Genomic DNA, 62,574 nt, shown 5'->3' on the forward strand with positions numbered 1-62,574 from the left:
AGTTACTTTGACCCCTTCACCCAAACAGAGGAGAGAGGTTCCACATCAGAGAATCAGGCATCATATCAACCACCACAGGAGTAGGCCACAATTTAATGGGACCCCGGCAACCATGTCAGATGGCACAACCATCAGCTTCATATCAATCAGCACAGGAGAAGGCGACTTTGAAAGACTTTGACCCCTACACCCAGACGGAGGACAGAGGTTTCACAGCAGAGAATCAGGCATTTAGATCACCCACCACAGGAGTAGGCCCCCATTGAATCAGACCCTGGCAACCATGTCAGATGGCACAACCATCAGCTTTATATCAATCAGCACAGGAGAAGCCACCATTGAGTTACTTTGACCCCTGCACCCAGGAAGAGGAGAGAGGCCCCACAGCACATATTCTGGCATCATATCAGCCACCACAGGAGAAGCCACCATTGAGTTACTTTGACCCCCGCACCCAGGAAGAGGAGAGAGGCACCACAGCACATATTCTGGCATCATATCAGCCACCACAGGAGAAGCCACCATTGAGTTACTTTGACCCCTGCACCCAGGAAGAGGAGAGAGGCCCCACAGCACATATTCTGGCATCATATCAGCCACCACAGGAGAAGCCACCATTGAGTTACTTTGACCCCCGCACCCAGGAAGAGGAGAGAGGCACCACAGCACATATTCTGGCATCATATCAGCCACCACAGGAGAAGCCACCATTGAGTTACTTTGACCCCTGCACCCAGGAAGAGGAGAGAGGCCCCACAGCACATATTCTGGCATCATACTAACCACCACAGGAGAAGCCACCATTGAGTTACTTTGACCCCTGCACCCAGGAAGAGGAGAGAGGCCCCACAGCACATATTCTGGCATCATATCAGCCACCACAGGAGAAGCCACCATTGAGTTACTTTGACCCCCGCACCCAGGAAGAGGAGAGAGGCACCACAGCACATATTCTGGCATCATATCAGCCACCACAGGAGAAGCCACCATTGAGTTACTTTGACCCCTGCACCCAGGAAGAGGAGAGAGGCCCCACAGCACATATTCTGGCATCATACTAACCACCACAGGAGAAGCCACCATTGAGTTACTTTGACCCCTGCACCCAGGAAGAGGAGAGAGGCCCCACAGCACATATTCTGGCATCATATCAGCCACCACAGGAGAAGCCACCATTGAGTTACTTTGACCCCCGCACCCAGGAAGAGGAGAGAGGCACCACAGCACATATTCTGGCATCATATCAGCCACCACAGGAGAAGCCACCATTGAGTTACTTTGACCCCCGCACCCAGGAAGAGGAGAGAGGCACCACAGCACATATTCAGGCATCATATCACACACCACAGGAGAAGGCCTCTTTCAGTGATTTAGGCCTTTGGACCCAGACAGAGGAGAGAGGCACCACAGCACATATTCTGGCATCATATCAGCCACCACAGGAGAAGCCACCATTGAGTTACTTTGACCCCTGCACCCAGGAAGAGGAGAGAGGCCCCACAGCACATATTCTGGCATCATATCAGCCACCACAGGAGAAGCCACCATTTAGTTACTTTGACCCCTGCACCCAGGAAGAGGAGAGAGGCACCACAGCACATATTCTGGCATCATATCAGCCACCACAGGAGAAGCCACCATTTAGTTACTTTGACCCCTTCACCCAAACAGAGGAGAGAGGTTCCACATCAGAGAATCAGGCATCATATCAACCACCACAGGAGTAGGCCACAATTTAGTTTATTTGACCCCTGCACCCAGGAAGAGGAGAGAGGCCCCACAGCACATATTCTGGCATCATATCACACACCACAGGAGAAGCCACCATTGAGTTACTTTGACCCCCGCACCCAGGAAGAGGAGAGAGGCACCACAGCACATATTCTGGCATCATATCAGCCAGCACAGGAGAAGCCACCATTGAGTTACTTTGACCCCCGCACCCAGGAAGAGGAGAGAGGCACCACAGCACATATTCTGGCATCATATCAGCCACCACAGGAGAAGCCACCATTAAGTTACTTTGACCCCTGCACCCAGGAAGAGGAGAGAGGCCCCACAGCACATATTCTGGCATCATATCAGCCACCACAGGAGAAGCCACCATTTAGTTACTTTGACCCCTTCACCCAAACAGAGGAGAGAGGTTCCACATCAGAGAATCAGGCATCATATCAACCACCACAGGAGTAGGCCACAATTTAATGGGACCCCGGCAACCATGTCAGATGGCACAACCATCAGCTTCATATCAATCAGCACAGGAGAAGGCGACTTTGAAAGACTTTGACCCCTACACCCAGACGGAGGAGAGAGGTTTCACAGCAGAGAATCAGGCGTTTAGATCACCCACCACAGGAGTAGGCCCCCATTGAATCAGACCCTGGCAACCATGTCAGATGGCACAACCATCAGCTTTATATCAATCAGCACAGGAGAAGCCACCATTGAGTTACTTTGACCCCTGCACCCAGGAAGAGGAGAGAGGCCCCACAGCACATATTCTGGCATCATACTAACCACCACAGGAGAAGCCACCATTGAGTTACTTTGACCCCTGCACCCAGGAAGAGGAGAGATGCCCCACAGCACATATTCTGGCATCATATCAGCCACCACAGGAGAAGCCACCATTGAGTTACTTTGACCCCCGCACCCAGGAAGAGGAGAGAGGCACCACAGCACATATTCTGGCATCATATCAGCCACCACAGGAGAAGCCACCATTGAGTTACTTTGACCCCTGCACCCAGGAAGAGGAGAGAGGCCCCACAGCACATATTCTGGCATCATACTAACCACCACAGGAGAAGCCACCATTGAGTTACTTTGACCCCTGCACCCAGGAAGAGGAGAGAGGCCCCACAGCACATATTCTGGCATCATATCAGCCACCACAGGAGAAGCCACCATTGAGTTACTTTGACCCCCGCACCCAGGAAGAGGAGAGAGGCACCACAGCACATATTCTGGCATCATATCAGCCACCACAGGAGAAGCCACCATTGAGTTACTTTGACCCCCGCACCCAGGAAGAGGAGAGAGGCACCACAGCACATATTCAGGCATCATATCACACACCACAGGAGAAGGCCTCTTTCAGTGATTTAGGCCTTTGGACCCAGACAGAGGAGAGAGGCACCACAGCACATATTCTGGCATCATATCAGCCACCACAGGAGAAGCCACCATTGAGTTACTTTGACCCCTGCACCCAGGAAGAGGAGAGAGGCCCCACAGCACATATTCTGGCATCATATCAGCCACCACAGGAGAAGCCACCATTTAGTTACTTTGACCCCTGCACCCAGGAAGAGGAGAGAGGCACCACAGCACATATTCTGGCATCATATCAGCCACCACAGGAGAAGCCACCATTTAGTTACTTTGACCCCTTCACCCAAACAGAGGAGAGAGGTTCCACATCAGAGAATCAGTCATCATATCAACCACCACAGGAGTAGGCCACAATTTAGTTTATTTGACCCCTGCACCCAGGAAGAGGAGAGAGGCCCCACAGCACATATTCTGGCATCATATCACACACACCACAGGAGAAGGCCTCTTTCAGTGATTTAGGCCTTTGGACCCAGACAGAGGAGAGAGGTCAGAGATTAGCTTCATATCCCCCAGCACAGCAGAAGACCGCTTTATTTGACTTAGGCCTCAGCACCCAGACAGAAGACAGAGGTAGCATGGCAGAGGTTATGGCTTCATGTCACCCGTTAGTTTAACCGGCCACTTTCATCTGGTTAGGCCCCGGCGCCCAGACAGAGAAGAGTTTCATTCAACTGTGGGTTTCATAAAATTTGTATCAAATAAAGAAGTGGCCCGTAGCACAACAAGACATGTTTTAGGCAGTTAATAAGGACTACTCTGCACAAGGGAGGGACAGGTCCTGTGGGATCCATGCCTGGTTCATCTTTATGAAGGTCAGCTTGTCCACGTTGGCTGTGGACAGGCGGCTGCGCTTGTCAGTAATGATGCCCCCTGCCGTGCTGAATACGCGTTCAGATAAAACGCTGGCCGCCGGGCAGGAAAGCACCTCCAAGGCATAACATGCTAACTCTGGCCACGTGGACAATTTCGAAACCCAGTAGTTGAATGGGGCCGAACCATCCGTCAGGATGTGGAGGGGTGTGCAGACATACTGTTCAACCATGTTAGTGAAATGCTGCCTCCTGCTAACACGTTCCGTATCAGGTGTCGGTGCAGATAGCTGTGGCGTGGAGACAAAACTTTTCCACATTTCTGCCATGCTAACCCTGCCCTCAGATGAGCTGGCCGTGACACAGCTGCGTTGGCGACCTCTTGCCACTCCTCTGCCTTCACCTTCCACCTGTTCCCCTGTGACATGTGGGAATGCTCTCAAGAGCGCCTCTATCAGCGTGCGCTTGTACTCGCGCATCTTACGGTCGCGCTCCAGTTCAGGAATTAAAGTGGGCACATTGTCTTTATACCGGGGATCCAGCAGGGTGGCCACCCAGTAGTCTGCACACGTTAAAACGTGGGCAACTCTGCTGTCGTTGCGCAGGCATTGGAGCATATATTCGCTCATGTGGGCCAGGCTACCCATGGGTAAGGACAAGCTGTCCTCTGTGGGAGGCGTATCGTCATCGTCCACCGTATCCCCCCAGCCACGCACCAGTGATGGGCCTGGGCTGCCACCCCGCTGTGAACTTGCGTCATCCTCGTCCCCCTCCACCTCCTCCTCCTCATCCTCCTCGTCCTCCAGTACAGTGCCTTGGCTGGCGACTTGTGAACCTGTCCTCTGCTGCTTAAACAAACCTCCCTCTGAGCCACTTCGAACAGACTGGCCCGAAAGTGTTAGAAACGAGCCCTCATCCTCCTCCTCCTCCTCCACCTGGGCCACCTCCTCTAACATCATTGCCCTAAGTGTTTTCTCAAGGAGACATAGAAGTGGTATTGTAACGCTGATAACAGTGTCATCGCCACTGGCCATGTTGGTGGAGTACTCGAAACAGCGCAGCAGGGCACACAGGTCTCGCATGGAGGCCCAATCATTGGTGGTGAAGTGGTGCTGTTCGGCAGTACGACTGACGCGAGAGTGCTGCAGCTGAAACTCCACTATGGCCTGCTGCTGCTCGCACAGTCTCTCCAGCATGTGCAAGGTGGAGTTCCACCGGGTGGGCACGTCGCATATGAGGCGGTGAGCGGGAGGGCCGAAGTTCCGCTGTAGCGCAGACAGGCGAGCAGCGGCAGGATGTGAACGGCGGAAGCGCGCACAGACGGCCCGCACTTTATGCAGCAGCTCTGACATGTTGGGGTAGTGGTGAATGAACCTCTGCACCACCAAGTTCAGCACATGCGCCAGGCAAGGGATGTGCGTCAAACCGGCTAGTCCCAGAGCTGCCACGAGATTTCGCCCATTATCGCATACCACCAGGCCTGGCTTGAGGCCCACCGGCAGAAACCACTCGTCGGTCTGTTGTTCAATACCCCGCCACAACTCCTTTGCGCTGTGGGGCCTGTCCCCCAAACATATGAGTTTCAGAATGGCCTGCTGACGTTTACCCTGGGCTGTGCTGAAGTTGGTGGTGAAGGTGTGTGGCTGACCGGATGAGCTGGTGGAAGCAGTGGAGGAGGAAGCCGAGTAGGAGGAGGAGGCTACAGGAGGCAGAGAATGATGCCCTGCGATCCTAGGGGGCGGAAGGACGTGCGCCAAGGAACTGTCCGCCGGGGGCCCAGCCGCCACTACATTCATCCAGTGTGCAGTTAGTGAGATATAGCGTCCCTGGCCGTGCTTACTGGTCCACGTATCTGTGGTTAGGTGGACCTTGCCACAAATGGCGTTGCGCAGTGCACACTTGATTTTATCGGACACTTGCATGTGCAGGGAAGGCACGGCTGTCTTGGAGAAGTAGTGGCGGCTGGGAACCACATACTGCGGGACAGCCATGGCCATCAGCTGTTTGAAGCTGTCTGTGTCCACCAGCCGGAATGACAGCATTTCAAAGGCCAGCAGTTTAGAAATGCTGGCGTTCAGGCCAAGGGCTCGAGGGTGACTCGGGGGGAATTTGCGCTTCCTCTCTAAGGTTTGAGATATTGAGAGCTGAACGCTGCTGTGTGATATAGTGGAGACGCTAGTTGACGGTGGCGGTGGTGGTGGTGTCGGTGGCACATCCTCTGTTTGCTGCTCGGCAGGTGGCAACATTCCTCTCGAGGCGGAAGCCGAGGCAGCAGCGGTAGAGGGAGCAGGGGGAGCCTCAGCGAGTGCCTGGTTTTTAAGGTGTGTACCCCACTGCAGTTCATGCTTTGCATGTAGATGCCTGGTCATGCAGGTTGTGCTGAGGTTCAGAACGTTAATGCCTCGCCTCAGGCTCTGATGGCAGAGCGTGCAAGTCACTCGGGTCTTGTCGGTAGGACATTGTTTAAAGAAGTGCCATGCCAGGGAACTCTTTAAAGCTGCCTTTGTGGGGCTGGGTCCCTGTTGGCGATGTCCAGTAGCAGGCGAACTCTGGGGGCGGCGGCTCGTCTGCTTTGGCCCCCTGCTCCCTCTTTGGCTTCGCTGTTGTCTCGGTCTCACCACTACCTCTTCCTCTGAACTGTGAAAGTCATCGCCACGACCTTCAGTCCATGTGGGGTCTAAGACCTCATCGTCTTCCACCCAGTCTCCCTCCCTGACCTCCTCCTGTTCAGTCTGCACACTGCAAAAAGACGCGGCAGTGGGCACCTGTGTTTCGTCATCATCAGAGAGTCGGTGACTCTGCTGTGGTGGTATTCCCATGTCCTCTTCATCTGGAGACATAAGTGGTTGTGCGTCAGTGCATGGTATGTCTTCCTCCACTGGGGAAGGGCTAGGTGGATGCCCCTGGGAAACCCTGGAAGCAGAGTCTTCAAACAGAAGAAGAGACTGCTGCATAACTTGTGGCTCAGACCGTTTCCCTGATATGCTTGGGGGTGATGTGACAGACTGATGGGCTTGGTTTTCAGGTGCCACCTGTGCGCTTTCCGCAGAAGACTGGGTGGAAGACCATGTGGTGAACGTGCTGGAAGCACTGTCGGCCACCCAATCGATTAATGCCTGTACCTGCTCAGGCCTTACCATCCTAAGAGCGGCACTGGGCCCCACGAGATATTGCGGTACATTCTGCCGGCTAGTTGAGGGAGTTCGTTCCCTACTGTGTGCGCCTGGGGCCGAACGGCCACGTCCTCTACCAGCAACAGAGGCTCCACGGACACCACCACGACCGCGTCCTCGTCCCTTAATAGTATTTTTCTTCATTGTTGCAATTCAACTCGCACCACAATGAAATATATTATTTTTTATAAGCAAAATCCCCTCACTGGAATACTTTCAGTCTTTTGACTGTATGGATTACAGATGGAATGACTGTTATATGTGAGTACCGCTTTCTTTGACAGATTCTAGTATGGGTACATATATGTTTTCCCAACCCCAGCACATTAGTTTGCTAATTCCAGATGTATGAAACGCAGGCCTAACTGTATCTAGTATATTGAACGCCAGATAAACTAACTTGGTCTTTTTTAAATAAATAAAAAATTCCCTCACTGGAATACTTTCAGTCTTTTGACTGTATGGATTACAGATGGAATGACTGTTATATGTGAGTACCGCTTTCTTTGACAGATTCTAGTATGGGTACATATATGTTTTCCCAACCCCAGCACATTAGTTTGCTAATTCCAGATGTATGAAACGCAGGCCTAACTGTATCTAGTATATTGAACGCCAGATAAACTAACTTGGCCTTTTTTAAATAAAAAAAATCCCCTCACTGGAATACTTTCAGTCTTTTGACTGTATGGATTACAGATGGAATGACTGTTATATGTGAGTACCGCTTTCTTTGACAGATTCTAGTATGGGTACATATATGTTTTCCCAACCCCAGCACATTAGTTTGCTAATTCCAGATGTATGAAACGCAGGCCTAACTGTATCTAGTATATTGAACACCAGATAAACTAACTTGGCCTTTTTTAAATAAAAAAAAAATTCCCTCACTGGAATACTTTCAGTCTTTTGACTGTATGGATTACAGATGGAATGACTGTTATATGTGAGTACCGCTTTCTTTGACAGATTCTAGTATGGGTACATATATGTTTTCCCAACCCCAAGCACATTAGTTTGCTAATTCCAGATGTATGAAACGCAGGCCTAACTGTATCTAGTATATTGAACGCCAGATAAACTAACTTGGCCTTTTTTAAATAAAAAAAATCCCCTCACTGGAATACTTTCAGTCTTTTGACTGTATGGATTACAGATGGAATGACTGTTATATGTGAGTACCGCTTTCTTTGACAGATTCTAGTATGGGTACATATATGTTTTCCCAACCCCAGCACATTAGTTTGCTAATTCCAGATGTATGAAACGCAGGCCTAACTGTATCTAGTATATTGAACGCCAGATAAACTAACTTGGCCTTTTTTAAATAAAAAAAATCCCCTCACTGGAATACTTTCAGTCTTTTGACTGTATGGATTACAGATGGAATGACTGTTATATGGGAGTACCGCTTTCTTTGACAGATTCTAGTATGGGTACATATATGTTTTCCCAACCCCAGCACATTAGTTTGCTAATTCCAGATGTATGAAACGCAGGCCTAACTGTATCTAGTATATTGAACGCCAGATAAACTAACTTGGCCTTTTTTAAATAAAAAAAATCCCCTCACTGGAATACTTTCAGTCTTTTGACTGTATGGATTACAGATGGAATGACTGTTATATGTGAGTACCGCTTTCTTTGACAGATTCTAGTATGGGTACATATATGTTTTCCCAACCCCAGCACATTAGTTTGCTAATTCCAGATGTATGAAACGCAGGCCTAACTGTATCTAGTATATTGAACGCCAGATAAACTAACTTGGCCTTTTTTAAATAAAAAAAATCCCCTCACTGGAATACTTTCAGTCTTTTGACTGTATGGATTACAGATGGAATGACTGTTATATGTGAGTACCGCTTTCTTTGACAGATTCTAGTATGGGTACATATATGTTTTCCCAACCCCAGCACATTAGTTTGCTAATTCCAGATGTATGAAACGCAGGCCTAACTGTATCTAGTATATTGAACGCCAGATAAACTAACTTGGCCTTTTTTAAATAAAAAAAATCCCCTCACTGGAATACTTTCAGTCTTTTGACTGTATGGATTACAGATGGAATGACTGTTATATGTGAGTACCGCTTTCTTTGACAGATTCTAGTATGGGTACATATATGTTTTCCCAACCCCAGCACATTAGTTTGCTAATTCCAGATGTATGAAACGCAGGCCTAACTGTATCTAGTATATTGAACGCCAGATAAACTAACTTGGCCTTTTTTAAATAAAAAAAATCCCCTCACTGGAATACTTTCAGTCCTTTGACTGTATGGATTACAGATGGAATGACTGTTATATGTGAGTACCGCTTTCTTTGACAGATTCTAGTATGGGTACATATATGTTTTCCCAACCCCAGCACATTAGTTTGCTAATTCCAGATGTATGAAACGCAGGCCTAACTGTATCTAGTATATTGAACGCCAGATAAACTAACTTGGCCTTTTTTAAATAAAAAAAAAATTCCCTCACTGGAATACTTTCAGTCTTTTGACTGTATGGATTACAGATGGAATGACTGTTATATGTGAGTACCGCTTTCTTTGACAGATTCTAGTATGGGTACATATATGTTTTCCCAACCCCAGCACATTAGTTTGCTAATTCCAGATGTATGAAACGCAGGCCTAACTGTATCTAGTATATTGAACGCCAGATAAACTAACTTGGCCTTTTTTAAATAAAAAAAAAATTCCCTCACTGGAATACTTTCAGTCTTTTGACTGTATGGATTACAGATGGAATGACTGTTATATGTGAGTACCGCTTTCTTTGACAGATTCTAGTATGGGTACATATATGTTTTCCCAACCCCAGCACATTAGTTTGCTAATTCCAGATGTATGAAACGCAGGCCTAACTGTATCTAGTATATTGAACGCCAGATAAACTAACTTGGCCTTTTTTAAATAAAAAAAAAATTCCCTCACTGGAATACTTTCAGTCTTTTGACTGTATGGATTACAGATGGAATGACTGTTATATGTGAGTACCGCTTTCTTTGACAGATTCTAGTATGGGTACATATATGTTTTCCCAACCCCAGCACATTAGTTTGCTAATTCCAGATGTATGAAACGCAGGCCTAACTGTATCTAGTATATTGAACGCCAGATAAACTAACTTGGCCTTTTTTAAATAAAAAAAAAATTCCCTCACTGGAATACTTTATGGCTTTTCACTGTATGGATTACAGGTGGACTGGTATTAGTAGGGGTGACACAAGCACACCCAAGTCCCTGATGTAGGATTTCTATGGCACAGACCACTATTACAAGTGATTAATGGACGTTGGGAGAGATTGTGCTGCAGCACTAGTCCCAAGATGGCCGCCGCCTATCAGCCCAGTAACATGTGCCACAAAATGGTCTGCACAACCTTTAAAAAAAATAGCCTTTGACTGTGCTGCTAAATCGCTATTGGTCTGAATCCCAGGTGTAGATGTCTGACTTGTTTGGAGCTTTGGAATGCACACTGTGGCAGCTTCTGCTGCAGCACTACAAGTCGCAAAATGGCGGCCGGCGGTCAGCCCAGGTACATGTGGATGGAAAAATCACTCTGGCCACTCTAAAAATAGCCAATCCCTATCAAAAAAGCAGCTCAGCTGCAGTTGTTCAGATGAATCACAGGTGGAGGAGAGAAATTTGCTTCCAGTTATTCAATTATCCCTGCCTATTCTCGCCCTAGCATCAGCTGCGTCTATCCCTGTTCTATTCACATCGGGAGTGAGCGCGTCCCGACGTGCGCACAAGCTTATAAAGAGGCTGAGTCACATGCTGCACTTGGCCAATCACAGCCTTGCCAATAGTAGGCATGGCTGCGATGGCATCTTAGGGCAAGTAGTATGATGCATGTTGATTGGCTGCTTTGCAGCCTTTCAAAATGCGCCAAAATACATGCCGAACGACGAACCCGAACCCGAACTTTTACGAAAAAGTTCGGGTTCGGGTCCGTGTCACGAACACCCCAAAATTCGGTACGGACCCGAACTATGCTCGAACTGTTCGCTCAACACTACTTTGAAACCTTTGCCCCTCTCATTTAAAACGGTGTCCTCTTGTAGCAGTTTTTCTTCTTTTAAATATTCTCTCCTCTTTTACCTTGTTGATTCCCTTTATGTATTTAAAAGTTTCTATCATATCCCCTCTGTCTCATCTTTCTTCCAAGCTATATATGTTAAAGTCCTTTAATCTTTCCCGGTTAGTTTTATCCTACAATCTATGTACTTGTTTAGTAGCTCTTCTCTGAACTCTCTCCAAAGTATCAATATCCTTCTGGAGATATGGTCTCCAGTACTGAGCACAATACTCCAAATGAGGTCTCACTAGTGCTCTGTAGAACAGCAGGAGCACCTCCCTCTTTCCACTGGTAATGCCTCTCCCTATACACCCAAGCATTCTGCTAGCATTTCCTGCTGCTCTATGACATTGTCTGCCTACCTTTAAAGGGAACCTTTCATGTGGATATTTGATTATAATCTAACTAATTATATACAATCATTAACTACTAAAAAGTACCTTAGATGTATTCACTTACTGGTGTGAGAGATGGTTATCTCATAATATACACACAAAGATGCCGCATGCCGCATGCTAATGAGCTGATTGGAGTCCAGCGTGATGTCATTGAGTCCAGCGTATATTTACTTCCGATCTATAGCCACTCCCCTGCCCACCTGCTCTGATTCCTATGGAAACAAACTGTCATTTAGCAGCAGGTGGGCAGGGAGAGTCAGGAGCTCATGAATATTCAGGACTCATCATTATCAGCTGGAGCTTTTCAATACAAGATGTTGGCAGATTGACTGGGTCAATTAACCACCTCAGCTCCCCTAGCTTAAACACCTTCAATGACCAGACCACTTCTTACACTTCTGCACTACGCTACTTTCACCGTTTATAGCTCGATCATGCAACTTACCACCCAAATGAATTTTACCTCCTTTTCTTCTCACTAATAGAGCTTTTATTTGGTGGTATTTCCTTGCTGCTGACATTTTTACTTTTTTTGTTATTAATCGAAATTTAACGAAATTTTTGCAAAAAAATGACATTTTTCACTTTCAGTTGTAATTTTTTTTTTAAAAAACGACATCTATATATAAATGTTTCTCTAAATGTATTGTTCTACATGTCTTTGATAAAAAAAAATGTTTGGGTAAAAAAAATATGGTTTGGGTAAAAGTTATAGCGTTTACAAACTATGGTACAAAAATGTGAATTTCCGCTTTTTGAAGCAGCTCTGACTTTCTGAGCACCTGTCATGTTTCCTGAGGTTCTACAATGCCCAGACAGTAGAAAAACCCCACAAATAACCCCATTTCGGAAAGTAGACACCCTAAGGTATTCGCTGATGGGCATAGTGAGTTCATAGAACTTTTTATTTTTTGTCACAAGTTAGCGGAAAATGATGATTTTTTTTATTTATTTTTTTCCTTATAAAGTCTCATATTCCACTAACTTGTGACAAAAAATAAAAACTTCCATGAACTCACTATGCCCATCACGAAATACCTTGGGGTGTCTTCTTTCCAAAATGGGGTCACTGGTAGTTATACTGCCCTGGCATTTTAGGGGCCCTAATGTGTGGGAAGTAGTTTGAAATCAAAATGTGTAAAAAATGCCCTGTGAAATTTTAAAGGTGCTCTTTGGAATGTGGGCCCCTTTGCCCACCTAGGCTGCAAAAAAGTGTCACACATGTGGTATCGCGGTATTCAGGAGAAGTTGGGCAATGTGTTTTGGGGTGTCATTTTACATATACCCATCCTGGGTGAGATAAATATCTCGGTAAAATGACAACTTTGTATAAAAAAATGGGAAAAGTTGTCTTTTGCCGAGATATTTCTCACACCCAGCATGGGTAGATTTTATTTATTTCATGGACTCAATATGCCCCTCAGCGAATACCTTGGGGTGTCTTCTTTCCAAAATGGGGTCACATGTGGGGTATTTATACTGCCCTGGCATTTTAGGGGCCCTAAAGCGTGAGAAGAAGTCTAGAATATAAATGTCTAAAAAAATTTACGCATTTGGATTCCGTGAGGGGTATGGTGAGTTCATGTGAGATTTTATTTTTTGTCACAAGTTAGTGGAATATGAGACTTTGTAAGAAAAAAAATAAATAAATAAATTTCCGCTAACTTGTGCCCAAAAAATGTCTGAATGGAGCCTTACAGGGGGGTGATCAATGACAGGGGGGTGATCAGGGAGTCTATATGGGGTGATCACCCCCCCGTCATTGATCACCCCCCTGTAAGGCTCCATTCAGACGTCCGTATGTGTTTTGCGGATCCGCAGTGTCCGTGTTTTGCGGATCCACGGATCTGCAAAACACATACGGATGTCTGAATGGAGCCTTACAGGGGGGTGATCAATGACAGGGGGGTGATCAATGACAGGGGGGTGATCAGGGAGTCTATATGGGGTGATCACCCCCCTGTCATTGATCACCCCCCTGTAAGGCTCCATTCAGACGTCCGTATGTGTTTTGCGGATCCGATCCATGGATCACTGGATCTGCAAAACACATACGGACGTCTGAATGGAGCCTTACAGGGGGGTGATCAATGACAGGGGGATGATCAATGACAGGGGGGTGATCAATGACAGGGGGGTGATCAGGGAGTCTATATGGGGTGATCACCCCCCCGTCATTGATCATCCCCCTGTAAGGCTCCATTCAGACGTTCGTATGTGTTTTGCGGATCCGATCCATGGATCAGTGGATCCGCAAAACACATACAGACCTCTGAATATAGCCAGCCTTACAAGGGGGTGATCAATGACAGGGGGGTGATCAGGTAGACTATATGCGGTGATCACCCCCCTGTAAGGCTCCATTCAGACGTCCGTATGTGTTTTGCGGTTTTGATGATCCGTAAAAAACATACGGACGTCTGAATGGAGCCTTACAGGGGGGTGATCAATGACAGGGGGGTGATCAGGGAGTCTATATGGGGTGATCAGGGGTTAATAAGGGGTTAATAAGTGACAGGGGGGTGTAGTGTAGTGTGGTGCTTAGTGCTACTTATTACAGAGCTGCCTGTGTCCTCTGGTGGTCGATCCAAGCAAAAGGGACCACCAGAGAACCAGGTAGCAGGTATATTAGACGCTGTTATCAAAACAGCGTCTAATATACCTGTTAGGGGTTAAAAAAAATCGCATCTGCAGCCTGCCAGCGAACGATCGCCGCTGGCAGGCTGTAGATCCACTCGCTTACCTGCAGTTCCTGTGAACGCGCGCGCCTGTGTGCGCGCGTTCACAGGAAATCTCGCGGCTCACGAGATGAGGCACGGATGCGTCCAGGAGGAATGAATCGACCGCCGCCAGGACGCATCCGTGCGTTAGGCGGTCGGTAAGCAGTTAAAGAAAGTGACCCAGCATTGTGCTAAGAGAATCAGTCACTTATTTATGTTGCCCTTAGTAAGGACACCATAAAACTGGTGACAGGTTCCCTTTAAGTCTTCTGAAATAATGACCCGTAAATCCCTTTCCTCAGATACTGAGGTTAGGACTGTATCACTGATTTTATATTCTGCTCTTGGGTTTTTACGCCCCAGGTGCATTATCTTGCACTTATCAACATTAAATTTTAGTTGCCAGATTTTTGACCATTCCTCTAGTTTTCCTAAATTCTTTTCCATTTGGTGTATCCCTCCAGGAACCCTGTTACAAATCTTTGTGTCATCAGCAAAAAGACACACCTTACCATCGAGGCCTTCTGCAATTTCGCTGATAAAGATATTAAACAATATGGGTCCCAGAACAGATCCCTGAGGTACCCGACTGGTAACAAGACCATGGTCTGAATATACTCCATTGACTACAAGCCTCTGTTGTCTGTCCCTCAGCCACTGCCTAATCCATTCAACAATATGGGAGTCCAAGCCCAAAGACTCTAATTTATTGATTAGCCTTTTATGTGGGACAGTATCAAAAGCCTTACTAAAGTCTAGATAAGCGATGTCTACTGCACCTCCGCCATCTATTATTTTAGTCACCCAATCAAAAAAATCAATACGATTAGTTTGACATGATCTCCCTGAAGTAAACCCATGCTGTTTTTCATCTGTCAATCCATGGGATTTTAGATGTTCCACAATCCTCTCCTTAAGTATGGTTTCCATTAATTTCCCCACTATTGATGTCAGGCTTACTGGCCTACAGTTGCCCGATTCCTCCCTACTACCTTTCTTGTGAATGGGCACAACATTTGCTAATTTCCAATTTTCTGGGACGACTCCTGTTACCAGTGATTGGTTAAATAAATCTGTTAATGGTTTTGCTAGTTCACCGCTAAGCTCTTTAATAGCTTTGGGTGAATCCAATCAGGCCTCTGTGACTTATTTGTATTAATTTTAGACAGCTGACTTAGAACCTCTTCCTCTGTAAAGACACATGCATCAAAAGAGTCATTAGTCTTCCTTCCTAACTGAGGTCCTTTTCCTCCATTTTCCTTTGTAAAAACTGAACAGAAGTATTCATTGAGGCAGTCAGCTAGTTCTTTATCTACTTCCATATACCTTCCTTCTTTTGTTTTTAATTTGTTAATTCCTTGTTTTAGTTTCCTTTTTTCATTTATGTATCTGAAGAATGTCTTATCCCCTTTTTTCACTGACAGCTAATTTCTCTTCTGCCTGTGCTTTAGAAGCTCTAATAACTTGTTTGGCCTCTCTCTGCCTAATCTTATAAATTTGCCTGTCATCCTTTTTTTTTTTTTTTTTTTTTTTTTTATAATTACTAAATGCAATCTTTTTGTTTTTAATGATTTTGGCCACTTCTGCTGAGTACCACAGTGGTCTCTTCCTTTTTTTGCTTTTACTGACAAGCCTAATGCAATTATCTGTTGCCTTCAATAGTGACACTTTTAAGTAGTCCCATTTCACCTGGTCTCCATTGAAACTGTTGCAATCTGATAGGGACTAGTATACCACTAATCCAATTTTTAGAAAAGTCAGTTTTTCTAAAAAAAAAAAAATAATAAAAAAAATTATATATATATATATATATACTCAACAAATGACGAGGCAGCACTTCCAGCTTTTGGTGACAGGGTGACGACCCCAAAACTTTATTCCCAGCAACATTTCGGCCTACTCAATGAGGCCTTTGTCAAGCTATACAAATATATATACCCACAAATCATTACAGACTCCGTGCAATCAGTGAAAACACATGTTAACAATAAGGTCACATGATCATCCAAAACAGCATCATCACATGACATTCTGTGTATACTACATGTTGGTGTCAAAACAATATTTACCATATACATGATCTATAAAACAAATCAACAGTGATCATCGTACAGTCTATATTCAATTCATCTGTACATTACGATTTAATATGCACAAACAGTGTCCCTTAGGTACAACATCCAATATTATAAGTGAAGTGCAGACGTGCTCTGTACATTAAGAGTTAAAATTCCTTGTTCGTGATGCAGCTGCATCATATCAAAAATTCAAAACTAATGGAGCTTACCGCCCATGGACCCGCCGAGTCAGCCAGCGCTGGCGTCCCCCCATCTGCTATGCGCATGCGCCGGGCCAGACGTCTCTTACCCACCTCCCCACGCAGTCGCGTCACCACGCACATTCTCTGGAACGCACCGTCACCCAGTGGAGCGCACCGCAGGCGTAGCAGCGGTGGGAGGAGGGAAAGGACATGTGACACGGCCGCACTAGCACCGCGTCAAGGGGGCGTGTCAGTGGCCATGGTAACACAGGGTAAATATCCCAGTGCGGCTTACGGCAAGGGCATCAAGACGAACACACCGTGCACAATAGTCATGTCAACCTTCATCTTGGTGTGTAAGGGGGCTAAGGGACGGCGACATCTGGCACCCGGTTCCATAACCAGACATGCCCATGGTGCCCCCTAAGCCCTCCCCCGCACCAAGAGAAACACAAGTGCTGCTCCAATGGGACAAACCCTTCCCATCTACATGCACTTAACTGTGGTATGCCAAAACAATGTCATCTGGCATCCAGGTTCAAGGCCAATACCATGGCATCCAATACCACCTTCATGATAGTACAAATCAGGTCAAAATATCATAATATGCACCATGTGACTCGTCCAAAAGCACACCCGCCGCGTCAGCCAGTTCTTCATACGATGGTCACTGCTTTGCTAGCGTACTCAGGGGGTCCACACGCGGCACCATCCAAATGTTAGACAAAGGGTCATTAAGCTTGTCCAAAAAGTCTCTGAAACAAACGAAAGAGGTGTAAAAAATACTGAACATACAATAGGTTCAAAATAGCACTGTTGTATATCCTCCCCACCAGACAAGACAATTCACACCCCCCATGTTTGATGAGCAAATAACACATTCTCTATCCACATAATTCCCATCTACATTCTACATTAAGGCCGTCAGGCTTAAGTGAGCGTAACTTGTGTATCCACATAATCTCACGCTGCTTCAACAATCTTTCCCTGTTACCTCCCCTTTAGTATATAAGTATAACCACTCATTGAGTTTCTTAGTATTTTGTGAGATCCAAACTCGGGTAATCAAAAGTCTGGCAAGGAACATAATTCTAACCAACAAAATCTTTTTACACTTATGGCAGTTTACCTTGGATAGGTCACTAAATATCCAACACTCAGGTGTAAACAGAATTATTACCCTCATTTTATGGGTGATAAAACTATAAAGTGAGCCCCAGTAAACTTTTAGATCTGGACAGAACCAAAACATGTGCAAGAAGTCCACCCACTGTGATTCATACCGTGATACCGTGAGCAGTTTGATAACTCTCGCAGACCACATTTTTTTAAGCCAAATTGGCTTAATATAAACTATGTAAAATATTAAACTGAACCAGGATGTGATTAGAATTGTGCAATACTAATCTTAAATAACCAAATATATTTCCCCAACCTTGTGTCGTAACTAATGGACAATCAAGTCCCTGGGCCCTTTGACCCGGGGAGACAACCTTATTAAATAGTTTCTTAATCAACAATTTATACAATTGGGAGATCTTGCTCTTAGGAGCTGGACTCCCAATCACCAGATTCAGAGGTGAAGCAGTATCTATCTCAAGAAGTGAAGTGTCTTTTACACTAGAGAGTGCTGAACAAATCTGAAAATATCTAAAGCAACGTAACTTACTCATTTGTGTTAAGGAGGAAAGAGGGAGTACCTCCCCATTCCTCACCACCTGGGATACATACAAAATATTACTTTCCTGCCAAAACTTCTCCCCAGCTAGTTCATCCAAACCCCGTCAATAAAAATTGTGCCAAAGAGGAGTGCATAAAAGAGATCCCTTTATCCCCAACCATCTTCTAATAGTGGTCCAAGATCTAGTAAGTAGCTTTCCAGTCACTCTGTATTATTGTTTAGCCTTAATTAGTCATCCAGATTCTAACAGGGTGAATGTATTATCAAATAGGGATTGCTCCACCAAAGTCTTACAAAGAGAATTTTTCTGCCATTCAGAAAATAACCATAACTGCCCAGCTATAAAATAGTCCTTGAAGTAGGGAAGATTCAAACTTCCCTGCTCCAGAGGCTTATAAAAGTGATCCAGTTTTAACCTCTCTTGCTTTCTTCCCCAGAGTAGATCTTTAATCATCCTCTCAATGAGCTTGAAAAACCGATCCTCGATCCATGTTGGGGAGTTCCTAAGGATATAAAGAAGTTGGGGTGAAATCACCATCTTAACTAAAGATATTCTGTCAGCTCTAAATAAGGGTAGTCGAAGCCAGATAGAGATTTTAGATCTCAATTTGGTTGTCAACAGAATCAGATTAAGCTGTTTAAAATCCTCGATCCTAGGTGACATCTTCATACCCAAATATTCAAATGAATCAACAATTTTTAACATTATCAAAGCCATTGATGAGGGGAGTTTTGCTTATTGGAAATTGGAAATTTATGTATATCTCCATTTTCCGTCCCTTCTATTCTATTTCTAGCATGTTGCCATTGTTTCCCATATAACCCAATTATTCTGTGTATTATTACACCTCTTCCAGTCCTTCATATACCCCAGGAGCAACACACAACCCTTGCAGATACTTACATATAAAAATAGTTTACTGATAACATAGAGATGACAAAGCAATGGACATTATACATAAAGATACAGATTACACATTACATAGAGGACACCACCACACACAGCCACCTCCGTTCCTGCCCACCCTGGATGCTAAACAAATGTGGCTAATAATGTGTATGTATATACAGTATATCCAGAGTCCACCAATTTACAGTCTACTGGATCTACTCTTCTAACCAACTCGCATCCAGTACCTGACCATTAGTACATGTACATATAGAGACTCATGCATAAACAACTTATATAATCTATTGGTAATGCTATTGCAGACTACAAATATCTATATGTACTCATATAAAGTCTACTGGGATATTATACTTATATACATACCCACATAAGCACACATATAACTTAGCTTGCTCCTGAAGTGCTGTTCATCTATGGGTGTCCAGGAAGAGAAGAGAGCACCCGACTCCCAACTTTCACCTATATGTTCCTGTGTCCCAGCCCCCCACCATAGACTCCACCCTGTGACCACCCAAATATCTTCCCCCATCTCTTGGACAAGAGAATGTTTTTCAACTGCTTTTACAATGCACCCTTCCTGCCTTAGATATGCTAACAAGGGACACAGTGTTACTGGCCATAATACCACTGGGTCCAATTATGCTCAGGTACTCGAAGTTATCCAATAGCATAAAAGTAGTATTTGGCCAATTAATATCTAAGCCAGAAACTTCCCCAAAGAAGTTAACTATGGGAATATTTCTTGGAAGAGTTATATTGGTATGATTTATAAAAAATACAACATCATCAGCATATAAAGAGATCCTATTGTCTAGTCCTAATACTCCAAACCCTTTAATCTTTGTGTCTTGCCTAACACTAAGTGCCAGAGGATCAATGTAAATATAAAACAATAAGGGAGAAAGTGGACAACCTTGACGGGTAACTCTAGCCAACCTAAAACTCTAAGTCAGAATACCATTAAGATTCAATCTGGCAATAGGGGATTTATACAAAAGCCTGACCATACTTATAAACCTTGTACCAAATCCCATCCTTCCCATCACCTTCCATAGGAATTTCCACTCCACCCTATCAAACGCCTTAGAGGAGTCCAATGACCGGATGGAGCGGGAATCCCCCCCAGGGGCCTGAATGTTCGCAAATAGTCGATGGAGGTTGTGGTGTGTACCTTTTTTCGGAATAAACCCATTCTGATCGGGATGAATAATCGAGGAAATCACTCTGGAGAGCCTTGTAGCCAACATCCTTGATATAAGCTTAACATCCGAATTAAGAAGCGATATCGGTCTATAAGACCCCATATCTAACCTCACCATACCAGCGATAAAGCTCGTTAGGAAAGCCATCCAGCCCAGGGGAGGAATTTCCTGAACATATAAATAACTAAAAGAACAGGGGGCACTCAATAACTAGTAATACATGGATGCACTACACTATTTAAATCCCACGGGTACCTTACTTAATACATAACTTTTAATAAAAAATTGAAAAAAATGTCCCTATTGATAGGTGTCTATATTAAAATTGTACAAAACCACATTAATCCGCAGCACCACTAGAGACTAGAGATGGGGGCTATAATACTGGGTCTCTTACATCTATTTTGTCCTACCAAACCTAGTGTCCTATGCTAGTTAACTGTCCCTCCTTGTCCCTGCGATGTGAGAGTGACTGCCCAGCTTCGTCAACTGCTAAGGGAGGGATCCTAAAGTTAAACAATAATAGGTTGTACGCAATAAGTCCCTAGTACATAGGGAATAGCCGCAAATTGTCCCAACGCGTTTCGTTGGTTACAAACTAACTCATCAGGGGACTCATCAATTCATAAGTGCCTCATTGTAAAGACACAAACTATCACATTTGATTGCTTCCACCCAGGTAAGCAATGGTCGGTCGCAACCAATCCTGGATTTATATTGTATTCAGTACATGGTCATACAAACCCAAACAAGGCTAGAATACATTAACATTAGCTTAATGATAATTCAAAGATCCAAAATGCTGCAAGATACTTAGCTCTCCTCCTCATATGTGGGTGGACACAGAGTGGAATCAGCCTCCTGCGTGTGGCAGCGGTAAAGACGGCGTCCGCAATGGCGATTTTTCAAACAGCCGCCTGGGACGCCGATCCCGCCCTCCTGAGTCACATGACTCGTCACGTGATCGGTCAGGTGCTTTGGCCGGAGCTGATTAGGGCAAAACATCCTCCTTCACCTCCACACCCAATGAGCTTCGAAATACAGTAAAGTGCTCCCTGTCCGTCTAGTGGCAACCACAGGAGCACTAGGGCTTAAATTGGCATGGGTAGAACAGTCTAACTGATGGGACATCCCCCATTATTTTCCTGGATGAGTCTCTCAGATCCCAATCAGTCCGATATAATTGAACATACATTGTTCTCTATACCGTTATCACATTGTTCTCTTTACCATTATCACATTGTTAAATTATTCATGTTGTATTCTCAAAGGTCAGCTCATCAGCATTGTTTCATATTTCTTTACCCTAACTGCATATATGGATGGATGGATATATGTGAAGCAATGATAAAATAGTAATAATACGACAATCTAATGGGGCGTGTCACATCAAAGTACATACCCCAATCACCATATCATATTTGTTCACATAATTCTTCAGACTGAGAACCTCAGTCAATTGTCTCACAACTCATAAATATGTGTATAGTTAGATATAACAGCTATATAGCAGAGGGGGGTCACATCATCCACTCTCTAATTATCACGTGTAACAAGATAGAAGATGTACGGGTTGTATCTGAAGTAAGACCAGTTTAGGACTATAAAGGATAGATAATCAGAGGCTCTCGATACTGTAGACCATTATTATTATATTAAGGGTCCATTCACACGTCCGTTGTTTCTTTCCTGATCTGTTCCGTTTTTTGCTGAACAGATCTGGACCAGATCTGGACCCATTCATTTTCAATGGGTCCTGAAAAAAATCAGACATTGAGCTGTCCGTTTTTTTCCAGGACCCATTGAAAATGAATGTGTCCAGATCTGGTCCAGATCTGTTCAGCAAAAAACAGAACAGATCAGGAAAGAAAAAACGGACGTGTGAATGGACCCTAATACTGGGAATTATATCTCTAATCAAAAATTTATAGGAATCGCACTTGCGTTTTTTTGTGTTGCGCTGCGCTTTTTGTACAATAATTAGATTTTTATACAATAGCTATATTTATATCTATATTAATGGAAAATACACAATATGCATTCTTGTGGTGATTATGTATTTTTTATGCATGGATATTCTATAACTACCAACTTGTGGGCCTCATGTTAAGTCCTATGAGGCATCTGTTTGAATTGGATTGCCTGTACCACTCAGAACAGTCCGGGAACCCAGTTTCATGCAAAATCTAAACTCCACACATTGAGAATCTCTCACTGTCCCAGTAAGCATTGCTTCATCTCTTATACATCTATAAAAGGAAGTTCGAAGACACTCACTGCTCTACCACTGAGGAAGGGGCAACTTTAGCCCCGAAACACATCTGGTACAGGACAGTGAGAGATATATCTGTGCCGATACGACTCTAATACAAATATATCCTGTGGACTTTGAAGTCACTATCGGCCAGGAATAACAGATACAGCTGCTTCATTTTCCGGTCCGGACACTAGAACCTAGTGAACTTTCACTGCCTTCATCACATGGGACGCCACGAGGAGGCTTGCGGACCACGTGGGACGCCACGTAGGTCCTGGCAGAGCAATGGAAAAATTCATCTCCTAGGAGGTTTCGGACATTAAAGTATAACAGAGGACGGAACAGGCGGCAAACACGCGGAGTGGTAAAGTACTGAATATACAGTTGCAACTTATTTTAATGTCACATACATACAGCTGTTTGACCGTACATTTCGGTATACCTACGGCATAAAGTTTGCTGCAACTAAATATCACCTCCTTGATGAATGTGGTCTGGATAACAGATATCTACATGTTAAAAGACTTACCTGGTATATTGCCACAATAAGCTACTTATGCAGAGGTAGATAGTCTAATTGGAAGATTATTGGATGTGCATCTATTTGGGGATTATACCCCAATAGTAAGGGTCTATTCATACAACTTGGAACCATACTGTTCGCAGTACTATATACACTCACCTAAAGAATTATTAGGAACACCTGTTCTATTTCTCATTTGCCTTCAGAACTGCCTTAATTCTACGTGGCATTAATTCAACAAGGTGCTGATAGCATTCTTTAGAAATGTTGGCCCATATTGATAAGATAGCATCTTGCAGTTGATGGAGATTTGAGGGATGCACGTCCAGGGCACGAAGCTCCCGTTCTACCACATCCCAAAGATGCTCTATTGGGTTGAGATCTGGTGACTGTGGGGGCCATTTTAGTACAGTGAACTCATTGTCATGTTCAAGAAACCAATTTGAAATGATTCAAGCTTTGTGACATGATGCATTATCCTGCTGGAAGTAGCCATCAGAGGATAGGTACATGGTGGTCATGAAGGGATGGACATGGTCAGAAACAATGTTCAGGTAGCCTGTGGCATTTAAACAATGCCCAATTGGCAAAGGGGCCTAAAGTGTGCCCAGAAAACATCCCCCACACCATTACACCACCACCACCAGCCTGCACAGTGGTAACAAGGCATGATGGATACATGTTCTCATTCTGTTTACGCCAAATTCGGACTCTACCATTTGAATGTCTCAACAGAAATCGAGACTCATCAGACCAGGCAACTTTTTTCCAGTCTTCAACAGTCCAATTTTGGTGAGCTTGTGCAAATTGTAGCCTCTTTTTCCTATTTGTAGTGGAGAAGAGTGGTACCCGGTGGGGTCTTCTGCTGTTGTAGCCCATCCGCCTCAAGGTTGTGCGTGTTGTGGCTTCACAAATGCTTTGCTGCATACCTCGGTTGTAATGAGTGGTTATTTCAGTCAACGTTGCTCTTCTATCAGCTTGAATCAGTCGACCCATTCTCCTCTGACCTCTAGCATCCACAAGGCATTTTCGCCCACAGGACTGCCGCATACTGGATGTTTTTCCCTTTTCACACCATTCTTTGTAAACCCTTGAAATGGTTGTGCGTGAAAATCCCAGTAACTGAACAGATTGTGAAATACTGAGACCGGCCCGTCTGGCACCAACAACCATGCTACGCTCAAAATTGCTTAAATCACCTTTCTTTCCCATTCTGACATTCAGTTTGGAGTTCAGGAGATTGTCTTGACCAGGACCACAACCCTAAATGCATTGGAGCAACTGCCATGTGATTGGTTGACTAGATAATTGCATTAATGAGAAATAGAACAGGTGTTCCTAATAATTCTTTAGGTGAGTGTATATATATATATATATATATATATATATATATATGTAAGGAGATAGCTGCTAAAGATTGCACAAACAAATCTTTTTAAGATTTTTTAAATTTTAAATGTTTATTTTGGTTTTATTATCTTTGGTTTTTAATTGGTTTGGGTCTGTATTGAACTGAGATATAGTCAATTTTATTGTCTATAGGTTTCTAACTTTTTTGGGAATAAAAGGGTTTACATTACTGGTACATTTATAATAGTCCATGTATTACTAGTTATTGAGTGCCCCCCGTTCTTTTAGTTATTTATTCTTTTCTTCTCTTACGGCATTGGGGGTGCCGTGGGGTGCGCACCGGTCCATTTTCTGGTATCTGGGTGAAGCCGCAAATATTTCATTTATAATTTCCTGAACATACCTTTATTGCAGTTTCTAACTCCTAAAGTGAGAAATCTGCTTCAAGGGATTCCCTCTGCGCTTTGGTAAGAGCGGGAAAAACAATGGAGTCCAAATAGGCGTCCATTGTTTTCTCCAGAATATTATCACTAGTTTGATATATTTCCGAAAAATGTTTTAAAAAAGCTCCCTTTATTTTCTCCTGCTTATCGGTAATTACACAGTTAGGCAGACGAATACTGACTATATCTTTTTTTTAAATCCTGATTAGATATCACTCTAGCAAGAAGTTTACCTGGGCGGCCAGATTCACAGAATTGTTTCTGACCCTTGAAAAAAAGCCTCTGCTATCAAGAATAAAATCTGAATACTCCTGAGACGCCCTTCTAGTCTCATCTGTTTTATTCCTAGAGAACTGGTTCATCCCACGAAGTGCAGCTGCTTTCAAGGCCCTCTCTTATTCCAAACCCCCTTCTCAGGTTAGAAATGTTACTGACAAATAAACCCCTCATAAAGGCCTTAAACGCATCCAACACCAATAGAATTTTAACTGAATTATAGTTAACAATAACATCCCAAAAGAACACCATCTCCTGTTTCATCCAGTCATGATTATCTATTACCGATAGCCAGTAGGGATTTAATCTGAAGGGAGGTACTACCCATTCCCTATTACCAGTCATACACAGTTCAAGGGATACTGGCACATGATCCGGGAGCGACCTGGCTTCGTATTTCATTTGTCTAATATGTCTCAAATATTTTTCATTTATTAAAGCCAGGTCAATCCTGGACATGCAGTTCCCAGAGTTGGACACACAGGAAAAAACCCTTCTCCCCTGTCCCCAAAAAAAACCAAACATCTATAAAGCCCGCCTACTGGCAGAATCGGGCTAAAGGAGACCCCTGATTAGGTATAGGAGCATGGGTATCTCTACTTATGGTAGTCCGATCTTTCTTGGGATTAATAACGCAGTTAAAATCCCCATTTACTAGAGTAAGGCAATCTCTTGTATCACTTTACCATTGTCTTTGCATGCCCTCAACTTGCAAAAGATGAGTTATTCTCATGACCAGAAGAGCAGAGCAGGGCAGATAAGTTGTAAAACTTCCTTACGAATCTAAGGCTAAACACGCGTCGAGGTGTGTTCTTGGACCCTTTGCCCGATTCTCCCTCAAACATGTCCACAGGTTGGTTACTCTCCTGACCTTTGTGGTTTTTTCCTCTTTCTTTCCTTTTTCTCTTTGTTTCTCCCGGTCCTACAGTGACTTAGGAGGGAGTTTATCTCATCCCCTCCCCAGTGGTAGGTCTACTTTGTAGAATTGACCCCGTTATTTTGAAGGATTATTTAGATTTGTATAGGTTTTCTAACCTTTGTGGTATTTGCATGTATTTTCATTTTTTGTTGGAGTACATCAGGTGTTTAGGGGTCCACACATAGTGTAGCGTTTGTGGAGACTGTTGCATAATCTGATGTTTTGTCAGATTAGTCTTTATACATGAATTTATTTATTCTGTAATAAAAGATATACATTTTTATATATGGTTTTGTGTTTTGCTTCTTATTTCCCCTGTCATAGGGTTTTTGTATAGGTTTTATTCAGATACATTGTAAGGCATGGGCAGTGTGACTGGTGCAATGGAAATTGATTTTGATAGTTCTTTTTTTGGCAGTCTGTCATGCTATTATATTGGTATTGTATGGGCTGTTTTGGCACTGAATGGCTTCATTATTTAATTGATTACATTATGTTTTGGACAAAATTTTATATGGGATTACATTGCTTTCATTCTAGAAATATGGAAGAGATACTTAAACCATTTTAATAGCTTGCAATTCATGCAGTGCTTTGTTTGGTCCATCCTGTCCACTCGTCATTGTTGATCTCCGCCAACACAACCTGAAATATGTCAGAGTGAAGCATCAAAGTTCTTGGAGGATCGATATGTTACATAGCAGCCGGTAGGGTGGATATCTCCTGAATGCCAAGATTCCCAGGCAGAGGAACCCTGCTGTTCTGGCATCTGGTGAAAGGAGAATTTACACATATACAAAGACACATAGACACAAATCATCGAACAAAATGTTTCATTTTAATAATTTAAATATTACTCAGAGTTAAGCTAATTAGAAGTCTGTAATGAGGCAGCTCATAGTTTCCATGGAATGTTAATTCATGCTGTACAATTCACTGCAGTGAGCAATTTTCAATTCATGTCATCTCCTTATAATACAGAATATGTGCAGAATAATATGTGGTCTATCTTATAAGAAACATGACCAAAAAATAACCATGAAGACCACAGTCACATCTGCTGGATGTAGTGCCGTATGACACATTTATATTATAAAATAACTCCCTTCATACCTGAGCTGGAAAGACTTGCAAATACGGATGTGTATGCCCGTGTTGTGCTGAAAAGAAAGGTGCATCTTCTCCATGGCCACCAGGTTACTTTCAGTGGATGAGCAAGGTGTATTCAGATTTCATGATCTTGCTCATAAAGAGAAACATTTTAGATCACAGTCTAATATTTATGACATGCATTCCAACATGGGATCATGCGAAAGAAAGGGTAGACTTAGGACGACGGTGGATGCGCCTTTACATAACCTAGGCACATCAAGCGCCAGCGCAGGGTTATTAAGACCGGCGTGATCTATACTGTTAATACTTCATTCTTGTTGTCATAATTAGAGATGAGCAAATCGAATCCCATGAAGTGAAATTCGATCAGAATTTCAGGATAAATTTGATTCGCCTCGAAGTCGAATTTCCTCTTGCTTCATGTTAGCGAATCGATTTAAATTTAAATAGTGTAAAAACCAAAATAATTCATACTTACCTCCTCTATTTGCTCGCGACGAGCCGCCTGCCGCCATCTTGATTGAAGATTTCGGCCGAAATCCTGTGTGTGGTGACATATGTCATCTCAGGCAGTGTGAGTTTTCGCGCCAGATCTCCAAGCAAGATGGCGGCAACCGGCCCATTGCAAGCAAATGGAGGCAATAAGTTTGATTATTTATTTTTATGTTAATTTTACACTGTTTTTACACTCAGATGATGCGATCATGTATAAACACAGCACCTGAGGGGTACAATGATGGGGAAGGGGGGGGGCGCTATCGCAGCCCCCTGTCATTGCAACCGCTACTTAGTAATTCGCCACAAAGCAAATTTTTTTGTAAAATTCGTCGAAGCAGCCAAATTGAACTTTCTAAAAATGTGTTCATCTCTAATCATAATGCGTTAGTCTTCACTGTAGTTCTAGTTTTGTATTCATAAACTAGGAAGCTAAGGATCAATAGTAATATTGCTGCATTTAGTGGGGGAAGGTCGTAAGGACACCTGAATCTAACTGTTGAATGGAGTTTCCTACTATAGTATGTGATGACATACGGTCTGTCTGTAAATTATATAAGCACTGATAGTACTTCCCTTTTATCTCTCACTGTAAATGATGTAGGGACAGCAAGTACTTTCTCTCTCTCTCTCTCTCACTCTCACTCTATCTCTCTATCACTCTCTCTGTAAATTACTGTATATTAGCTCAGATAGTATTGTTGAATGGGGAATTCCTATCACTTACTGATTGATAGTGATCCCACTTCTATGACCACAGGTAATTCACACATGACTTTTCAGGGCAATCAGGGCATTCTATGTTTGAGTCAAATCCATTAGACTGGAATCAAATCTGATAACTGATTGGCGAAAATCGGACCGGAAACAAATTTCAAGAAATGTGCTCATCTCTAGCTTTGACATTGTGGGAGGTCCGACCTCTGAATAACCATGCTGTTTACAAAAATGAAGGGGCCAAGGCCTTATTACTTGCATAGTGATGCTTCTGACCACTGCAACTCGTAAATTTTGCTGTGTAGCGCTCTGAGTGTGCAGCATCCTGGGAGGGGAGAGGACAGGAGTGATAGTGGTGGTGATGATATGAGTAGTAGTAGTAGTAATCATGATGGAAGTCCCCACTCTGGAGCTCCCTGTACTATGTGCGGCAGACACAGCACTATGAAGTGCCTTTTGTGCTGTGGCATTAGAAAAATTTGACATCTCTAACTTTTTAGTCCAACCAGACTGTCTGTTACTCTGCTTCAGTTCTTCTAGCGCCGTTCTATGGAAACAGTAGGCTTAAAGAGTACACCAAATGCTTAAAATACCTTCTTTATTAACTTCAACTGTTCTTCATATATAACACTGTCACCTCCGCAGCAGATAATCCATGTACAAACACGTGTTGCATAAAGTATCACAAAATGGCGGTATGCATAAGATGTTGGTTTAACTGTTCAATCTTGTCATTCAACAAAAATGGTGGATATATTTCTCTCTTCAGCATCTGTACTCTCACTTTAAGTTATTTAGGCACTTTATAATATATATAAGGGGTATATCTGAGATTTGATGTTGGTTTGTTTATATGCAGTTTTTTGATGACTGATTGCTTTTATGATTTTCGCAGTATGGTGGAACTGTAAACAAACATATACAACTGGTTCAGTATACAGTTCTAATCACGATATTAACAATATGAACATCATATAACCATTCAAAATACCTATTTGGCCTCTTGTTCCCATAAAACACAGCTCTGACTGGAAATGTCTTCTCAGCTTCTCTTCTCTGGTCTATACTGACTCCAGAGAGTTCTGCCAGGGGATTTCCCACACATACTCAGTGTGAGGTTGGCTGTGATTGGTTAAGACTCCTGGGCAGTAACAACAGTTTAACTCTACACTGCGTGCAGAATTATTAGGCAAATGAGTATTTTGACCACATCATCCTCTTTATGTATGTTGTCTTTCTCCAAGCTGTATAGGCTCGAAAGCCTACTACCAATTAAGCATATTAGGTGATGTGCATCTCTGTAATGAGAAGGGGTGTGGTCTAATGACATCAACACCCTATATTAGGTGTGCATAATTATTAGGCAACTTCCCTTCCTTTGGCAAAATGGGTCAAAAGAAGGACTTGACAGGCTCAGAAAAGTCAAAAATAGTGAGATATCTTGCAGAGGGATGCAGCACTCTTAAAATTGCAAAGCTTCTGAAGCGTGATCATCGAACAATCAAGCGTTTCATTCAAAATAGTCAACAGGGTCGCAAGAAGCGTGTGGAAAAACCAAGGCGCAAAATAACTGCCCATGAACTGAGAAAAGTCAAGCGTGCAGCTGCCAAGATGCCACTTGCCACCAGTTTGGCCATATTTCAGAGCTGCAACATCACTGGAGTGCCCAAAAGCACAAGGTGTGCAATACTCAGAGACATGGCCAAGGTAAGAAAGGCTGAAAGACGACCACCACTGAACAAGACACACAAGCTGAAACGTCAAGACTGGGCCAAGAAATATCTCAAGACTGATTTTTCTAAGGTTTTATGGACTGATGAAATGAGAGTGAGTCTTGATGGGCCAGATGGATGGGCCCGTGGCTGGATTGGTAAAGGGCAGAGAGCTCCAGTCCGACTTAGACGCCAGCAAGGTGGAGGTGGAGTACTGGTTTGGGCTGGTATCATCAAAGATGAGCTTGTGGGGCCTTTTCGGGTTGAGGATGGAGTCAAGCTCAACTCCCAGTCCTACTGCCAGTTTCTGGAAGACACCTTCTTCAAGCAGTGGTACAGGAAGAAGTCTGCATCCTTCAAGAAAAACATGATTTTCATGCAGGACAATGCTCCATCACACGCGTCCAAGTACTCCACAGCGTGGCTGGCAAGAAAGGGTATAAAAGAAGAAAATCTAATGACATGGCCTCCTTGTTCACCTTATCTGAACCCCATTGAGAACCTGTGGTCCATCATCAAATGTGAGATTTACAAGGAGGGAAAACAGTACACCTCTCTGAACAGTGTCTGGGAGGCTGTGGTTGCTGCTGCACGCAATGTTGATGGTGAACAGATCAAAACACTGACAGAATCCATGGATGGCAGGCTTTTGAGTGTCCTTGCAAAGAAAGGTGGCTATATTGGTCACTGATTTGTTTTTGTTTTGTTTTTGAATGTCAGAAATGTATATTTGTGAATGTTGAGATGTTATATTGGTTTCACTGGTAAAAATAAATAATTGAAATGGGTATATATTTGTTTTTTGTTAAGTTGCCTAATAATTATGCACAGTAATAGTCACCTGCACACACAGATATCCCCCTAAAATAGCTAAAACTACAAACAAACTAAAAACTACTTCCAAAAATATTCAGCTTTGATATTAATAAGTTTTTTGGGTTCATTGAGAACATGGTTGTTGTTCAATAATAAAATTAATCCTCAAAAATACAACTTGCCTAATAATTCTGCACTCCCTGTATGCTTTCTGTTGATAATTCTGCTGTGAAATAGAGCTTACCTTACATTAATTTACTGAATCTTAAAAGCATATTATCTTTTCTGCTTCTGTGAACACAATATATAACTGTTATATGACATCCAGAAACATGAAGTCACTGTAAATAACTCTCTTTCTGTCTCTTATATAAAACTGTATTAACATTATTGGCAGGTCTAGCTGTATAACATTTAATTGACTTTACCAACCTAGGAAAGGTCTTAGCTGGCCAGCTATACTATGCAGTGGTGGGAGGTGCACATCCATTTCCCCCCTCAGGGTCTTCTGCCTGGTGGTAGTTGTCGTGTCCATGCTGTCGGTGGGTTTTGGGGCTCAAGACAGGGCCTCCTTGGGGAACTGGGGAGGGTCAATGATGTGACAGTTCGGGGTGGTAGTACAAGGCAATGATGAGGCCAGATTTGGAAGTAACAAGTCTTCTGTACTGTACTGAAGCGATTTGGGCAGATGACACACACAGACACTTGCACATTCTAGCTATAGCTCTTAGCTAACAGGGTTGGGACCAGCCCATATCCAACAACTGTCTGTAAAGGCCAGGGCATTCACTTTATAGTCCCCCATACACAGCATACAAAAATTCACAAAGTACAGTCTAACCTTTTTAGCAGTGAATCATTTGGTTACTGCAAGTGCATTGCTGAACTGGTAAAATCTGGAAGAATCACTTAACCTGCGCCGCTGCTTCTTCATTTAGAGCAGATGCTATTTTGAGTGAATATTTCGAAACTAATGAAAAAAGTTTGGGATTTACCAGAATCTGAATTTTTGGGGGAAATGCATAGTGAATGTAATGTAACAACTGTAGGCAGGGACAGAGGAGGACAATGAGTCTCTGAACTACAGTAGAACTCAGCCTGCTTCCCCTAACTACTTCCAGTATAAACCCTAAATGGCAGAACTGCAACGGGACGACAGTCCTTACCCTAGTATAAGTGCAGATCAGACCACACACAATACAGACAACACAAAGCAGAGTAGTGCGAAATGGGCCAAAACCAGAAGGCCTATGCAGCATCAAAATGTGAGACAAAGGAAGGTTAGTAATGCGGTCACAGCACAAGAAATCTAACAGCACACAGTAACAGGAAAAAGAACCACATTAGTAAAGCAAAGACTATCACTGGCAATGGTGAATAGACAGGAGGGGCTTTAAAGAGGGCGCCTGGTCCCTGGGCCAGAGCCTGATAGGTCCAGTGGCCCACCGCTCCATAGGTCATCCCACTGATTATCTCCTCCACTGCGGGAGGAACAGAGCATTGCATCCTGTAGCTAAGGATGATTGCACATCACTAGGGGACATGGCTCAGCAGAGCATTACACTCGGCACGGCTGCACCAAAGCTGAGGATCGCGCCGTTTTAGAACTGATTTGCTAATCTCTACTGCATGTTCATTGCTTGAGCGATACAGTGATGACCCCAGAAATGTTGACTGGCCCCTTTGTTATTCTTACTTGCCGATGCAGAAATCAGAGCTTCTTTATTATAAAGTAGACATATTGTATTAGGAGATTTGAAATGCATAATAAAATCCAATGATTCCTCCAAACAGAGCACAAACGTTTCCAGCGTAATTGGAGATAAAAATGAAAAACGATCACGATGTTTCCATTCTAATTAATGAGCCAGCGCTTTATATGACTGCTGCACATTACCATTAGATTAAATGGCGGCACAACGGCACTTAGAGTCCTGCAATGTGTTGCACAAGGAGCTGAAGAATGTGCTAATGTGCCATTACCTTATCACTTAGTGACACATTACACTGACTCGTGTAAGTATGGCTGATATCCAATAATACACAATCGCTGTTATTTTAAAATTAAGTACGTTCATTTATTGCCTTATAATGTTAGGACATCATTGTTAACCTCCCCGGAAAATTCTAGAATCAGTTTTAGTTTTTTTTATGTCCCTATAAATTTTTAAATGAGAATATAAAAAAAGGGGCTTTTGCGACTGTAGGATAGTAAGGGCACTTTCACACTTGCGTTTTTGTTTTCCGGCGCTGAGTTCCGTCACAGGAGCTCAATACCGGAAAAAAACTGATCAGTTTTAGCCTAATGCATTCTGAATGGAGAGCATTCCGTTCAGGATGCATCAGGATGTCTTCAGTTCAGCCCCTCTTACGTTTTTTGGATGGAGAAAATACCGCAGCATGCTGCAGTTTTATCTCTGGCCAAAAATACTGATCACTTGCAGGAATGCCGGATCTGGCATTAATTTAAATTGAAGTGTATTAGTGCCGGCATTAAGTGTTTCGGCAAAACGGATCCGACTTTCCCGTCTGTGTGTGCGCAGACCTTTAAAAATGCAAAAAAAATGAACACCGGATCCGTTTTTCCAGATGACACCGGAGAGACGGATCCGGTGTTTCAATGCATTCGTCAGACGGATCCGCATCCGGATCCGTCTGACAAATGCCATCAATTTGCCTGATCCGGCAGGCAGGTCCAGTGACGGAACTGCCTTCCGGAATCCTCTGCCGCAAGTGTGAAAGTACCCTAAGACTATGCACTGAATATTCAAGGAAACAAGGAATATTCAAAGGAAAAAAGTTTTAAAAATATTTGATAATCCTTTAAGAACCCACACAGTAAGACTAGCGTGATATTGCTGATCAGTAACTAATAATGGAAAAACAAGCCCTATATAATGACCTATTAGGGCCACACGGAATTATACAATAACTACATAGACATAGTGTATAGCCAGGTGTACAAACAACCATTTTATAAGCATAAAAATCTTTATTTATTACACGTACATAAAAACATATACAGTGGAGTCCATTCAGTGGGACAGACATACATAAAAGAAGGACAACTGGGATGAGGCTAAATAATTACAGTATATGTATAGAAGGGTAAGAATAGCAAAAGTTTCTTCCAACTAGTTGCATACAAATTACATAATTAAAGTGCTTAATCCAAAAGAAAGGAGGAGGAAAAACGGCACAAGGGATAGTGGGTCTCCACTACAGGCGGCACATAAAGTGGAATCCAATCTATCATTGTGAAATCATAAATGGTAATGTAGAGGAGAGCCAAAAAATTGCAGAGGAAGCTTACCAATTCACATAACAAAGTGTAACCAAATCTCCCATACCAGTGTCCCTCACTTACCCAACGCGTTTCTCCAGATGGCTTCGTCAGGGGAAGTCCCTATCCCTTGTGCCTTTTTTCTTACTCCTTTATTTTGGATTAAGCACTTTAATTAAGTAATTTGTATGTGACTAGTTGGAAGAAACTTTTGCTATTCTTACCCTTCTATACATATAATTATTCAGCCTCATCCCAGTATGTATGTGTATTAAATAAAGATTTGTTTGTAGTCTAATAACCTGGCTATACACTATGTCTAATAATGGAAAAAGAAGAAACAACTGAATTGCCCAAAAAAAGATACTAACTAAAATAAATTATACTGCTATGTCAGGAAAAATATAAAAAAATAATGGCTATCATGAATGCAGGGAGGGAGAAAATAAAATATGGTGGTCCTGAAGGCCAAAATAAAAACCGGTGTCCCTGAGGGCTAACCTAAAATGGTGGTCCAGAAGACTAAAATAAAAACTGGTGTTCCTGAGGGCTAAAATAAAAATCTGGTGGTCCCAAGGGCAAGCATAAAAACTGGTGGTACTGTTGGCTAAAATAAAAACTGTTTTCCCCGAAGGCCAAAATGAAAATGTTGGTTCCTGGAGGTAAAATATAAACTGGTGATCCTTAGGGTGAAAATAAAAACTGGTGTCCCTAAAGGCTAAAATAAAATAAAAATCAGCTGGTCCTGAGGGCTAAAATAAAAATCTGGTGGTCTCGAGGGCTAAAATAAAAACTGTGGGCTAAAGTAAGAGCCGGTGGTTCCAAGGGCCAAATTGTAAGCTGGTTGACATTGTGGGCTATAATAAAAACTGTTGATTCTGATAGCCAAAATGAAAACTGGTGGTTCTGTGGGCCAAAATAAAAACTGGTGGTCCTGAGGGCTAAAAAAAACCTTATGGTCCTGAGAGTTAAAAATCTGGTCCTGAGGTCTTAAACAAATACTGGTGGCTCTCAAGGCCAAAATAGCAACTGGTGGTACTGTGGGCTAAAAAAAAAAAAAAAAAAAAAGATGGTTCTCAGGGCCAAAATAAAAAATAGTGGTCCAGAGGGCCAAAATAAAAACTTTGTGAGTGCGATGATGTGTGCCTACTCAGCTAACATACCGTTATTAAAGTTAATGTCTATTATTATTGTTGGCAGCTAGGGTCTAGACCTTGTGTGTTCAGCCCTGAAGGGCATGATGTGACAATGGCCCCCTAAAGTGATGCCACTGATCTTAAAGGCGTTGTCCGGGATTGGGGACATTGCTCTAATAGTGCAAGTGTGGCATACGCATTACATACAAGCATGTAGTGCCTCTGGCACAGATTTCTGCAACCCCGTTTTCATCTTTGAAATTCATGGCTGGAAGTTACTGTTTTCTTCTCCTCATTGACGTACCGGGTCCCTTGCAGGCAAGCAAAGCTTCCTCATTCGCTGCTCAGGGAGCCCGGTGACGTCATTGGCAGCATAAGTAATTTATGCAGAAGTGGATGGCGGGGTGGTAACTAGTAGGGCTGTCGAATATAATCGATGCAGCGATGCATCGCGATTCGACCCCCGGCGATTCTGCATCGATGCGGTTGCTTTAAATAATCGATGCATGTTGATGACGTCAGCGTCGCGTCCGCCGTGCAGAGCCGAGTCAGAAAAAAAAGTTTTTTGGCGCCTTCTTTCCCGCCTCCCGCTGACGACAGTGACACCCCCCCCCCCCCTGTGTCGCACGCGTGAGTCGACTCGTGAGGAGGACTGGAGAGGAGACGGACGTGCAGCATGCAGCAGCACTGAACATAGCGGACCCGTCCTCGTACCCCCAAGAGCGCTCAGAACTTTCTCTTCGGTCGGCTAACTGTGCTGTGCACAAAAGAAAAAAAACAGGCTGTCTTGCGGGGGGACAGAGGAGGAGGAGACCCAGTGGAGAGTGACCCGAGCTAGGCCGCAATCGCCAGTGCCACACAGACAACAGCAGCACGCAGTGACTGCAGCAGCACACAGTAAGTTAGTAAGTTACCCTTCTGCATTTTTTGGGGGGATTTTTATTATTTTTGGGGGGGAGATGATGATCTGCTTCTGCACAATTGCACACTGAGTGTCTGACTGTCTGGCATATCTTTGTATTACTGTGATGCATGTGATCAGTGATCACTCACTAAGACCTCTAACTTAGTTTACAGCATTGCAAAAAGCTGCAAGTCAAATACACTATGTGTATTAAATACACTACAGTCAGTGGCAGCTTTTTGCAATGCTGTAAAGTTAGAGGTCTTAGTGAGTGATCACTGATCACATCATTTACAAAGATATGCCAGACAACACTGTCTGCAACTGTGCAATACTGCTGTTCTTGGGATTGTCATGTGGTTTAAAGCACAACTATTTAACAATATAACATGCCTGCCTGCCTGTTTGGTTACTTAAAAAATAAAACATTTTGACTGTTCTTTGTTCTGTCCCATACATCTTGAACTGGGTATTTTACAATTTTTAATTTTACCCCCCTTTTCACTTTCCAGTTTCGTGATGCAATCAATCAATCAATTGCTATCTTTCTTTTTAGGAGAGGGAGACCAGCCCATCCGTTACCCGGCTCGCAGGACAGGGAGCTAGGCCGCAGCTGCCAGTGCCACACACTCCGAGTCCCTTCATCATCACAGGCAGCAGGAGAGGAGACCCGCAGGTGCCACGTGCCAGCCAGACTCTGCCACCTTGTTGTGACAGGTAGGTGACCATCACACAGATACACCACTCACATAGACTGCAGCTGGTCACTGCCTGTTACCGTACCTAAAAAAAAAAATTGTCACTTGTGTCACCTCACCTGTCCGTTTTTCCTCACTCCTCAGGCTCAGTCCAGTCCACCACAGGCAGGAGGAGAATCGCTCCACCACCAGCAGCCAGCAGTGCCACCACCACCACCAGCACCACCGTCGTCGTTATCATCGTATCATCATTAATCAGGTAGGAAAACTAATAAACATCATCTTTCACATTATATTAAATAACTATGTCATGAAAGGTTTAATGAGTTTAAGTGACAATCACCAGACCATACCATTGCCATTTAATTAATTATGGTTACGTTTATGACTGTAGGTCTGCTGGTGCTGGTCTAGGTCTATATATCTCTATCTCTAATCCATTGAAATGAATGTTCTGTCCTGACCATTTGTCCACTTGTCCAGTGTGACTGTCTTGTCTTAGTGATGAATGATGATTGTTTGATCACAACTTTATTGATACTTTTTGATTTATGGTTTTGCTCATCACTGCCCCAGCCCCACACATGCTGCAGCTGCACTGCAAGGCAAGTGCATTGTGTGTGGGGCAGTAATGATGAGCAAAACCAAAAAGCATCATATTACAAATACAAACAAGGTAAGTATGAACTTGTGAATTGTGAATCAATCACCAAGACAAGACATTCAAATGATGCATAAAACCAGAATTAATGAAATGGGTGGCACTGGCATTATGTCATTGGGGGGGGGGGGGGGGGGATGTTGGCGGGACATGTTGTTGTTGTGTTGTAGCAGCCAGTTTGTGATCTCAAATAATGCCAGTGTACCAGATTGGAGAAGGAGAGAGAGTGCGATATAACGTGACCGGCTGTCGCTGACTCTCTGAAACTGTGACCATTGCAATGCCAATGCATTGACCAATGAGTCATGACCACCAGTTGAGTTGACCAACCACCGGCGGCAGACGAGATGAGGGGCCAGGGCGCATTTTTTCTTTTACACATGATGAATAATGATAGTTGACACTTGACAGCGACTGCGACTAACTGCGTGTGTGGGGGGTAGAATAATAAATGAGGATTTTACATATCATACAATTACATACATACTAGAAAGAAACGTGTTACTTTTTCTGTTGATCTCGTGGCAGGCTTTAGGCTTAGTCACTCAAATTTTTTTTTTTTTTTTTTTTAAACTGACAGAGTTTGACAACATCATCGTCACGTCAAGACTTGTGTCATCCCTACTCACAAATTCACATAGATGCCTGGCATGCATTGCATTTGCTAGTAAATAAAAATGGCAGAAGTAGAACAAAAGGAACGAGAGATAAAAAATGCACCTAGCTTTTTAAAAGCAAACATCTGGGAACATTTTGGCTTTTATGAAAAAAGTAGGAAGCACGAATTGGACAAGTCATACGCTGTGTGTAAAATCTGTCACACAAAAATTAAATATCTAGGGAATACTACTAATCTGAGAAACCACGTCAGCCGTTTTCACCCAGAAATGCTAAAACCTACCACCACCACCACCACCAAGGAAATGAACCCAGATCAGCCAAGAATTGATGCGATGTTACAGTCAACTTTGCCGCCCAACTCTGAAAAGGTAAAGAGAATAACAAAAGCTGTGGCAGCTTTCATAGCGAAGGACCTGCGCCCTTACTCTGTTGTGGAAAACAGTGGGTTTCGCTACCTTTTGAAGACAATAGAGCCGCGTTACAAGATCCCGTCACGAAGTCACTTTACAGAAAACGTCATACCTGCACTCTACCACGAAACCAAAGCTAAGATAATTGCATCAATGAGCCAAGCAAGTCGAGTCGCAATAACGTGTGATTCCTGGACTTCAGTCACGACAGAGTCTTATGTTACAATAACAGCACATTACGTTAGTAAGGACTGGCAGATTTTGTCGCATGTACTGCAAACGAGAGCCATTTATGAGTCTCACACGGGTGCTCATCTGGCAGAGCTACTTTCTCATGTTGTGGAAGAATGGCAGCTGTCCGATAAATCTGTAGTGCTTGTGACCGACAACGCGTCAAACATGATAGTTGCAGCTCAAGTTGGAAAATTCCCCCATGTGAAATGCTTCGCCCATACACTGAATCTTGCATCCCAGCGAGCGTTGAAAGTGGCCACTCTCTCTAGGCTTCTTGGCAGAGTACGTCGGATATCCACATTCTTTCACCGCAGCACTAGAGCAAGCCACTGTCTAAAAGAGAAACAGAAATGTCTTGGCTTGAAGAATCATAAGCTGATAACTGATGTGGCAACAAGATGGAACAGTGCATACGACATGGTCGAGAGGTTCTTGGAACAACAACCTGCAGTCTGTGCCACCTTGCTGTCTCCAGAAGTCAGAAGAGGAGAGTCCGATCTCTGCACTCTAAACGAAACAGATGTGTCAAATGCAGAGGACGCCGTGAGTGCATTAAAGCCAATGAAGGATGCAACCATGCTGATGTCAGAAGAGCGCAATCCAACAGTTTCTCTCATTGCCCCTATAAATGCACAACTTCTCCAGAGCATGACAGACACGATGGGAGACACACCCATGATCCATGAGATCAAGAATTCTATTAGAACAGATCTCCAGAAGAGGTACAGCAGTGAGGCCGAGAAGAAGATCCTTCATACAGCCTCTGCACTGGATCCTCGCTTTAAGGGACTGCCTTTCATCCTCACAGATGAAGAAAGATTGGAGATATTTAAAGGAGTCACTGAGGAAGCTGCATCCTTGGAGGTAATTAAATTAATTTGAAGAATTCCATCATGTTTCTTCTTGAAACGACAGTAGCACAAGCACTACCACGCTTCTGAATCTGATGCGGTGCGGGAACTGTACTGTCCGTTTCCTGTGCTTTTTCATCACCCCATCAGAATCAAAGGCATTGACATTTGTGTTTTTACTTATTGTTTTTTTTTCCGTTTCTTTTTTGTTCAAACACAGATTACATCAGATGAGAGTGAGAGGACACAAGAGGATCATCAAGTGCCTAGAAGAAAACAAACTCTGGAAGAAGAGGACAGTTCACCCATCGAAGACAACCATTCTCCACCATCTCCTCCCAAAAAGGCCAGATCGCTGCTCGTGAGTTTGCTGGGACAGTCTTTCACTGACACTGAAGGTACAATAGAACCCAAAAAGACCCCCTATGCCAAGGCTGAAGAGGAAATGGAAAACTATTGTAAAGCCCCACCTCTGCCTCTCACTGAGGACCCTTTGAACTGGTGGCGTGAGCATGAGGTCATATTTCCCCTCCTTTCTCGGCTGTCAAAGCAATACTTGTGTATCCCAGGTACAAGCGTGTCTGCAGAGCGGGTTTTCTCCACTGCAGGAGATGTGGTAACTGCAAAAAGAAGCGCCCTCAAACCAGACCATGTAGATCAATTGGTGTTCTTACAGAAAAATCTACATGTTCCCAAATGCTGAGCAGTGTTTTTAATTTTATAGATTTTGTTTATAGCATTGTCTCTGCCACTGAAATATTTTATTTCTCTGTCTCCCCTGCCAGACTCCCCTTTTCCCTTCCCCTTCCCTTTTCCCCCTTCCCCTTCCCCTTTCCCTTCCCCTCCCCTTTTCCCTTTCCCTCCCCTGATTATTCTGATTAATCAGAATATATGATATTATTCTAGCTTTTAGCAGCACTGGAGTGGAGAGGAGATGGAGAATGGTTTTCTATTATGCGACTGTCCGTCCGATGCATTTTGTATTTTTACACTGACGTGTTTTTTGGTGTTTTCCCAATGTGTCTGTCATGCTCTGTGAATTTCTGACTCTGTTTAGGGGTTTAACCTTCAACCAAAAGAATTCTGTATTTAATTCCAGACAACTGACGCCCGCCAAGCCACCAGAGGAAGGCAAATCCTTGAAAGAATAAATTGAAACTTAAAACCTGGAGTAAATCTTTATTGGATCACACAAATACACATTCACACAAACCAAAAAAACACACCGACCTTCTGACATCATGTCTGACTATGGTGGCTGTGCCACATTGCCCGTCCTGTGGCCTGCCCTTTACCATTATGATTCAGTGAGGAGGATGTGTGTTTATTTTTTTTCTGGTATTCTGTGGTGTGTGTTTGTGATCCCATAAAGATTTGTCCAAGGTTTTCAGATTCAGTTGAAAATGTATTCTGTCAAGGATTTTCCAGCTTCCTCTAATGGTGGCATGGCTTGGCTTCAGTTGATGTATCGTGGTAGAGTGCTTGCTGAGTGCTCAGTGCAGGTAACGTTTTCTGTAAAGTGACAACTCTGAGAGCTTATAGCACTGATCTAGACGTACTACCCATCTGGTGCTGGTGCTGGTGGTGGTGCTGGTGGTGGTGGTGCTGGTGGTGGTGCTGGTGGTGGTGGTGGTGCTGGTGGTGGTGCGCTCCTGCTGCCAAAACAATCACGGTGAACCAGGAAGTTCTGCAACACAGACAACTTGAACACACTGTGTGACAGACAGTTCCTGACTGGCAAACATCACAGTGAGTGAACCTATAACACAGTCACTGACTGTGTTTATTATAGGTTCACTGACTCACTGTGATGTTTTACAGTCAGGAACTGAAGGGCTCCTTTTTTTGTAGGTACTGTTTAAAGTGTTTAATATTATATAATATATATTATATGGTAAAACTATTGTAAAACTTATAAACTAACTGCACCAGCCAGGCCAGCACAACAGTTTAATGTTACAGAGACACTGACAGTACTGTTTTAAATAAATACTGTTGTCTGCTGCACTGTTTTGTTCATTCAGACTTTGCTATATGATATGCAGGGAACTTGGTATGATTTGTTTAAATAGCAGATACAAATAAATATTTTTGTGCAATTTCTGACTGATTGAATTAATTTTTTTATGTAAAATTGAAAAACAAGGGGACTTGGGTAATAATCTTGATGCATCGTGATGCATCGCCGAATCGAATCGAATCGAATCGTGGACTTGATAATCGTAATCGCATCGAATCGTGAGACGAGTGAAGATGCGCAGCCCTAGTAACTAGGTTGGCTGACATCGTGCTAAGCCCCACCCCTTCAGTCCGGTGACGTCACCGGGCAAGGAGCTTTAGAATAAATGGAGGTGAAAATTGATGAGGGGCGGAGTTACAGCGGCTGGCCGACATCCCGCTAAGCCACGCCCCTCCAGTCCGGTGACGTCACCGGGCAAGGAGCTTTAGATTGAATAGAGGTGAATATTGATGAGGGGGCAGAGTTACAGTGGAGCAGGGAGACAGCTGTAACCACCTGATGCCATGCTGCCCCAGGACCCAGAGGGCAGTGCAGCCAGAAGTTAGGGATAGATTAACAGATATATAAACAATGAATGGGGGACCGCTGGAGCCATATAGAAGTGGTGAAAATAGCTGAAAATATATGGAGGCACCTTTATTTAGGCTACTTTCACACCTGCGTTCTGGTGTCCGCTCGTGAGCTCCGTTTGAAGGGGCTCACAAGCGGCCCCGAACGCATCCGTCCAGCCCTAATGCATTCTGAGTGGACGCGGATCCGCTCAGAATGCATCAGTCTGCCAGCGTTCAGCTTGCAGCGTTCGGGTGTCCGCCTGGCCGTGCGGAGGCAAGCGGATCCGTCCAGACTTACAATGTAAGTCAATGGGGACGGATCTGTTTGAAGATGACACAGTATGGCTCAATCTTCAAACGGATCCGTCCCCCATTGACTTTCAATGTAAAGTCTGGACGGATCCGTTCAGGCTACTTTCACACGTAGAATTTTTTCTAAGTTATAAAGCAGACGGATCCGTTCTGAACGGATACAAACGTCTGCATTATAGGAGCGGATCCGTCTGTGCAGACATCAGACGGACCCGCTCTGAACGGCAGTGTGAAAGTAGCCTTAGATGTACATTGTGAGTAAACGTTTTTTTTTTTTTTGTTTTTTTTTTTATTGGTCCCGGACAACCCCTTTAATTGGATTTTCTTGGAATAATTTAAATAAATAATGGAGTTAGAGTGTGTTAATATAACAAGCCATCGATACATCACTGATACAGTTCCACAGATGGTGTTTTCCCCGCTCATCTCCATTTTCTGGTCTTGGGCTTGACACACAGGAAATGGCCTGGACTGCCTGCTCAGCCAATCACTGACTGTGCCCCACCTTGACCACTGATTGGCTGAGCAGATACTTCCTGTTTGTCAAGACACAAAAGGGAAGTGGATACTTGCAGGGACTTGGGCAGCATCAGAATGGGATCGTAGGGGAATCGGTGAGGTAATTAGCTTTTCTTTTTATTAATTAATGTATTTATTTACTTATTTATTTATTTTTCAACTCCCTCGGCGTCCATTATAATGAATTGTTTCCCTTCTGGAAAACATCTTTAATGTTACAGTGTCATTTTGCCAGTGATTCTACATCATACATGTAAATGATACGTTATGTCCATACAGTATGTGAGAATTCTATCAATTCCAAAAACCTCATTTATTTTGTCAACCCGTTAAACAAAGTAAGAAGGAGAAATAAGTAAAAGCAACGATTGTGTGTGGTCATATGGAAGGGGGAGGAATCCCCTGGGGCAGTAACTGTAAGACAATATGTATAGTGGTAGAAGGAAATCAATCAGTGACGTTTCCCATTGGGCGCTCAGATATACTGACTCGAGCCTTGAGCAGAAAACTCTTCCTCCAGCAGATGGTGTTTGTCTGCTTCTGTGAACTAATTGCTATCAATAATTAAAAACAGGTCTCTGATTCATAGGCACGGGGGCTGAGGATCCTAAATTAACCATTTTATAATCATTACTGCCCCTTTTATGCTGTAGATTAAGTTAAAGAGGGAACTGGGGATCATTACCTAAACATATTGGCTCAAAAATTGCTTTTTTATTCGTTAACCTTAACTCCAAAGCCGAAAGTTCTCTTAACTAGAAGGAGAATTTTCATTTGAGCTGATGTACAGAAAACATCACAGGAGAGAGAATATTTCCCCATGGAACTGGTGAAATTGGGAATTATGTTTTGATATTAACCCTGCAGCTTTGGAATTATAAAATAGAATTTGAAAAACTTAAAGGGGCAGTCCCTTGAAAAATATTCTACATTTTTCAAAGCAACACCTGGATCTGAATATTTTCGTAATTGCATGTAATAAAAAATGTAATATAGCCACTGAGTTATTCACTGAAATCTATCTGTATAGCGCCACCTGCTGTTTGCTCTTTTTCTAATTTCTCTGTCATGCTCACTGAGATGGAAGCACATGCTCAGTTCCATCCTTCAGCTGCAGTAGAAAGGACACACCCCACTTCCTCCAACACAGTAACAGCAATATCTGCAAATATGTGTTAGGGATACAGATAAAGATAAATAAGTGGGTGGAGGAGGGATAACAGGGGCAAAACTAAATTATCCCACCCCAGGATGATGGGATGCAAAGAACCTGCAAGAACAAGGGACCCTCTGATCTTTGCGCCACAATGCCCAGGTTTTTGCTCCCCTCCTCCCCCACTGCAGTTAGAAAGGACCCCTCAGCTCTCCTAAACTTTTCAGTAAATAATTACATTTTGAATAAAATAATCTTGGATCATCTTTTCTTAGAATTCTGCATTGTGCCATTTTCGTGGCTAGGGTTGCTTCCCCATAACTTGGCTTTCACTCAAGTAATGACCCCTGGCACACCCGCTATTGGTACTTGTCTCTAAGCTGCACTTCCCCCTTGCTTTTTAGTCTCTAACCCCATCAGGTCAGTAGCATTCTACCCCAAATAGGCAATGACAAAACCTACTGGTGACCTACATAGCATCCACACCCTACATATGTTTTGTCTCACTGCTTCTGATAGGAGTTAAATGTGCGTCAGGTGCAAATGCTCTGCTGGTCCATTTCATTTTCGATGACTGTATGATCCCTAAACACATGTGTGCTTCCTTGTCTTTCCCCTTGGCTGGACATACCTTGATATATATTCCATGAGATGACCAACTTTTCAAAACAACATGATTTTGTAATATAGTGCCACAATATGTCTATCCTCTATATAAGGCTATGTTCGACCACCTAGTGGCTGTGTTGTGCATTGCAGTCGGTCAAGGCTTTTTCTAGAACCTTCCTATATTGTATTGAATTAATTTCAGTTCTGAACCAAATTAGAGCTGAGATAACGTTGGACACATCTGTACTTGTTTTTATTGTCAGAGTCTTCAACACGTGGGCTCCATTTAGTATGTCATGCAGTATATGTAATTAGCTTCAATGTGTGTATTATATTGATTGGCGAATATCCTCGTTCTTGTGTAGCTCATCGTATCTTACAGTATTTGTCCTGTTTTTATCATGCTTACATCCTAATAAAGATGAATTCTTGATTCTCTATGTGGGTGATGTATCTCTTTATAGGAGCTGTGTTTGTCCGGATACATAGCATATATCATAGTTCAGTGATTTAACTGCCCTCATATTAACTATTATTCCTGTTGGACATTGTCAGACTATGGAGGGACACAGCCTCAACCTGGCTATACCAAGTTGTTCATTTATTCATAAATTTATAGTGGGGATAAAAGTAGAATGACACAATGGTGAGATCTAAGAAAAGAGGTTCCAGAATTGTTATATTATGGAAATACAGGTATTTACTACAATACACGTCAGGAGAGATATATGGTCCTGGTTAAAGAGGTTTTCCTGCACTTAGATATTAATGGGCTATCCTCAACCTAGGTCAACAATATCAGATCAGTGGATTCTGATGCCCATCACCTCCACAAATCTGCTGTTTTGGGCAGGGACCTCTCTCCTGTAGAGTGTAAGTTTATATGGGCAGGGACCTCTCTCCTGTAGAGTGTAAGTTCTTTTGGGCAGGCACCTCTCTCTTGTAGAGTGTAAGCTCTTATGGGCAGGCACCTCTCTCCTGTAGAGTGTAAGCTCTTATGGGCAGAAACCTCTCTCCAGTAGAGTGTAAGTACTTTTGGGCAGGGACCTCTCTCCTGTAGAGTGTAAGCTCTTATGGGCAGGGACCCCTCTCTTATAGAGTGTAAGCTTTTATGATCAGGGACCACTCTCCTGTAGATGGGTAAGTTATTTTGGGCATTGGCCTCTCTTCTGTAGAGTGTAAGCTCTTAAAGGGGTTATCAGAGTTTTTTTGCTCTTTCTATGTTCCTAACTAGGCAAATGTAACAGATTTCCAATTAACTCACTTTATCTCCAGTGGCTGGTTTCTCAGATTTCACTGAGGGTCACATGACCTGTGATGTCAGCTTCTCTCCCTGCTCTGATAAAGTTTGTTTACAAGCCTGTAAACGAGTCGTCACTGTGCTGGCCACGCCCCCTTCACTGCCGTCTGCTCTCTCCTAAGATTCTTAACCCCTTCAGCTGCACAGACTGGCTAGCTGCAGCAGTGACAATTCTGGGCACAGGAGCTGACAGACTAGAGAGAGCATTGCACAAGAAGGTAGGGGGAAGATCCTGTGTGTATTAGCAGTGTCATTGTACAGCTGGGACTTGTAGTCCTACACATACAACATGCTGTTGATTCTCCCAGCACTCAGGGCAGCTCTTGTATTCACTCCCTTAGCAGTGTCATTATACAGCTGGGACTTGTAGTCCTACACATACAACATGCTGCAGAGTCTCCCAGCAGGCAGACATGTCACTCAGGGCAGCTCTTGTATCCACTCCCTTAGCAGAGCAGGGGGAGGGGCAGAGATTGTTGTTATTGCATGTAAACAAAGGGCCAGAAAAGAACCAGGGAAATGAGGAAATATATATATATTTTGCATAAAACTTGCTTAGCTCAGTTATATATTGCTGTATTGCTGCCCATCAGATTTTCAGTGCTATATTATTTTTTTCATAACTCGGACAACCCCTTTAAGCTTTTGCTGCATGGACAGCGCAGGGTTTCCAACCATCCAGAAATTCCTGGACAGTCCGTAAAAATAGGGCCCTTTTTTTCCAGTGTCCATGAAAAAAATAGATGCGGTTGTGATTTTTTTTTGTGGATTTTGGCACTTGAGCAGATCATTGTGATTGTAATTACAATCATTTTATGACTCACACTAATGACTGCTAATGCATTCATATCAGTATACTAAGCCATAGACATCTATTTAATATAATTAGAGATGGGCAAATCAAAGTCAATAAAAAAGTGACTTCGATACGAATTTCAGGAGAAATTTGATTTGCCATGAAGCTCAATTTCCTCGCGCTTCATGGTAACGAATACATTTTTCCTGAAATGGCAGTAAAAAAAAATACATACGTTCCTCATCCATTTGCTCGCGGAGAGGCCGTCGTGGCCATATTGATTGTAGAAACCACGTGAAATCTTGCACACGGTGACTTGTGACGTCACCCATCTGGATAGGCGCAGTGACGTCTTCAGTGATAATGTCACCGCGCCAGGCCAGCGTGATCACGTCATCATGTCACCGCGCAAGATTTTGTGCGGTTTCATCTATCAAGATTGCCGCAATGGCTTCTTTACTAGCAAATGGATAAGGTCAGTATTTTTTTTTTTTACCCTTATTAACTCCTGAAAGCGCTGAATTTTAATGTGAGATGCCACGATTCTTTGTGAAATTCTGTGAAGCTGGCAAATTGAATTTTTGATAACTTTGCTCATCTCTACTTATAATCTTTATAATTAATTCGGGTTTTCCAATCTGCCCGTAAATGATATTAAATAATATTGTCTGTCCATGATTTTTGGATGCATTGTCCCAAAAAAAAAAAAAAAAACTCTCCTGTACAGTGTAAGCTCTTATGGTCAAAGATCTCTGTCCTGTAGAGTGTAAGCTCTTATGTTCAGGGACTTCTCTCTGGTAGAGTGTACGCTCTTATGTGCAGGGACCTCTCTCCTATAGAGTGTAAGCTCTTATGAGCAGGGACCTTTCTCCTTTAGGGTCCATTCACACGTTCGTGGTGTGTTGCGGACCCGCAAGTTGCGGATCCGTAACACACCCGGCCGGCACTCCCTATAGAAATGCAGACTGGAAGCAAATGCGTAAGCGGAGAGCACATAGTGTGCTCTCTGCTTCACGTCCGGGCCCATAGAGAATGAATGGGTCCGCACCCGTTCCGCAAAATTGCGGAACAGGTGCGGACCCTTTTGCGGACGTGTGGATGGGCCTTAGAGTGCAAGCTCTTATGGGCAGAGACTTCTCTCTGGTAGAGTGTAAGCTCTTATGGGCCGTGACCTCTCTTCTGTAGAGTGAAGGCTCTTATGAGCAGAGACTTCTCTCTGGTAGAGTGTAAGCTCTTATGTGCAGGGACCTCTCTCCTGCAGAGTGTAAGCTCTTATAAGCAGCAACCTTTCTCCTTTAGAGTGCAAGCTCTTATGGGCAGAGCCTTCTCTCCTGTAAAGTGTAAGCTCTTATAGGCCGTGACCTCTCTTCTGTAGAGTGTAAGATCTTATGAGCAGGGACTTCTCTCCTGTAGGGTCTAAGCTCTTACTGTATGAATAGAATCATCTCTCCTGTAGATTCTTGGATACGTAGAACTACAGGTAACAGCACTCTGCTAGTCAATTGCGCAAAGATATAAGCAAACACTAAAAGAATAAATGCTTGGGGGTCATACTTACTGCAAATGCAGCTAGAAGCTTTTTGCGAATATAATTGATCAAAAATATTTCGGGCCCATCTACCGGTCGTCAAGGTCGCTTCTAATCAGATGGGTCCTACTCTGACATGCCTCTCCTGGGCTTACAGCCTACAATCTGGGCAAAGTAGTACCAAGCTGCATCCTACACATGCCTCTCCCAGGTTATGAGCCTGCAGTATGGGCTGGGTAGAATACAGCTGTACAAGCTATCTAATTAAAAGCACATGGTAAATGGGCTGGTGGTGCACGGTTCAATCTCACCACCAGGGGGAGCCACTCCCCTAGTGGCAGTGACAATGGGGAAAAAATAAACGAACCAGCACCTCCACAATAAGTGAATATAAGAACGCAGGTGCACGCTACCTTGGCTAAAACACTCTTGGATACGTAGAACTACAGGTAACAGCACTCTGCTAGTCAATTGCGCAAAGATATAAGCAAACACTAAAAGAATAAATGCTTGGGGGTCATACTTACTGCAAATGCAGCTAGAAGCTTTTTGCGAATATAATTGATCAAAAATATTTCGGGCCCATCTACCGGTCGTCAAGGTCGCTTCTAATCAGATGGGTCCTACTCTGACATGCCTCTCCTGGGCTTACAGCCTACAATCTGGGCAAAGTAGTACCAAGCTGCATCCTACACATGCCTCTCCCAGGTTATGAGCCTGCAGTATGGGCTGGGTAGAATACAGCGTATTCTACCCAGCCCAGCCCATACTGCAGGCTCATAACCTGGGAGAGGCATGTGTAGGATGCAGCTTGGTACTACTTTGCCCAGATTGTAGGCTGTAAGCCCAGGAGAGGCATGTCAGAGTAGGACCCATCTGATTAGAAGCGACCTTGACGACCGGTAGATGGGCCCGAAATATTTTTGATCAATTATATTCGCAAAAAGCTTCTAGCTGCATTTGCAGTAAGTATGACCCCCAAGCATTTATTCTTTTAGTGTTTGCTTATATCTTTGCGCAATTGACTAGCAGAGTGCTGTTACCTGTAGTTCTACGTATCCAAGAGTGTTTTAGCCAAGGTAGCGTGCACCTGCGTTCTTATATTCACTTATTGTGGAGGTGCTGGTTCGTTTATTTATTTTTTCCTCTCCTGTAGATTGTCAGCTCTTATGAACAGGATCTTCTCTCCTGTAGAGTGTAAGCTCTTATGGGCAGGTTTTTCTCTACTGTCGGGAGTGACTGGGCATATGTCTTTGGTAGTTAAGCTAGTTCCACATCAGAACAGGTTCCAGAGCATCAGTGTGGAGGACAAGCAAGCAACAACTGTAGTGACAATTCCTGTGTATAGTGGTGAAGGCAGGCTGGAGAGCGTCCCAAGACATCTGACAGACAGGGCCGTCTTTTCGAATGGGCACGCTGGGCAGTTGCCCGGGGGCCCCACTTGCCTGGGGGCCCGCCTGCCCAGTGAACCCACCAGCCAACTTCCCAACCGTCATTTAGCAGCGTTGCCGCCAGGGCCGTCTTTACCAAGGGGCAAAAGGGGCAGCTGCCCTGGGCCCAGTTGCTCCTGGGGGGGCCCAAGGCAGCTGCCTCTTGAGCCCTGCTAGCTACTGCCCCGGGTGTCAGGCTGTCGGCTACACAGGCATCATGATCGTACTGTGTTAATGATCTTAATTCTAGGACCTTAATGAGTTTTGATCTAGGACCTTAATGACATCATTACCATGTGACCAGTAACCTAGCAATTACTGGTCACATGGCTATGAAGTCATCACAGGTCCTATCAGGAGTGTTGCAGAAGTTAACTGTGGAGCTTTTCTGTGTAAAGATTACATCAGAAAAAGGTGACATGGGGTTGTTATTTTAATATACTGTAAACTACTGTATAGTGGGGTGCTGTGTACTGTGTGGGGGGCTGTATACTGTGTGGGGGCCTGTATACTGTGTGGTGGGCTGTATATTGTGTGGTGGGCTATATATTGTGTAATGGGCTGTATATTGTGTGGTGGGCTGTATACTGTGTGTGGGGGGGGGGGGGGGGTGGCCTGTATACTGTGTGGTGGGCTGTATAGTGTGGGGGGCCTGTATGTGTGGGGGGCCTGTATAGTGTGGGGGGGGGGCTGTATAGTGGGGGGAGTGCTATACTGCTGTACTGTATAGTGTGGGGGGCTGTATACTGTGGGTGCGGTATAGTGTAGAGTGCTGTACTGTATAGTGTGGGGGGCTGTATCGTGTATAGTTTGGGGTGCTGTATACAGTGAGGTGCTGTATAGTGTGGGGGTCTATACTGCTCTACTATATACTGTGGGGTACTGTATAGTGTGGGGTGCTAAACTGCATACTGTGTGGTGCTGTATACTATAGGGTGCTATACTGCATACTGTGTGGTGCTGTATACTATAGGGTGCTATACTGCATACTGTGTGGTGCTGTATACTATAGGGTGCTATACTGCATACTGTGTGGTGCTGTATACTATAGGGTGCTATACTGCATACTGTGTGGTGCTGTATACTATAGGGTGCTATACTGCATACTGTGTGGTGCTGTATACTATAGGGTGCTATACTGCATACTGTGTGGTGCTGTATACTATAGGGTGCTATACTGCATACTGTGTGGTGCTGTATACTATAGGGTGCTATACTGCATACTGTGTGGTGCTGTATACTATAGGGTGCTATACTGCATACTGTGTGGTGCTGTATACTATAGGGTGCTATACTGCATACTGTGTGGTGCTGTATACTATAGGGTGCTATACTGCATACTGTGTGGTGCTGTATACTATAGGGTGCTATACTGCATACTGTGTGGTGCTGTATACTATAGGGTGCTATACTGCATACTGTGTGGTGCTGTATACTATAGGGTGCTATACTGCATACTGTGTGGTGCTGTATACTATAGGGTGCTATACTGCATACTGTGTGGTGCTGTATACTATAGGGTGCTATACTGCATACTGTGTGGTGCTGTATACTATAGGGTGCTATACTGCATACTGTGGGGTGCTGTATACTATAGGGTGCTATACTGCATACTGTGTGGTGCTGTATACTATAGGGTGCTATACTGCATACTGTGTGGTGCTGTATACTATAGGGTGCTATACTGCATACTGTGTGGTGCTGTATACTATAGGGTGCTATACTGCATACTGTGTGGTGCTGTATACTATAGGGTGCTATACTGCATACTGTGTGGTGCTGTATACTATAGGGTGCTATACTGCATACTGTGTGGTGCTGTATACTATAGGGTGCTATACTGCATACTGTGTGGTGCTGTATACTATAGGGTGCTATACTGCATACTGTGTGGTGCTGTATACTATAGGGTGCTATACTGCATACTGTGTGGTGCTGTATACTATAGGGTGCTATACTGCATACTTGGGGGTTTACATCCACTTTAATCATACAACTAAAAAAACGAAATAAATATAGATATATATATAAATGTACACACACTCTGGTGCTGGTGGGTACTGCTGGTGTGGGTACTGCTGGTGCTGGTGGGTATTAATGTTGGAGTGGCGTGTGTACTGCCTGGGTACTCTACATTGTGACATCACAAAAAAAAAAAATGTTTGGGTTTACATCCACTTTAAGTTATTAGTGCCCCTCAAGTTTTGACTGTAATATCTTATGTGTCCCCCTTATATAGCAATCTTAGAGTTGCCACTCGTTCGAGGAAGTGTAAAAAAGGTGAGGAAAAATAAAGTTTATTACGTGTTGGTGAAAATAACCTTTAGTGCAGAAATGAAACGTAATGTTTTGAGTGGAGCACAGAAGAGGAAAAAGGCTGCAGAGGAGAAAGAGAAAATGTGCAAACTTCCAAAACTAACATCTTGGCTCAATCCAGGTGCAACGTCAGCCAGTAGTTCTGCTCCTCCAGATGTAGCATCCACATCTACATGCACTCCAATTCCAGCAGAAATACCAATGGTATCATTACCTGATCCTACTGCTGGGGAAAATCCACAAGAGGAAATGCCCAATAAATATCGCCTTATTGATAATTTGCATTTTTATTCTAGTGCGTGATTGTGTAGACAGGGCCCCAGTGCACTGTATTGCCCGGGGGCCTATAATGCTCTTAAGATGGCACTGCTGACAGAGACTGGTGATCTGTTGCTGTGACTGTGGCGTGTGCCATAGTAATTAAGTGGCATAAATGGATGGAAGAAAGAGCCTCAGTGAGGAAACTGTGACAAGCCATCTGTAATGTAAAGCCCCCAAACCTTTTAGCCTTGTTTTGTTCTGCATCTCACTTTCGGTCTTTAGTTTATGTTCTTGCTTTGCCGTTCCTCTGCAGGGCAAAACCACTGACACCCTATCTCCACCATTCTGCAGAGTAATGTGGGCAAGCGACCAGGGATGGGAGGCACAGAGACCATGGAACATATTCAAACCTATCCCGGTACACAAGGTGAGACACAACAAGACATGCATGCAAGCGCCCGACTTTTTAGGGAGGGTGCTTAGGGACTGGGGGTCCCCCTTCCCCTTCCCAGCCTTGGGTCATGTGTAGCACCTTGCCTCTGTGGTTGGGTACCTAAGGGGTTAAGGGTTTATGGGAAATACGTCACTCTAGGGGCGTAGGATATGTCTCCTCCCTTTATCCAGGTTATATAACCCCCTCCTCTGCTGCTGCACTTCCTCTTTGTCAGCGGAAGCCGTGTTGCCCACCCTCCTGCCCTTGAATGGGTAGTTTCAGCGTGGAGTTGCCTTGGGGATTCTGGTTTTCTCCAGGGGTGTATAAAAAAAAAAAAAGACAAGTTGGGAAGAAAGGTGTAGGAACATGTATAACTGTTGTTTTGGAGATATTTACGTTGTCTTCTTCTTTTAAGAATGGCGGTATGATTTGAAATATGAAGTCACAGCTGGCGGCATTTGATACAGCGGAGTGTTGGAGATGGCTGATGGCGTACTTGCCCGCCGGGAGTCCGGCGGTTGGCATACCGCTCCAAGATGATGTTCTTTGGTTTTGCCGTTTAAAATAAATAAGCTGTGGCCGATCATCACCCAGCTAAAGGTTACCTGTTGTCTCGAGTGTTTATTAACTGGTTCAGTTTCAGTTAGGGGGAGCTACAGGTAGGCAGAGGTGCCGGCCCGGTTTCTATCTCTCCTCCGCCCTCTCCTGATTACCAACAGTCTGTTACGATTTAAAGGGGCCATTGCATAGAGATGAAATCCTGGTGGTTATTGCAGGTGCAATAGTTGGACACTGATCCATCAGGGTCTGGCCACTTACATCTAGCAATAGAGAATAGTGGCATTATTATATTTAATTAGGGGTGAGTAGTCTGTAGGACCTCCTCTCCCCACACACGTCTATCCACATTCTTACATTGTGACTTCTCTGTCATAAATAATGAATACGGACAGCCGAGTCATGCCATTAAGCAAAGTACATTCTGTGTATTGGTCCTGAATCACTAATTTCCTCATAAAACCTGTTTATTAAGATGACTTCAGACAGTGAGTCAGCATGCAAGATGTAGCCGTAGTTCTCCGTCAGCCATTTAAAAACATGAAGTTCAAGCGAAAGCTAATGATTTTATTCCCCTGACTTACGGTAACTGGAGAACCACTGACATCATGTATACAGGGAGATACAGTTGCCTTAAATGAATTATATCCTGATTGAATCAGCAGTGAAATGGATGGTACAGCCTGCGCATTGTGAATCAAAGCCGCACGCCATGACATTGTATCCATAAAGCATTATGATGGGGTCCAGGTTGATATACTGTAGCTGTCATGGCACTGCAAGTTTTCTCTTGGATGATTGGTCTTGCTTTAATCTATCAAATTTCCATCAACTTTTTAAAGAGGGTGTCCATTTAGATAGTCCTTTTTTGTTGAAAACTAAGATGATCACAGCATATCCCACTGCATATCCCACTGCTAGGATTGCATCGAGCTCTTGAAGAGCAGGTGCAGAGAATGGGAGTGGTAGTGGCCCTGATGAGATGTTGTGTCACGGTGTGCTCCATCAAGCTCCCTGGGGATTGGTGCAGTGGAAAGCTGGTTTGAAGAATCAGGTCATAAGTAAATGTATAAAGGTCTCTCTTTACTTAGTGCAAGATATAGCTTGTGGCAAATCCAGCAGCCATAAATGCAAAGTGCAGCTTCTCTGGCACCAAATGAGGAGGCATGGTGGCAGGTTGGATGGCAATTGATTGAAACAAGCAGGCACTTGCGGAAATAGGTGTCCACTGTAATACAGGCTTGATGTTAGTTTGGCCTAGTGGTGGTTTAGGTGATGGGTGTCTGTGCCGTAGTCCCTCAAATGCAGCAGTGTCTATAAAGCTTTAATTTTACTGATCACTCAGTCTTTGTACATTGATCCTTTGTGAAAGCAGTGTTCTGGATTCTAAAAATCTCTCTGGAGTGTTAGTCTCACAGGAGAATAAGATACGGTTCCTAGGAGTAGGAGTTCTGTAGGAGTATGTGCTTCCTCTCCCTACTCTATCTGAACTGGAACTTTCCCTCCTGGTAGGAAGTAGGCCCAGCCCACTCCTACCAAAAAGAGAAGAATAGGTTGGTCAGTCCTTTTCCTAACAACCACTGCCAACCATCCCTCCCCTTGCTTGAATAAACCACCAATACATCAAAATATATAACAATTCATAACTATACACAACTATATACATACTCCCAGGTCTAGAGTAATGCAGGATTCCCAGTAATCAACTTTAATATGTAAAAAAGCCTAGTGGTAAGTACTTAGTGTTGCCGATAGGGAAATTAATTGAAATGGCGCCAATTTACTTTAAAGAGGTTATCCCATTAAATTCAATACTATGCAGTGAATATGGCTTTTGTAATTAAATGGTTTTGCAATCTGCACACAATGAAAATATTGTTTATTTTTTAGGTACATTTTCCTCTCTTATAATTTGCGAATTTGAGATTATTTTCTTGATCGCGAAAAATCGGCAATGTAATATTCGTGTAATGTGCTCGAAATACAGGCGTGGGTCACTATAGCTACATTTTCCGAGCTGATAGAAGTTTCCTGAGACTGGAGAAAATGGTTGGCACGGCAGAACATTACAATAGCTTTATATGCAGATAGAGTGCTCCAATATATTTGCGATTGCGCAAATCGGCAATTAATGATGTGCATATTTTGGCGCAATACGTGCAACTTCACATTTTAACAGGTCTGACTAGAGTTGAGCGGACACCTGGATGTTCCGGTTCGGCAGGTTCGGCCAAACTTGAAAAAAAAGTTCGGGTTCAGGACCCGAACTTGACCCCGAACCCGAACCCCAACCCCATTGAAGTCAATGGGGACCCAAACTTTTGGCCACTAAAATGGCTCTAAAATAGCCCTGGAAAGAGCTAGAAGGCTGCAAAAGGCAGCAAAATGTGCTTAAGAGCATGACAAATGCTCTGCAAACAAATGTGGATAGGGAAATGAAATAAAAAAACATAAAAGACCTTAAAAAAATAAAAATTAGGAATGATGTAGGAGGAAGAGGTTGAGGAGGCAGTGAATGGGTGGATGTGGCCCTGTAGGCTCGAGTGGCGGTCTAGGTGGAAGCGGCGGCGAAGGAGGAATAGGTAGCCAGCACAGATTTGTGTTATTTTGCATTTTTATATAGGGGTATCCCCCAAAATTTGGGACATATAAAAAAAAAGTTGAGTACAAGGATGGATAGTTGAGGCTGTTAGAACTGTCTAACAGACAAGTCTTGTGGGATCCAGGCCAGGTTCATTTTAATGAACGTGAGCTTGTACACGTTGGCTGTGGACAGGCGGCTGCGTCTGTCTGTAATGACGCCTCCTGCCGTGCTAAATACATGTTCAGAGAGTACACTGGCTGCAGGGCAGGCCAGCACCTCCAAGGCATACAGGGCAAGCTCTGGCCATGTGGACAATTTGGAGACCCAGAAGTTGAATGGGGCAGAACCATCAGTCAGTACGTGTAGGCGTGTGCACAGGTACTGTTCCACTATGTTGTTCAACACGCTCCATATCAGCAGTTGGGGCCGGTTGTTGCGGCGAGGTGACAAAGCTTTTCCACATGTCGGCCATGCTAACCCTGCCTTCTGAGGTGCTGGCGCTGACACAGCTGCGTTGGCGACCTCTTCCTCCTCCCCTGCCTTCGCCTTGTGCTTCCACTTGTCCCCCGGCGTCAGTCAGGAATGCTCTCAGGAGTGCGTCTACCAGCGTGCGCCTGTAGTCGCGCTTCTTCCAATCACGCTCCAGTGAGGGAATTAAGGACGGCACATTGTCTTTGTAACGGGGATCCAGCAGGGTGGCCACCCAGTAGTCAGTAGTCAGCACACGTTAAAAAGTGGGCAACTCTGCTGTCGTTGCGCAGGCACTGCAGCATGTAGTCGCTCATGTGTGCCAGGCTGCCCAGAGGTAAGGACAAGATGTCCTCTGTGGGAGGCGTATCGTCTGCGTCCTCCGTATCCCCCCAGTCATGCACCAGTGATGGGCCCGAGCTGCGTTGGGTGCCACCCCGCTGTGAACATGCTTCATCCCCATCCTCATCCTCCTCGTCCTCCAGTAGTGGGCCCTGGCTGGCCAAATTTGTACCTGGCCTCTGCTGTTGCAAAAAACCTCCCTCTGAGCTATTTCTAAAAGACTGGCCTGAAAGTGTTAGAGATGACCCCTCTTCCTCCTCCTCCTCCTCGGCAACATCCTCTTCCATCATCGTCCTAAGTGTTTTCTCAAAGAGACATAGAAGTGGTATTGTAACGCTGATAACGGCGTCATCACCACTGTCCATGTTGGTGGAGTACTCGAAAGAGCGCAACAGGGCACACAGGTCTCGCATGGAGGCCCAGTCATTGGTGGTGAAGGGGTGCTGATCCGCAGTGCGACTCACCCGTGCGTGCTGCAGCTGAAACTCCACTATGGCCTGCTGCTGCTCGCCCAGTCTCTCCAGCATGTGCAAGGTGGAGTTCCACCTGGTGGGCACGTCGCATATGAGGCGGTGAGCGGGAAGGCCGAAGTTACGCTGTAGAGCAGACAGCCGAGCGGCGGCAGGATGAGAACAGCGGAAGCGCGCACAGATGGCCCGCACTTTATGCAGCAGCTCTGACATGTCGGGGTAGTTGTGCATGAATTTCTGCACCACCAAATTCAGCACATGCGCGAGGCAAGGGATGTGCGTCAACTGGCTAGTCCCAGAGCTGCAACGAGATTTCGCCCATTATCGCACACCACCAGGCCGGGCTTGAGGCTCACTGGCAGCAACCACTCATCGGTCCTGCACGGTGTGGCTGTGGGGCCTGTCCCCCAAACACATCAGAACGGCCTGCTGACGTTTACCCCTGGCTGTGCTGAAGTTGGTGGTGAAGGTCTGTCGCTGACCGGATGAGGAGGTTGTAGAAGAGGAGGAGGAAGCCGAGTAGGAAGAGGAGGCAACAGGAGGCAAAGAATGATGCCCTGCGATCCTTGGCGGCAGAAGGACGTGCGCCAAACAGCTCTCCGCCTGGGGCCCAGCCGCCACTACATTTACCCAGTGTGCAGTTAGGGAGATATAGCATCCCTGGCCGTGCTTACTGGTCCACGTATCTGTGGTTAGGTGGACCTTGCCACAGATGGCGTTGCGCAGTGCACACTTGATTTTATCCGATACTTGGTTGTGCAGGGAGGGCCCGGCTCTCCTGGAGAAGTAGTGGCGGCTGGGAACGACGTACTGTGGGACAGCAAGCGACATGAGCTGTTTGAAGCTGTCCGTCTCCACCAGCCTGAATGACAGCATTTCAAAGGCCAGTAGTTTAGAAAAGCTGGCATTCAGGGCCAGGGATCGAGGGTGGCTAGGTGGGAATTTACGCTTTCTCTCAAAAGGTTTGTGAGATTAAGAGATGAACGCTTCCGTGTGACATGGTGGATATGCTTGGTGACGCAGGTGGTGTTGTTGGTGGCACATCCTCTGTTTGCTGGGAGGCAGGTGCCAACGTTTCTCCAGAGGCCGAGGATGAGGCCAAGGCAGCAGCAGAAGAGGGAGCAGGAGGGGCCTGAGCCCTTTCTTGGTTTTGAAGGTGCTTACTCCACTGCAGCCCATGTCTTGCATGCAGATGCCTGGTCATGCAGGTTGTGCTAAGGTTCAGTCAAAAACTTGGAAGGCACACCGTCCAACGAGTACACACTGTCTCCTCAGCACTAGGCCGTGATCAAGGTCCGGTTAGGACCGAAACGTTGGCCCTGCTTCCTTGTTATGTAAACACTAAGGTGGTGTTGGACACAATAATAATAATATTTTTTTTTTTGAATTTATCAATCATTAGAGTGTGCCGTGGATATATATATATATATGTGCTAAGGTTCGGAACGTTAATGCCTCGCTTCAGGCTCTGATGGCACAGCGTGCAAACCACTCGCGTCTTGTCGTCAGCACATTGTGTGAAGAAGTGCCATGCCAGGGAACTCCTTGAAGCTGCCTTTGGTGTGCTCGGTCCCTGGTGACGGTGGCTAGTAGCAGGCGAACTGTTTTGGCGACAGCTGCTCTGCGTTTGCACCCTGCTCCCTCTTTTGCTATGCTGTTGGCTCGGTCTCACCACAGCCTCTTCCTCCGAACTCTGAAAGTCAGTGGCACGACCTTCATTCCATGTGGGTCTAGGACCTCATCGTCCCCTGCATCGTCTTCCACCCAGTCTTCCTCCCTGACCTCCTTTTCGGTCTGCACACTGCAGAAAGACACAGCAGTTGGCACCTGTAATTCGTCTTCATCAGAGACGTGCTGAGGTGGTATTCCCATGTTCTCATCAGGAAACATAAGTGGTTGTGCCCGTAGGAAGATCCTGCAACAGCTACTTAGACTCACACAGCGTCCCATGTGGTCTACAGGTCTTGAACGCGGCGTCCCACGTGACCTGGCTGCGTCCCACGTGACCTGGCTGCGTCCCTCGTGATGCACACAGCTCTTAGGAGACTGGTGAGTACGTTCGGTCCTAGAGTCCGGACCGTGTGCTTGTATCCGCACTGAAATTCACTCAATAGGGGTCCGAGGGGTGGGATGCCTTTTGATGCTGGCACCTCAGGATTCCATTAAAAAGTCCTTTGCTGTCATGAACCGTTCATGACAGCAAAGGACTTTTTAATGGAATCCTGAGGTGCCAGCATCAAAAGGCATCCCACCCCTCGGACGAGGATGCAAGAGGGGTAATGTACTCTGCCCTATGGGGCTAACTTGAAGTTATAATACACGTGATTTCCATCATATGCGGACGCCACAATGGGCGATTGAATTTCGGACATTCACACGCGATTTATACGCCACAATTGGCGAATGTATGCGGTCACAGACTTGACTAAGATTGCGTGTTAACATTGTAGCCATATCAGGATCGAGTCCAACATTTGGTTTTGTGGTCATTTGTATTTTATATGATACATGTGTATGTTTTTATATTGTATGTGTGTAGGATTTTAGGACAGACTTTTATGTGATTATTTTAAGTGTAATAAATTAGGATTACTGACATCCTGCCTTGGATGTTCTCAGGTATTTGAATGCCCTCCAATTACTTTACTACTTTGCATTTTCTGAATCGGATTTGGGTGAATCTGTGGAGTGAGCACGGGGCCCTTGGGAAGAAGGAGGGTGAGCCGCTGAACTAGTATAAGTGGTTGTGCGTCAGTGCATTCTATGTCTTCCACCCCTGGGGAAGGGCTAGGTGGATGCCCTTGGGAAACCCTGCCAGCAGAGTCTTCAAACAGCATAAGAGACTGCTGCATGACTTGAGGCTCAGACAGGTTCCCCGATATGCAGGGGGGTGATGTGACAGACTGATAGGCATGGGTTTCAGGCGCCACCTGTGTGCTTTCTGCAGAAGACTGGGTGGGAGATAATGTGAAGGGGCTGGATCCACTGTCGGCCACCCAATTGACTAGCGCCTGTACTTGCTCAGGCCTTACCATCCTTAGAACGGCATCAGGCCCGACCAAATATCGCTGTAGATTCTGGCGGCTACTGGGACCTGAGGTAGTAGGTTCAGTAGGACGTGTAGCTGTGGCAGAACGGCCACGTCCTCTCCTCCTCTCCCTGCACCAGAGGCTCCACCAACACCACCAGCACGACCATGACCGCGTCCCTTATTAGATGTTTGCCTCATAGTTAGCGTTCACCAAGCAAAGTAAAAAGTGGTTAAGTCTGTTAAAAATAATTAACCGCCAATAAAAACCCTGATGTAGGGTATTGCACTAAAAAAAAAAATTGAAACTATATATGACAGCGGTATTTGTGGCCTAAATTTCATAGTCACTTATGCACGTCTAATCCCAGATGTGCAGTATATGAAACAGAGGGGTTTGTTTCACCCAGTATGCCCCAGTAGGCCAAAGCTACATTTCTGGCCTAAATGTGACACTCACTTATGCACCTATAATCCTAGATATGCACTATATGAAACAGATGGGTTTTTTTTTTCACCCCAGTATGCCCCAGTATGAGAAAGCCGTATTTCTGGCCAAAATTTCACAGTAATTTATGCACTTATAATCCCAGGTGTGCAGTATATCGGAGGGTTTTTTAACCCCAGTAAGCAAAAAGCTGTATTTCTGGCCTAAATGTGACACTCACTTATGCACCTATAATCCTAGATGTGCACTATATGAAACAGGTGGGTTTTTTTTCACCCCAGTATGCCCCAGTAAGCAAAAATCCGTATTTGTGGCCTAAATTTCATAGTCACTTATGCATGTCTAATCCCAAATGTGCAGTATATCAGAGGGTTTTTTAACCCCAGTAAGCAAAAAGCTGTATTTCTGGCCTAAATGTGACACTCACTTATGTACCTATAATCCTAGATGTGCACTATATGAAACAGATGGGGGTTTTTGTCACCCCAGTATGCCCCAGTAAGCAAAAAGCCGTATTTGTGGCCTAAATTTCAGTCACTTATGCATGTCTAATCTCAGATGTGCAGTATATGAAACAGAGGGGTTTGTTTCACCCAGTATGCCCCAGTATGCCAAAGCTGTATTTCTGGCCTAAATGTGACACTCACTTATGCACCTATAATCCTAGATGTGCATTATATGAAACAGATGTTTTTTTTTCACCCCAGTATGCCCCAGTAAGCAAAAAGCCATATTTGTGGCCTAAATTTCACAGTCACTTATGCACGTGTAATCACAGATGTGCAGTATATCAGAGGGTTTTTTAACCCCAGTAAGCAAAAAGCTGTATTTCTGGCCTAAATGTGACACTCACTTATGCACCTATAATCCTAGATGTGCACTATATGAAACAGATGTTTTTTTTCGCCCCAGTATGCCCCAGTTTGAGAAAGCCGTATTTGTGGCCTAAATTTCACAGTCACTTATGCATCGATAATCCTAGATGTGCACTATATGAAAAAAAAAGGTTAATTTTAACCCCAGTGTCTCAAAGCAGTATTTCTGGACTTGCAGACATCCAGATATCCTGTGCTGGTGCACTATTGTTGCATAAAATGGCTGCCGATTATGTATTGATATTGACTAACTGAAGGAAAAAAAGTTTGTTTTCAGTAGTAGTTGGCTCAGGGCAGGCTTAAAACAATTGTGCACTGCACCCACAAAACACATTTGCTGTAGATCGCTGAGTAAAGAAGCAGTTCTTCATAAGATTTCTCCCTCATCTCTCCCTCACAGCAGCTGCAGCCTCTCCCTACACTAATCCGAGCAGAGTGACGGGCGGCGCTACGTGACTCCAGCTTAAATAGAGGCTGGGTCACATGCTGCAGTTGGCCAATCACAGCCATGCCAATAGTAGGCATGGCTGTGATGGCCTTTTGGGGCAAGTAGTATGACGCTTGTTGATTGGCTGCTTTCTGTTGTCAACTCTGCAGACGTAACCTGGAAGCAACCTAGAAAATAACCTAGAGGTAGCCTTAGCTTCCTACCACCTGCAGTGGTTTTGGAAGGCAGGTAGCAGTTTCGGAGCTCACTGGCTGTGGTCTGGACAGTGATCTTACTATTCCCTAACATTAGGGACTCAGAGATGAGCGAATTATTGAAAAATTTGATTCGGTTGCTTTGCCGAAT

General features: G+C 44.2%; 1 protein-coding gene across 1 annotated transcript; it reads left to right on the forward strand.

Moving 5' to 3' along the window:
* The first annotated feature begins 39,303 nt into the window (after positions 1 to 39,303).
* Positions 39,304 to 40,526, forward strand: LOC120991328 (E3 SUMO-protein ligase ZBED1-like). Its single transcript, XM_040420162.1, has 2 exons — positions 39,304 to 39,793; positions 40,001 to 40,526. Exons 1-2 carry the CDS (start codon positions 39,347 to 39,349, stop codon positions 40,481 to 40,483), a joined length of 930 nt encoding a protein of 309 aa, XP_040276096.1. The 5' UTR covers positions 39,304 to 39,346; the 3' UTR covers positions 40,484 to 40,526.
* Positions 40,527 to 62,574: the final 22,048 nt, after the last annotated feature.

Source organism: Bufo bufo, chromosome 2 (genome assembly GCF_905171765.1).
Source record: "Bufo bufo chromosome 2, aBufBuf1.1, whole genome shotgun sequence".
Classification (NCBI taxonomy): Eukaryota; Metazoa; Chordata; class Amphibia; order Anura; family Bufonidae; genus Bufo; species Bufo bufo.

What these genes read in the sequence shown, in the direction of transcription:
- LOC120991328 (XM_040420162.1), top strand. Translation starts at nt 39,347, where the DNA reads ATGGTCGAGAGGTTCTTGGAACAACAACCTGCAGTCTGTGCCACCTTG. An exon ending in AGGAAGCTGCATCCTTGGAG is followed by an intron (nt 39,794 to 40,000) that starts GTAATTAAATTA and finishes GTTCAAACACAG; the next exon opens with ATTACATCAGATGAGAGTGA.